Source organism: Marmota monax, unplaced genomic scaffold (assembly GCF_021218885.2).
Source record: "Marmota monax isolate L192 unplaced genomic scaffold, Marmota_monax_Labrador192_F-V1.1 WCK01_AAM20220418_F8-fsc00647, whole genome shotgun sequence".
NCBI lineage: Eukaryota > Metazoa > Chordata > Mammalia > Rodentia > Sciuridae > Marmota > Marmota monax.
In genome coordinates this window covers 149,236-217,554 of record NW_026695061.1, presented here as the reverse complement: position 1 = coordinate 217,554, position 68,319 = coordinate 149,236, and the positions used below count along the sequence as shown (strand labels likewise).

Below are 68,319 nucleotides of genomic sequence, written 5' to 3'. Positions count from 1 at the left end.
TTACTAGAAAATAATGCTACAAATTCCTAGGTGAAAAAGTATAACATTATATCCACATGAAATTATAGGGAAACAATTTCATGACGATCCACAAAATGAGAAAATCAACAAGGGAGCTGGGCACAATGGCACACACCTGTAATCCCAGACACTTGGGAGGCTGAGGCAGGAGAACCACAAAGTCAAAGCCAGCCTCAGTAACTTAGTGTTGCTCGAAGAAATTTAGTGAGGCCCTGCCTCAAAATATGAAGGGCAGGGGAGTAGCTCAGTGTTTAAGCACCTCAGGGTTCAATCCCAGGCAGCAGCAGCAACAACAAAAAGAAAGAAAGAAAATCGGCAAGTGTATTTTGAAAGCATGCTTGAAAAAAACAAAATCTCTTCCACTGGGGGGTTGGACCACTGCCTCCAAAGGCAAAGGAAACTCCCCAGAGAAGTTAAGGACTCAATGTGTCTGGCTTCATCTGGGTTTTCCCATGTGTCCCTGTTGCGCTGCTGAGGATCCTATTCCTCTCCAACTTTTGCAGCAGACATGCCTCGAGGCTGAGAGCAGGACAACCACTTGTGGGATAACATTCTGAGTATGATTTTCAGCAATCTTAGCCTTGTGAGTAGAGGAGATGAGGGTCCCCTTCAGGGAGCACATAGAAGTTTTCAGCTCATTTATGTCACATGTGAGCTGGGACTTGCAATCCCTGGGACCATCTTTTGCTTGTTGACTTTGTGATGCAACCTAAAAGCAACAAGCCGGCCTCATTCTACTCATTAGTTAGTTTGACAAAACTGTTCAAGAGCATTATACGCAAACTCGCTGAGATCCTTGCTTCTCAAAGGTAGTTAATCAAGAGTATCTTGTGGTGATATTTTGCTTATCTCTATTGCTGGCTTATGCCATGGACTAACCGGGCTCTGTGTACCACAGGAAATGGAGTTCTTGGTGTCTTTAAATCCAACCAGACTTGAAAATCTATATTCTCCAGGAAATTCCACGGAAATGGAGAAACAGACCCAAAGTATGTAAATATATATATATATATATATATGTAAATATATATATATATATATATATATATATGAATTTTAAATATATATATATATATCTCCTGAGATTATGTAGGCAAGCAGATAAAAAGATCTGCAGGTTGAGTCACTAAACCCAGGACAGCTGATGGTGTAGTTCTAGTCTGAAGACCAGCAGCCTCAAGACCCAGGCAGTACTGCTTTCTCTGGCAGGAAATACCCAATATGCCACTTCAAATGTCCTCAGGTTGAAGAAATTCTCTCTTATGTTGAGGAGAGTGAGCTTCTTGGGCCTATTCAGGTCCTGAACTGATTGGGCGAGGTCCATCCCCAATAGGGAGGGCCCAGGCTGCTGGTATACATGTTTATCTTACCGCAAAGCAGTATCACAGAAACGCCCAGAATAACAGTTGAGCAGATATCTGGGCACCTCTTGGTCCAGTCAAGCTGACACACAAAATTCACCACCAAGTGTCCTGGAGTGTTGCTACGGTGTGAACTTTTTCCTTCCCCCAAAAACTCATGTTGGAAGTTCAATTGCAGTTGTAACATGTTAAGAGGTGGGATCCTGAGGAGGGAATTAGGGCAGGAGGGCTCCACCCTCAAAGCTGGGACTGGTGCTGCTATAAAAGAGCAAGTTGGGCCCCCTCTAGGCCTCTCACATCCTCTCTCCATCTGCCATGCAGTGACGCAGCAAGAAGCCCCTTGGAAGATGCACCACCTTGATGTTGGACTTCCCAGCACCAAAACTGTGGGCCAACGAACTTCTGTTCATTAAAACTTGCCCAGAGTCAGGTATGCCATTCTTTGGCAGCAAAAATGGATTAAGAATTGTATGCCCAGAAAGTGCCTTACAAAGAAAACACATGTCACCTGTGAGCAGGGAAGAAGGAAGCACTTTATAGCAAGTTTTCCCAGTTACAGGTTTGTGTGGTGTTGTAAGTATTTTCCATGAGGACGTGTTCCTTTTTTAATCAGAGAAAGAAGCCACCTCTTTATCTTACTGAGGAACAGAACATGACTCTCCTCAAATGGGACCCTACTGCTTGCAAGGTAGAGGTCTATGTCATTATCCCAGCTTCAGGTCCCTTGAAAATGTCCTGAACCCACAGATCCATGTCACCTCTCATCAGGGTCCTCAGTGAGCTTTATGGTTTAGGCGCTCCTATGCGTGGGGCTTATAAGGGAAAAGGGTTTGTGCTTAGACTTCAGAAATATTTTGATCACTGGGAGCACAGCTTCAAGGAGTGAAAGAAAGAAGTGTTCCCCTCAGGATTTCCTAAAGAGAAAATAATTTTTAACTGTAGAAGAAACGATAGATGCTCTCCATCCCTTCCTGAATTCCCATGATTCCATCTGGAAAATTACTGTCATTCTGAAAGATCTCCCTTCACTGATTTAGTACTGTGGTTGTGCTGGTGATGAGTTCTCTTCATTTGTTGAAGTTCAAAACCAGTTTTGATGTGGTGAAATTTGCACTACATAAAATTTACCATTTTACGTGTCCAGTTCAGTGGCACTAGGTGCAGTAACGTCTTTGTATGACCATTACCACCCTCCACCTGCTGAATGTTTTTATCCTCCCAAACTGGAACTGTATAACCCTGAAACCACAGTTCCCCATTCCCAGTACTCCCCATCCTGTGGAATCCACCATTCCATGTTCTGTCTCTCTGGATTTGCCCACTCTAGGGAATTCAGAAAAGTGGATTCAACAATGTTTGTCTCTTTTTCGACTGGCTTGTTTCACAAAGCTTAATGTCTTCAAGGTTCATCCATATTGCAGCCTATGTCGGGATTCCAGTCCTTTCTCAGGCTGAATAAGATTCCGTGGGATGCATCAATCACATCTTGTTTATCCCCCATCCAACAATAGACATCCATCGTTCCACCTTTTGGCTAGTGTGAGTGATGCTGCTTTGAGTGTGGCTGTGCAAATATCAGTCCTTGGGGGTATATACTCAGAAGCGGAATTGCTGGATCGTCATATACTAAGTCTAGCTGAGCTTTTTCAGGGGCTGCCGTACTGTTCTCCACAGTGACTGTACCATGCTACGCTTCCCACCAGCAATGCACAATGGCTCTAATGTCTCTACGTTCTCAACAACATTTGCTGTTATTTGTTGTTTTTGTTTCAGTTTGGTCTTACTGATTTATTTATTTATTTGTTTCGGTCCATTGTCACTCTGATTGTTTGAAGTGTTACCCCATTGTTTTGACTTACATTTCCTTGATGGCAAGTGGTGCTGGGCATCTTTTTTTGCACTTACTGAACATCTGTGTAACCGACCTTAGAGGAAAACAAAGATCATTCGAACACATTATTGAATGCATGGGTAGGAAATGTTTTCAGTAGCTTGAAAGTATTTTCTCCCATTCTCTGGGCTGCCCTTTCACATTATTGATAGTGTCCTTTGAGGCACAAAAGTGAAAATAATTTTATCTCACTTTCACTTTTGAGAATATTTTCACACATATGGATAGCTAGCCTGGCAGTTAGCTCCCTTTCAGCCCTTCTCGGAGTTTCTCCATCTTTGGTTTCCGTAGATGGTCATGACGAGTTTCCTGGAGGGATAACTGTGGCTTCTTTGGAGGTGAAGTGCTCTTTTTCTTGATGGTTTTTGAGATCTCTCTTCATCTCTGCATTTCTACAGCGCAGTGATGATATGTATGGCATGGTTTTCTGATCCTACTGGGCTTCACGGAGCGCTTCCTAAATCTGTGCCTCTGTGTCTTTGGTCAGTTTTGGAAAATTCCCCTCCATTATGAATTCAAATTTTGCGTCTCTCTCTCTCTCTCTCTCTCTCTCTCTCTCTCTCTCTCTCTCTCTCTCTCTCCCTCGTCCTTATGAGACACAAATGAGTATGTTAGACCCTCTCTTCTCTGTAGTCCTTTCCTTTGTGTCTCTGTGCTTCATTCCAGATATGGTATTTTACCTAGGGTCGATTTACCCATTTAGGTCCCTTCTGGTCTAAAGAACTGTGATCATTCATCTTATGGGTCAGCGTGTCTGGATCATGGGCCACCTGGACATCTGGCTAAACTCTAGATATGGGCGTCTGTGAGGGTGTTTCCTGAAGAGGCGGGCGATTTTATCTGTAGAAGGAGCAATGTGGCTTTCTCTGCCCCATGTGGGCAGGCATCATCCAGTCACTTGAGGTCCAGAAAGAAAAACCAAGGCAGAGGAAGGTTGGAGTCACCTTTTCTCTGCCTGAGGGCATGAGCTGTGACATGTGTCTTCTCCTGCCCCCGGTGTTCCTGGTTCTCAGGCTTCAAACTGCCTGGAGTCTGCCCTGTTGACTCTTCAGCACTCAGGTCTTTGATCTGTACCAGCGGCCTTCCTGGGTCTGCAGCTTGCAGAGGGTGGATCATGGGTAGTCTCTGCCTCCATAATCACTTATAATAAATCATACATATGCTTTGTTGCTTTTGTTTCTCTGGAGATACAGGCCAATACAGATACAAAGGACTGCCTGCTCCGTACATTCTACTCTCATGTTTGAGCTTGATGTGGATTTACTAATGTGTGCTGTATTTTTCCTCTTCCAAATGTTGTAACTCTTCCTTTCCCAAATATCCTATGTCATACTAATGGGTTCTTTTTCCACCAGGAATGTCATTCTTTTCTCTTAGGTCCTTAGACACAGTAAATTTAGATGTGTGTGTGTGTGTGTGTGGGGGGGGTTGCTGTGCGTTTTAATTAAGGTGTACCATTCCCTCTCACTTTTATTAATTTCTCACCATATTCTAAATCTTTTTTAGAGCATCCTGGGCAGCCCCAGTGCCCCAGCCAGCCTAGTTACTATCACATGCTAGGAGGAGGTGGCACAGCTGTGAGCAGGGGCTCTTGTCACCATCACTGCCAACTTGAGCAGGGAGACCCAAACCCTTCAGCCTCTGGTCTTGCCCTTCCTCAGTGCTGCTAACAACAAGTCCAGTCCTGTGGCCAGCAGCAGCAGTGGCCGCAGAGGTGCAGGCAGTGGTGGCGCAGGTGGCCTCTCCTTAGTGGCGGCTCCTGCTGGAGGGGGCAAGATCATCCCAAGGAAAGTTTGGGGCACAGTAAAAATGGTTCAGTAGAAGAAAGGGATATGGTTTCGTCAATGGGGCTGGCGCTAAGGAAGATGTATTTCCATGCCAGATTGCCACAAAGAAGGCTAGCCCCAGGAAGTAACGTCGCAGTGTAGGGAATAGAGAGATGTTGGAGTTTGATGCTGTTGGAGGCCGGGGGAGGGTGCAGGCGCAGCAGAGGTCACCAGCCCAGCAGAGGTCACCAGCCCTGATGGAGTTGCCAGTGTGAAGCCGTTAGTATGCACAGAAGAAACCATCATGGACGCTATCTCTGTCCACGTCATAGGGGTCCTCCACACACTTACCCGCAGAATTACCACAAGGTGAGTGAGGGGAAGGAGAGGGCAGGCCCGAGGATGGCGACCCTGTAACAGATGAAAGTTCCCACCTTACTACCCACAGAGACCTTATGGCCCTCGACCACAGCGTTCCACCCTCCTGTGCAGGGAGACATGACAACCCCAGGGTGCAGGGGAGCGAGGTAGACCGGTGAGACTGGATATGAATTGGTGAGCTGCATGTGCGCTGCTCACCCAAGACAGCCCAGAGAGGGCTGCGATGAAGAGGTTAAGGAAAGCAGGGACATGAGACCAAAGTTTAGCAGCCATGTCCACAGAGGTACTGCTGCAACTCAAGGGCCCAGACAGATGCCCGGGCAGTCCCTAAACCACAAGATGCAAGTGATCCACCAGAGGAGAATTCATGCACTCCCAAGGCCCAGCAGAGCCTGGAGGACAAAGGTCAGATTGCCACCTCTACCCTCCTCAGGTTTAGTTTCTCACAAGAAGGGATGAATGGGATATTCCCCCAGGAAGAAATGAACAAAAGGTCAGAGCTGAGGACCTTATGGGCTTGCTTTTTGCCCATTGGCCAGATCAACAGAAACACCTGCATTATCTATGCACTATGTTATTCTTTTAATTTATCATTGGTGTTTTTTAACCTAAAGATGTCTCTTTTTGATCATCACAAACGTTTTTTTTTTTTTTTCTAAAAAGACGTTTCCCCCCTCAATACACCTTTAAAGGTTCTGAAATCGTTTTGTGCCTGATGAGTTGATAGTTTTTTGCCCATCATTTTTATTTGCAATAAAACTTTACAACTTGGTGTTTTCAAAAACTCAACAGACTGCAAGCAGCTGTTAATAAAGGTCTTGAGTAGTTAAAACCACCTAAACAAAGCCCCCTTGTGAGTGTTATTTGAAGATTTGGTTGATTTTATATTCTTCCAGGGCAGATTTTCAGTGGCAACTTCGTGGAGATTGAGGGCAGGGCATTAGCCTTCTGCAATGACCTTCATGTGTCATCAGAGACTAAGCCCTTATGAATGACTCGGATCCCACAAAGCTGCTCCATACTCACTGTCACCCAGTAGAGCACGGAACCATTACCCTTGGCAGGTTGTAGACTCTTCTTTTGTCATCCTGGCCTCAAGACGCTACGAGAAGGACTCCTTTGCACTCAGCTTTCTCTGCCCATCTTGGCAAACATCGCTCAGCCGGTAGCAGGCTGCTATCTGTCTGTTTGCAGCACCAAAGGATCTTGGCCTGGCCATTTTTCACCAGCTGGCTAGTGATTTGAGAAATGTTGGTTTCCTTGTGTGTACCAGTTCTCTAGGTATCTCAGTGGGAAGGACGATCCGAATTCCATAAACAAGGCAGGAGGAAAGACATCCAATTCAATACTTTCTCCTGGTTTTCTGCGTATGATTCCATGGCTGCAAAAATTGAGGATGGAGTTCTCAACTATAATCCTGGGTTAGGTGCACATTGTTACCTCTGATCTCTGCAAGGTCCCGCCTGGGTTTGGATTGTTCCTTGAGTCCCTTTTACCCTCATTACTTTTCTCCTCTGACAGAGGCCTAACAGTCTCAGGAGGTTCATGTCTACTGCTGTGTTGGAATCTGTTCTTGTAAAATGTGGACCATTTTGTGATATGCGTGTGTTGTAAACCCACATCCAGGTGTTCTGCGTATCTCATCCTGCTTCCGCTAGGTAGTAATGCCATCATTGTGACATTCTTACTCTAGTCAGCAGAGTGACCCAAAACCATAGCTGAAACCATACCCACAAATTTGTGTGACACGAATGCTTAGTTGTATTTTACGTCACCTGTTAGGTACCGGGGATTGTGAGAATCACAGAACCATCCTTCCACTCCACTCTCAAACTACAACTAGCCTAAAATAAAGAAGTTTATTTAAATCATACCTGATCGTGTATTAAATTAATTTCTTCTGGAACAGTGACTTCAACACTTAAAGCAACCCTCTGATCTGTACAGAGCTTGAATGCTGTCACTTTCTTCCTCAGAACAAGAAGAAGCCGGACAAAATGAAAGTGGATAGCTTCTCTTGAAACAGTCAGGTGACTGAGGTCACAAAGCCAACTGCTGCCTGGAAATCTGAGGTCCCAAACGTTAAAACAGTTTGGTATTTGTGCATTCGTAGGCAGACTGAAGAAATGGAATAGAAAATCTGGAAATAGACTCACACGCACAGGGAAATTTAATGCACGACCAAGATGATTTCTCCAATCCGTGAGGAAAGATGTGTGTGTGTGTGTGTGTTCTTGGTGCTTAAGAAAAAACAAAAGCAACCACAGGGGACATACACCTTCCCTCTTACCTCTTTTTAGGTGTTCAGTTTAGTAATATTAAGTATACTCACATCATTGCAGAACAAGTTTCCAATGCCCCCTTTCATGTCACTCTTCTGAAACGCTATTGAACACCAACTTCCCTTTCCCCCTCTCCTTAGCCCCTGGTATCTATCATTCTGCTCTCCAACTCAATGAATCTGAGTACTCTGGACATGTTCTACAAGTGTAATCCCACAACGTTTGTGCCTTTGTGACCGGCTTACATCTCATCACCTAGCCTGAGTTCCTCAAGGTTCATCCATGTCCTAGCATGTGTGCAAATTCCCTTCCTTTTCAAGGCTGAATGATATTCCCTTCCATATGGACTCCCCGTTTTGCTCATCCATTCACCTGTCATTGGGCTACTGGGTTGGCTTTCGTGAGTGATGCTGCTTCAAACACAGCCACTTGAATGTCTGCTTGATACCTTGCTTTCAGGCTGGGGGGTTATATACCCAGTAGGGGGAATCACAGGATCACGTGGTGGTTCGGTTTTTCAGCTTTCGAGGAACGTGAGTACCCTTTTTCAAGTCTGCAGTGGTTGGCATCCTCACCAGTACTCTCCAAGGCTTTCAATTTCTCCTCATCCTCGCTAGCACCTGTTTTCTTATTGTGTGAGAGCAGTCATCCTAATGGGGGTGATGCGAATTCTCATTCTGGATTAGATGCATATGACCTTCATGCATAGTGACCTGGAACATCTTTTCTGGAGTTTCTCAGCCATTTGTTCCTCATCTTCAGAGAAAACCCAACTCTAGTCCTTTGCCCATTTTTTTTTAAACTGGGTTAGAACTTTTGTTTTGAGTTGTGGGACTTCACCATTCATTCTGGATGTCAACCAGTTTTCAAATACATGATATGGAAACACTTCCTCCCATCCCATAGTTTGCCTGTTTTTAAGATTTGTTCTTTTTAGATATACATGACAGTAGAGTGTGTTTTGACATATTATCCATACATGGAATATAACTTATTGTAATCAGGATCCCATTCTTGTGGGTGTATATGATGTGGAGTCTCACGGGTGATGCCTTCATATACGAACATAGTAAAGTTATGTCCGGCTCATTACACTATCTTTCCTCTGTTCTATTCCCTTGGCCGATTTTCTGACTTCATACCCTTTAGAAATCCATAGTCTTGTAACGTGTGCTTTGAAACCAGGAAGTGTGAGTCTTCCAGATGTGTTCACACACACTCTCGGTTTGTATTTGGAGTCGTTCAGCTCTTCACCTGTGTCTCCTTTCAGCTTGTCAAAGACGTTTGTGACGGGCATTTCAAATTCTTTGTCAGGCTGCTCATATGTCCCTGTTTCTTGAAGGTCAGCTTCTGGAAGTTGTTGGGTTCTTCTGATTGGCCCATGTTTCTGTGCTGACTTACATGTCTTGCACTCTTCTGTTGGCACTTGGGTATTTGAGGAAGCCACCGCTTCTCCCCATCTTTTCATTCTGGCTCAGTGCATAGGAAGAGGCTCTCCAATTGGTGGAGGTTCAATGACCCCTGCTCCAACCTTTTCTGATCTCTCTCTTCCCCAGGTGCCTGCCTATGGAACTGCATGCAGCTCCTGAAGCCTGCTGGGCTGTCTTCAGGGCCTTCCAAACTCTGTCTCAGGTTGCTTCCGACTTCCAAGTCAGGAGAGACAGAATCTATATCAACACGCAGGCCTCAGATGTGCCAGAGCATTGGATGACGGACATGATTTTCCTGGAAGTCCCAGGACAGGAGCCCGCTATTAAAGATTTCCTCCCGGTTGCTCTAGACTGTGTAGAATAGAGGGTGGGCACTAGAGCTATGCCCCGTTCTGGGAATACACCTTTCAGTAGAAACATCTCCTCCTCTGTCTCCTCCATCTCCTCCGCCTCCTGCTCCTCCTCCTTTTTTTTTTTTTTTAACCGTGGCCAATGTACTGTGCCTTCACACTTGATCTCTACACTTCTCACCCGTGTGCATGGGTTTCTCTACCACCGTCATGCTAATGCCACTCCCGTGGGGAACCCCTAACTCTGGCTCACACCACAAATGGGTATAAATTACAAAATGGATTGCAGTCTAAAATGTAAAGTGTGAAACCATGTAAGTGTTTCAAGTGTCAATCCTCTGTAACTTAAGAATGGGAAATCTCCAGGAGAAGTAAGTCAATGTATTGATAAAGATGACAGAATAAACATGAAATGAACCAAAACGCCACGACGTAAAAAATGTTGCACGGCAATAGGGGGAAATGTTTTGCAATTTACATCAGAGAAAGAGGCAACTCTCCCAATATATCCCTGAGATATAAAGGAGTGTTTTGTAGAGGGAAAAGAAAGCTGAGTCTCTGTAGAAACTGGGCCAATAATATAAATTAAGAGAGCCTAGCCAAAAAAGAAAACAAGAATGACTGTGAACCACACGAAAAAGTTGTGCAAAGTCAAGAGATATGCAAGCTAAAATATACACTAGCATGTCATTTGTCACCTATGGGGTGAACACAATCAAAACTTCTGGCAGCTCTCCTGGTGAGGCACTGGGAAAATTTGTGCTGTCAGATATTGATGGGGAATGGATAATGACACAACCTTTCTGAAGGGGGATTTGACAGTAGTGAGCAAGATACCCTGTGATTTTTACCCTTTAAGCAGCAATAATACATCTACAGATCCATTCCAAAATATAGCAATAAAAATAGTAAAGATTATGTCAGTGCAGCCAGGGTTTGTAACAGCAAGTAGAGAAAGAGTCAAAGCATCCATCAACATAAGATTATTGGACTATGCCATGGCACATCCATTCTGTTGATATTGAAAGGAATAAGGGGTGCCTCTGCAGAGCACTATGGAGTGATCTCACAGATATTTATTTTCACGTTGGGTAACTGCTTCTATTCATGTGGCTTAAGCACTTCACTACATGCATTCCATTGTGGCTCGCACATCCGTTCGCTGAAAGAACACGGTAGCAAAAGCAACACTTTTGAAAAGGCGATTCAAGCATTTGGCTCTGAACACTTCACAAGGCCCCTTGTCGTATGGTCAATGCATCCATTCCCTGAAATAACACTGTTCTCCATCTGGTGAGCAAGTATTTGCAAGGATGTGTTTTAAAGTGGGAAAAAAAGAAGGCAAACAGAGGAGTTTGTGGACCCTGTGTAGCATGGATCTAAGCACCAGGAGGGAAAGAAAGAATGTCTCTCTGTCTCGTGAGAGATACAAGTGCAGGGCCCAGGTGACACCAGTGGCCCCCATTCCCTTATCCTTTAAGAAATCTGGGGAATGCACCCCTGTATGGGCTTCGCCAATCCTGGCATCCCTCCCGTGCACTTCTACCCACTTTGGCCCCCTCCAGTAGTGCACCTTCCCACATAAGCACTTTTGGCTGTTCCTTCAGCTCAATGTTTGTCCCAAGCCATTCCATTTGAGGGGTTAAAAATAGTACTTTCCCACATACATGTGTGAAGCCGTTCGTGGTTAGAGACCAGAAGTCACAACCCTTTGTGTGCGTGCATTGTTCACGTGGCCTACTCTGGAAGACTGGTCTCCCTGGGCCAAGGTCAAAATCAGAGGAGTGCTGGAGCCAGCTCCTACTGGACCATACATGCTGACTGTTACATTTTCAGGCTTTTGAGAGCCAGTTGTTGAATACAGCCCTTATGAAAAGCCCAATCATATGAAGTAACGATCACATCCTCTAGATGGGAAACAAAGGTAATACTTGCTTGAAATTCACCAATCCCTAATCATTCTCCTGCACCTCACTATCATCTATGTTCTCGAGGTTATTTACAGTTATTGCATCTCAATGGTGGAAATGTGTGTCCTCCCCACACACCATTCACTGGTATCCCTTTTGGATCCCACAAGCAGCAAAGGGGACAGTGCCAGACATCCCCCCACCCTCCCCTAACCCCAGAGACCCCGTTGTTAACTCTTCACCTACCAGGTGAGATCGAGTCACTCTGGAGGCTCAGATAGGGTGGGTATGCTCAGGCCTAGCTAAAGTGGTGACATAACCCAAGAGATTCAAGACATAACTGTTAAAGTGCTCTTTACCGTGATGTTTTCAACCTGTCAGCTGGGGTGGTACGTGACAAAATGAGAAACACAAGAACACGTGATAGTGAACATTTACAAAGGCGTCCTGAGGTTCCCCAAACACACCAGAAACAGCCTGTGCTAAACTTTACAGAAATCCATGTGAGCGTGCACATTCACGTGCCTATGTGTGTGCGTGTGTGACAGCTGTGTCAAGTCTGAAAACAGCCCTGCATGTAAAGGATGGTGAGCCTCAAGAAACAGAGAGGGCCTCACTCCTTGCCCCCACTTCTGCACGTTGTTTCTCTTTTCTTCCCCTTTCTCCTGCCGTATCCTTTTACCAACATATACCTGCTCTTGTACCCAACCCATCGTGGGGTCCATGGTGTGCCTGGGACATAGTTGCATGGTAGGGTCTTGGGCTTTCTCCAGTACTTCTGCTCCCTCCCTTCAGGAATATGGGGAACCCTTTATCTGTCACTGGTGTAGGAGGGCCTTGGACCATTTATGCACGTAACACATCTAGGAAGAATCGGTTGTATGAGATGGACTCCCATCTTGCTCTGAGTCCTCAGTGATGTGTGCATGCTTGTTTTGCCCCTCCCCATCGCACAGAGAATAGGAGAAACCTGACTTCTTGGGGCTCCAAAACGAATGAAGAAACAGACAAATAAAACACCAAATGAACAACAAGAAGATGAGTGGTCGTGATTCCATGTCATCTCCATCAATCTGTCTGGAGTAAAATCAGGGCAGGGAAGGACATAGAGACGTAACAAGCATGGGGAAAAGGCCAAGTCCAGGAGTGTCTAGCTGAGCTTCCTTGCCTGCCTTGTGGGGGGCGGGGCAGTTCCTCCATTTTTTTAGAACATCAGCAGAGGATAGAGGAACAGGTGCAGGGAAGAGACATCTGATCGATGACTACATACTGTGACCTTGGGTGGGAAATAGAGGGGCCACGTGCTTTTGAAAAGGCCTTCTGACTGCTGCTGTTGCTTTGAGGTCTGAACCCTTCGTTTGATGCCTTATAAGAATAAATCACCAGCTAATTTAGGGCCTGACAAAGACAAGGCACTTTCCCTGATATTTGCTCAAATTTCCCATGAAAACGCTGATGTGAGTCACTTTCCCTCCCTTGAGTGGGTTTCCTCACAGATTCCATGGCAAGAATAATGCTTCCTTGAGGCTGGGGTTGTGGCTCAGTGGCAGAGTGCTTGCCTGGCATGTGTGAGGCCCTGGGTTCGATCCCCAGCACCACATAAAAATAAATAAATAGATAGATAGATAGATATAAAGGTATTGTGTCCATCTATAGCTAAAAAATTTTTTAAGAATAATGCTTCACTTGCAGAGTTGTTGTGAGTTTGTATGTGCTTAGCACAGAGCGAGCACAGAGCAAGTATGAGGTGGTGACTCTCCCTTATATTTCGTGGGTCCTTCAAAAGTTGGGCCCAGTTCGAATTCGTTTCCCCCCTTGGATCCTTCTTGTCCCGATTGGCCTCGATTTCCCCCACTGTAAAGTTCACCTTGGACTAGAAATGCACTGGTCTCCCCACAGCCAAGATTGTCCAGCAGCACTGTTTGTTCTGGCCCACAGGAACAGGGCTCAAAGAGGAAACCCGTGCCACTGCTCACAAATGGAGTCATTTTACCTCGAAATCCAGAGTCCCATCTTCTCTTGAAAAAAGCAGTAGGTTGGGCAACAATGAGCCCACCTTCTTGCATGGAAGCCCTTGGCTGGAGCCCCACGGCAGTTGCCCCTCATGCACTCTCACTTGGCCACAGCCCGCCTGGCCTCTGCTCTGCTCCTTGACCTGATCGGCCTGATCCCGCGGGCACGGTGATCCGTGGCCCTCCAGACTACTGAAAACAGTCTGTGCCAGGCAGAGGGTGGGTACTTCATCACCCAGTGGATAAATTTGCTACTCCTTCCCCTCTACCATGCCCTTCTCTAGCCTTGTGAAAACCCAAGTGACTCTCACTTCCGATAATGTGAACTGAAACAGACCGTTAGGGTGGGGATAGTCTAGGTTACACTGTGGTAACAAACAACCCATATTTCTCAGTGCCTTACAACAACAAGGGTTTATTATTTGTTCACACACACAAACCTAGACGCAAAGTGAAAACATCTTCCTGTTTCCACATGCATGGGTGCGTACATGGGTGCACAGGTAAGTGCACAATCACAAGACACATGAAAACACTGGCATATGAACCCACTCAGAACCCCGCTGACAGATTGATTGCGCAATCCTGTTTTTATAAGACACATAAAAAGGCCCCAGCATCCAAAGGAATAAGGGATGGGAAGGTACAAGAATACCCAACCTCAATCAAAGAGTTGCCCCACATCATAAAAAGGGTCTGAAAGCTTATAAAACACCTGAAGGCTTAAAAAAAGACGTTAAGCATTTTGGACATTAAACATTTTGCACATTCAGAAACAGGATACCCAAATAGGCAGTGCTGTGGCGAGGCCTCCTCCGCGGGGCTCTTAGGTCAAGAGGGAGATGCACCCCAGATGTCCGATAGGCAGTGACACCGAGCTGGCAGGCCTGGGTCGCAGAGGAGGGCTGGGAGCCTGGAGTCCTCTCTCTCCTGCAGGAGCTTCAGAGGGAAAGGAAGGGGGCAGGGTCAGGTCACATACAGGTCCCCGCCCAGCTCCCCCCTCCCTTTCTGCCCAACCCAATCACAGATCTGCTCCCTGGGAGTATGGCACTGGCCCCTTCCAAGGGGTCTGATTTTCCCAATCTCCAGTCTCGCCTCCCACCCCATCCCACCGTCACAGCCACCCCCACCACATCTCTTTGGAGCAAGCCTGGGGTCTCTGAATAAGGTCTCTGAATAATGAGGTCAGAAACAGTGCCTGGCTCTGCACCGCCCACGCTGGCTGGTCTGGTCTCCCAAGCCCAGCCTGCCAGACACGCGTGATCAGCAACCTCTCCAGCCCCATCCCCTCCTCTTCCAGCACTTCCTCTCACACCATGATCCGCGCACCGTTTTTGTGCAGCATTGCCCAGCCTTCCCTCCCAGGCTTCCTGGGTGTTTAACCCTCCTGGGAGCTCCTCCAGCCCTTCCACTCTGGGGCATGTCTAAAACACCGCTTGGGAAGGCATCCAGCCTCCGGGTCCAGGCTGCAGTTCCCTGAAGTCAGGGACCAGATCTCCTTCCGGAGGAGAGGCCCTTGTCACCTCCTTATGCCTTCCTCCCCAGACTGCAGCACACCGCAGGGGACTGGAGCGTGGGCCTCGGGCTGGGAGGCAGGAGACCCCGAGCTTCCATATGATGTGCTGAGCATCATGGCAAGTCCCAGCCTCCCTCAGGGCCTCCGTGCCGGGGACATTGGACCCACACATCCTGCCTTCCCAGTTAGAAGCAGCTCACCACAACGTGGCCCCGCCTCCATTTCCCAAGGGTGCCCACCTCATGTTCACCCTTCAAGGAGCAAGCTACCTGGTGGGCTGCAGGGCTGGTGCAGGGTCATGGAATCAGGAGGGTCCCAAGAAGAGTTTTTCAGAGCCAGCAGAGCCTCGGCTGCCTCCAGCTTCCGCTGCCACTCCAAGGCGGCAGAAAGGGAAGCCTGTTCGGAGGCATTGGAGACCTGCAAAGGAAAGGGGTGTGAGAGCATGGGGGCTGGGGAGCCACACCTCCTCCCACCAGGACAAGCGCCCCTTCAGCCCCCAGTTCCCTCGAGCCCCCACCCCCCACCCCCCAGGCCTTCTGCTCTTCCCCACCACTAAGCACGGTCCCTCCCAGGGTCTGGAGCCCGCTTCTTTCCCAGGACCTGTGGCTGCAGTAGAAGAGGGTCAGGGGTGGCACAGGGCTGGAGGAGCAGACTTGAGCATCTGGAAACAAGGAGAGGAGAGGCCAGGGGATTAAACCCTCTGGCGGACACGCACCACCAGTAGACAGAGAGGGCAGGACTTTGCAATATCAGGATGTGGGAATCCCAGTGACCACGGGGCCATCGGTCCTCGTGGCTTGGGCAAGTCCTTTCTCCGGCTTGGCCTGTTTTCCTTCCTGTACACCCTTTTCCCCAGACACAAATTCCTACTGGCCTCTTCCCTCCAGGGCCACCGCGAGGGTGATGGGCATCGCATCACAGCTGTCTGCGTTTTCATGTGCAAAGCACCTGGAGAGATGGGATTGCTGTTCCTTGCTGGGGCTGGCTCTTGCCTCCACTTCACACAATCCCCATGGGTCTCAAAGGACAAGCCTGGCTCATCTTCAGGAAGCCTTCTCTACTGGCCTCTGGCCTTGCCCCTCATCACAGCCCCTTTTTCCGCCAAGAGGACCGGTTCTCCCACCCATCTGTTTCCTGTGCAACAACAGTCCTCGCATCTTGCAGACCTACTGCATGGCAGACCTCGTGCTAGTCGTCTTTCCAATGCTGGGGGCGTAGGGTGGACTTTTCCCCTTCACACCCGCTAGGAAAAGGAGGCTCTGGGCCATAAAGTCATCTGTCCAAGGTATCACGAATAGGAAATGGCAAGGCTGGGAGAGTCCAGACTTTGCCCTTCAGTCTAAGAGGCTGCCTTCCCCTTCTCCTCCCCCTCTTCCCCTCCCCCTCGCACCCCTCCTGCTCATCCTGCTCTTCCTCCTCCTGCCTCCCATGGCACCAAGCACGAGCTTGGGCACACAAGAGCACAAGGCACAGCTGGCTTCGTGGTCCTCGTTCTACTCACATGCTGGGCAGGACAAGGTGCCTGTGGGGCTCCCCAGAAAGAGAACCAGTCAGCTGCTGATCCAAGGTCGCCAGAGAGTAGGGCACAGATGGAGGTTCTGGGGGCCCATTGAACGGCTCAGGCCCTTGGGAGCCCTCCTGCAGGGGCAGAGATCACAGAGTGGAATCAGGCACCAGGCCGGCTGTGGCAAGAGGAGGTATGAGCATGTTTGGGGACAGAGACAGGAGCCCAGGATGTCAGGCTCCGAAGACCTCAAAAGACTGGCCCGTCTTACCTTTTTTTTTTACCTCAGGGGATACTGAGGCCCGGGGACAAGTGACTTTTTTCCCCAGGTCACACAGCAAGTCAGTGGCAGGGTTGGAAATGGAACCCGTGGCTTCGGGACCCAGCAGTGGCTGGGTGGCACCCTCCCCCGCTGGCAACAGCCTCTCCTTACCTCCTGCGGGGGTCCGCAAGTGAGGGCCTCAGGCTGGGTCATGGTGTTGTCCTTCCCGGCTGTAAAAGACCAGAGACAGCTTTCATGAGCTGGCCAGACCCACCACCACCCTGGCCAGACCCGATATGCCCCCCCCCCGCCCCCGAGGTCGCATCTTGTCATGGGCCTTTTTGAGCCACCACACCTGTCCTCCCTACAAACTCTTGGCAGGTAATGTGAGTGGGTCAAATCCTCGGACCATCGAAGGCCCAGGTACTCCTTACCCCAGGTGACGCTGTGATTTGGTGGTAGGACTGGCCACAGAGCTGCTCAGGCTTCCTCTACCCAGACTCAGACCTCCCTCCCTGGCAGGAGACACTCCTACTCACCCGGGATGCCTGCTTCCAGGGCCAACTTCTTGACATGGAGGTGCGATCTGGGGGCTGCAGCCATGGTCTTTATCAGTCCTTGAGCCGGGTGCCTCTTGAGCCGTGCGCCCCGCTCCCTCTTCAAGGCACTCCGATCAGGCAAGGCCCTGTGCTGCTCCCTAAAGTGGTGGATAGAAGGCTGAGGGTTAGTTGCATGCAGAGGAGGCCTGACCCCTCCCCTTGTCAGACACCATACTCACGAGAAGAAGGCACAATTGTGACACTTGCAGGCCCGGAAGAGGCAGAAATGCTTTTCGCCCCTGATTTTGGTAGTGATGCCATGGTTGTGGCAGCGGTCACAGCGACCTATAGCTCTTCTGGGGCCAAGTTCAATCCCCCACGGGGCTCCGGTCTCACGCCCTGTGGTACATTTGGAGTCGGAGGGGCAGCAGGGCACAGCAGGTATGTCTTTGGGCTCCATGGTTCTAGGGTCAGGAGCGGAGATCAGAATGGCCACACCATCCCCTATCCCTAGTGTACTCGCTCTGCCCTTGGAGAACCCCATCTCAGGTGGCTGGATTCTTCTTCTCCATCCTGCTCACCGCATGAATCAATTTGCCCTCCCTTCTTTCCCCATGGCTCTCTCCAACCTTCACCCGACCTCCTTACTCATGTAGCCTCCTCCCCAGGAAGCCCCCGCTCTCATGTCACCTCCTCTCTTCAACCTCTTGGCACGGGGTCCCTCATGTGTTCAATCTGATCATGATTCTCCTTGCTTACCTTCACTCCGCCATGCATCCCGTTTTCAGGCACACACATGCACACCCACATCCCCTTTGGGACAGTTACTGCTGCCCCCTTTTAATGCAACATCCATCCTGAGCTCTGCTAAACCCAAATATTATTAATCCTCGCGTCCCCTTCAGCATCCAGTTGTCTTCCTAACCTCCTGCACCCGTTCCCTCCCGCACAGGATCTCACAGGCCCTGCGCTCAACTCATAGCCTCATGGATGCCTGACATTCAGTTTCCTCCTCCCTCACACTCCATTCTGGTTTCTCTTGCACCCCACCTTAATCTTAATTACTCCCCTGCTCGCCCTTTAAGCTGATCACCCCTTTGCACCCCACAGAGTCATGTCCTTCTCTTGAACCCCTGACCCTCTTTCCACTTTTATTTTCCTTTATTTCTTCATTCATTCCCAACCCTCTTCATTCAACAGATGTTTGCTGAGCCCTCCATGGGGTGCCAGGTCCTGTCCTAGCCAACAGGCAGCCCCTGGGGGCACTAATTTTCCTCTTGGACCAACACTCCCGCTCTGCTTTCATTCAAACCCACGCCTGACCTCCACAGCCCCCCAGCAATCTTCCACTCCCCTCTCCACAATTCGACAGTTGTGCTTGCGCCCACGATCTTCTCCTCCCTGTCTTCCCACAGCCCTCACTGCTTGCCCACTCTGACCTCTCCAGAGGGCATGATCCCACCTCCTCACCAGCCCAATCATTCCCATCCTGCCCCACCTCAGAACCAAAGGCATGGGCATTCGCCCTGCCAAAGGGGCCAGATTTCAGGGATCGGGTGCCAGGACAAGGGACCCTCCCCAGATGGGTTCTGCTGGGGATAGGTGTGGGTGGCACCTCGGGATCTGATCGGTTACCCCCACTGAGGCGGAGGAAAGGGGAAGGAATTGGCGATCTCGAGTGGGAGGGACGGAGAGAGGGAAGATAGAGGAGAAGGATGGAGAGGGAGGGTCGTATCCCTGATGCTGGCCTGTGGTTACCCCAGCCTCCAGAAGGTCGGGACTGATCAGTTGCTATAAGAGACCTGAGGGAAGACCCAGGTCCCTCTGCTGCTCCAGCTCCCTCTCCCTTTCCCGCCTTTCCACGAAGGCCAATGAGCTTCCAGCAGTGCCTTCTACCTCCCACCCCTGTGGCCGCTGGCCAATGAGCTTCGAGATCCACTGATGCTCCCTCACTGCATGACACACCGCGGTCGCGCCCCCTCGCCTCCTAGTGGCTTCTTGCACCCACTTCACCAGGCAGGCCAGTTGCTCCCAGGGTGGGGGGTGAGCTTTGTGCTCCCTACAGCTCTTTCCCAGACTAGCCTCCCTTTGAGGTGACACAGGTGCTCTGCCTGCATTTTCAACTCCTTTACTTGTCACGCTGTCAGTTCCCCTTCTCAAAATGCAGCACTCGATGTGTTGGCTAAGGCAAGAACCTACATCTTATTCACCCTGTCCAAACACATCTTTGCTGTTCTTTGTCTTTGGCTCTTCTGTGTAAATACAAGTCAAGCTCTGCCTGTCAAGTTCCACTGGCGTGCTCTCACTGGTCATGGATTTGGATTGCAGTTTGACAGAATCTATGGATCAACTAAGCGGGTACTGAGAATCTATAGGATATCCATCCTTCTCACTCATCAACCAGGATGGACTCTCCACTCATGTGGGTCTTGAGCGTTTTCATCTCTCACGTACCTTTCAGTTTTGCCTTTTGTACACTCACATCTCTTGCTTCATTTATTGTCTTTACCCCAGGATGCTCTAGAGTGTTGCTGTCCTGGTGTTTGGTGCCTATTCACAATGGCAATCCTTTTCTTTGGATCGAGATGATAGAAATGCATCGGAATTTTTAACAAGCATATTGATCACAAAGTCAGCCATCATATCGAACACTATTGTATCTCAACCTTCCGATATAGATATTCTGGGATATCCCAGGAATCTGTGAGTATTGAGAATTCAATTGATCCTATGGGCTTCCTACAGTACCGGCTTTGCCACCTGCTGCAACATCTAACAGAGATGACAGATTTGGGCTTCTACAGATTGCTCCTGATTTTAAAGACAACACTGTCAGAATTTTCATGTAGAAACTGTCTCCCTGCATTTCCCCCTTCATGAGGTCATTCCTTCTTCCTTCCTTCCTTCTTTCCTCTCTCTTTGCTTCTCTCCATTCCTTCCTTCCACTTGCCTCCACTTCTTTCCCTTTAACCACATGCAGCAATGTCCCTTTCATTCCTCAGTTCAAAATTTCATCCTGCAAACTCAAGTAGATACTGCCTGTGTGGAAATCAACAAAGCAGTAGCCATTTAATCCATGAATACATTGACTGACCTGGATAGGTTTTTCCCCAACCTGGAGTAAAATTACCCTTACAACCGACAAAAACGTAGACACCGTAAGGGTATATCACAGCGAGTTTTCAAAAACTTAGATGTATGCATCTAATTAGCATCTAGAGCAAGCAACCCAATGACTCCATTAGCAATACAGACCTCTGGGATGCCCCCCTTCCATCTCTCGTTTTCTAATGCTGCGCCAGCTTTGCGCTCCTAGGATAAAATATCACTTAGGTATGCTTATATTATCTTTGCTTTATGCTGGGTGACTCAGCTTGCTAAAATTTTGCTTAGGATTTCTGTGTCTTGCTCATGAGGGAGATTGGTGTGATGTTTCTTTCTGTCAGGTTGGTTCCAGAATCAAGGTTCTTCTCCATTTGAAAGTGTGTGTGTGTTTGTGTGTGGGGTTTTTTGTGTGTGTGTGTGTGTGTGAGTGTGTGTATGAGAGAGAGCAAGAAAGAGAGAGAGAGAGAGAGAGAGAGAGAGAGAGAGAGAGAGTTTATGTTTGTGTTTAACTGTTTTGAAACTTTATTAAGAATTGTTCAGTAACACATCTGGGTTGTGGTTCCTTTACTTAGAAGCCTGTGTTCTTTTAATTTCAAACATATGCAAATAGAATATATAGACACCCTACAAATAATCTCCAGGTCCATTACATTACACTAGACCAGTGGTCCTGGAATATGGGCTTGCATCAGATTTACCTACACAGCTCTTCAAAACAAACATCACAGACAGACATGGTGGTGCACACCTGTAATCCATCCCAGCAACTCAGGAGGCTGAGGCAGGAGGACAGCAATTTCAAAGGCAGCCTGAACAACTCAGCGAGGTCCTAAACAACACAGCAAGACCCTGGCTCTAAATAAAACATGAAAAAGGGCTGGGGATGTGGCTCAGTGGTAATGCACCCCTTGAGCTCAATTCCCAGAACAACAACAACAACAACAAAAAGACAAAAAAAAAAAAATAAATAAAAATAAAAATAAAAACACAGATCACCGGGATCCATATTTGTACTCTCAGATGTCAAGATCTAGGTTAGGACCCAGAATTCATTCTTTTAACCATTTCCCTGCTGTTTCTTCTGCTGCTGACGGACCAATGGAGAGTCCCTGTACAAGACAGGTCAACATAAGGTATTTTTCATTACCTAGCTCTCACCTGCAACCATTAATAACTTGGGGCCTATCTCAGCTCATACATAACCTCAGCCCACCTCCTCCTCCTCCTGATTATTCTCAAGCAAATACCAGGCCTTACCTTATATGATCTATAATACTTCAGCATGTAACTCTTAATATATGAGAAATTTTTCTCAACTTCTCATTTGAAAACACAGAAATTTGAAGGGGGAACACAGAGAAAATCCTTCACCTGGATTCCCATAATCTTGTTGCTTTCTCTCTCAATTTTGTTGTTGTTTTGCTTAAGTGCTCAACACTTCACCCAAATACTTGAACATGTGTCTCCCAAGGACTAAGACATACCCATATGCAACCACAGCACCGTTATCACATTGAAGAGATTTAACAATGATACGGTGACATTATCCAAGTCCATGTTAGGTCCGCATTTAAATTTCCCTAACTGTCCCAGTAGTAGTTTGGAGAGATTATTTAGAGGATCAGTGATGGATCAGGCAGCACACATTTCACTCAGTTGTCATGCCTCTTCCAAAATGATGGTGAAATAAAGGTATTTCTTGATAATGGACAAACTCAGAGAAATTATTGTGGGCCGACCTTTCCTGTGAGAAATATCAAAGGGAAATCTCAGAAAAAAATAGTAACTTGATTTGCTCCCCATGATGCAATAAGAGCACCACTGAAGGAAACTGTGTCAACATTAATAAAAGGCTGTATGAATGCACTGTGGTTGGTAACGCTGTTCTTCCTGTGTCTGGTTTAAAGGGCAATTGTTGCAAAAAGCAGTTGTTATATAAAACCGTCCGGATGGGCTTTCGTGTATAAAGAAGTAATTTTGTGCCAATGACAGCAGAAGGGACGGGGAGGCTCTGAATTTTTATACAGTCCAGGTTTTGTAGAATATTGAAATTGAGTTGGCAATAATCTGAACCAGATTCATTCAAGTTAAAATGTGAGCTGTCACCTGTTGGCAACTATGAAGAACGTAACTGGAAAATACGATAAGGAAACAATCAGGAAATGCAAAGCCTATTCCGAGAAGTTGCCTGATAATGGCGAAAGAACGCCTGGACAGTGGGAAGGAGGAACACAGAACGTAAGGTAGAACATACAAAACTAGCAGGCTTCAGTCCTACTGTATTGGTAATCGTTCTGAACAGAAACATACTGAACACCGCAGTGTAAAACAAAACGCATAAAAGACACGATGGATGTAGGATCTATCCACAACAGACCTGCTTTAGCTTCAGAGACACAAGCAGTTTCAGTGCTGAAGGATGGAATAAGGTTGGCACTGGAAATTGTGTATTTATGATACTATTATGTTTCTTCACACGAGGATTCTCAAAGTCATAAATTCACAGAAGCAAAAAGTACAGCAGTGGTTGCCAGGGGCTGGGAAAATGAAGAGATATTCTTCAAGGGTTACAGACTTGCAGATATGAGAAGAAGAAGTTATCGGAGTCAAATGTACAATGTGTGCGCTCTTCCATACGTTACATGAACATTTATATGAATACATCAAGTATTGATACATGCTATTGTATGTGATATACCATAGAATACATATTACGTGTTTTATATATATGCGTGTGTGTGTGTGTGTGTGTGTGTGTGTATAAACTGTACATTCATTTGCACATCTATCTTCTACACATTATATAGAGAGATGCAGACTGTTATGTTGTCACTGTGGGGTGTCCCCCAAAAGCACGGGTGTGAGGCAACATGAGAAAGTTCAGAGGTGAAATGAGGAGATTATGAGAGTTGTAATGTAATTATTGGATTAATCCAGGGATATGGATTAACTGGGTGGTAACTACCAGCAGGTAGCATGTGGCTGTGGGATGTAGGTCTTTGGGGGTGTGACTTTGGGGTTTATAGTTTGCCCCTGGTGAGCAGAGCTCTCTCTGCCTCCTGGTGGCCATGTCCTGAGCTACGTTCCTTCCCCATGCCCTTCTGCCACCATGTTCTGCCTCACCTCTGGCCCAGAGATACGGAGGCAGCCATCCAGGGACTGAACCTCAGAAACCATGAGCCAAAAAACACTTTTCCTCCTCTTACATTGTTCTTGTTGAGTCTCTTGGTCACAACAACGAACAAGCTGCCTGAAACGTAGTACATAGTGTCATTAATAAATAACGTGTATAGAAATTGTGATACCTATAGGTTGGGTACCATTCAGCCTTTCAAAAAGAGATTTTGTGTTGAGGAGAATATGTATACATCTGGAGGGCATCATGTGAAGGGAAACAAGGCCGAAACAGAAAGAAAGATACTGCACGATCTCACTTTAATGTGGCATCTAAAAAAAAGTCAAATATGCAGAAGCAGAAAGTAGAATGGTGGTTACCAGGGACGGGGAAATGGGAGATACTGGCCAAAGCATACACAGTTGCAGGTTGGAGGATGAACCAGGCGAGAGATCTCATCTACTGCATGATGACAATCGTTAATAGTAATAGCTACTAGAATCGTACCAAGACAGTAATTCCAGGTGCTCACATCTCCCACATGAGAAATGGTAACTGTGCAGAGTTTACTTGCTTGACTGAAACAATCCTTTCACTGCGTATATCAATACGTGCTGTATGCCTTGAATGCATACAGGAATTTTTTAATCAAATAAAATGAACACTCTCACACAGAGGCACAATGATATCTTGGCTAGAGTTCTAATCATGACTGTGATTCCCTTGGTGCTTCCTCAGGTCAACCGATCACATATTTCACGTCCAGCACTCTTTCCCAATACTAGGGATACACGAATAGGGGAAAGGAGGAAAAGCAGAGAGGGGTCTCTTCCCTCGCACCGTTTACATTCTATGAAACATAGGCCTCGCATTTTCTCATTTAAAATGGTCATTTGCAAGTTCATGGTGAGGACTGGGCTTGAATGTGTGAGCTAAACACTGATCTCATCAAGAATATGGACTGTGTCTTCCTTCAACAAACGGCTTTGAGTTCCTCCTATGGGTCTGGCACCAGGCTAAGACAACAAAGGAACAAAAATTAGCACGGGGCCCTTCTGGGACTCATCCTATAGACCAGACCCTGCCTAGGGATGTGCTAACGTTGGTAAGTGCTTACTCAATCCCTAGGCCTCTCTCATTTTATATAACAGTTGACATATGCCGGAAAAGATATTAATTTAATTTAAAGAGTACTCTTAACAATAACCCATGAGGAAAGAAACTATCATTCCTTGTGTCTCCTGGATGGAATCAGGAGCAAGAAGGTGAAATGACTCGCCCGATGCACACAGCCACCTGGTGTGAAGCTGAGATCAGAACCCAGGTGAGTCCCCAAGCTCCACTGGTCACCTTCCTGTTTCCTCACTGAAGCTCCATGGTGAGTTCCAATGCTTAACACACACATGGAATGTGACCGGTATTTAAGAGTGCCAAGTAAACAAATATGCTAATCTCCAATAAAGAGTACAATCACAGCTGCACAAGAAAAATGAAGTATGAGAAAGTTTTTTTTGGTTCCACATGTGTTTCTCCAAGGGAATGGGGCCTCATTCTGCCAAGCTAGGTGCTGCCATTCTGCCTCACTCCACCTTCCTAGGCTGTTCCAGTTTGCACATCCTTAAACTCAAGGTGTTAAGATGGTGGACTAGAGGGAAGCGGGGTCTCTCACAGGTCTGTGACATGGAACTCAGGCAGCAGGGATACTGCTTCTCTGTGAGGTGGGTGATAAAGGGACTTCACTGATACTCATTATTGGACAGAGAGCCATGGAGACTGGGAAATCTTGGGTGAATCAGACAAGATAAAGGGACAAAATTGGAGCAGGCCTCCTGGCGGGAGCAGGGGACATTAGTACACAAGGTCAGAAAAGGGTGAGAAGCTCTATGGATGACTTGGCGTGGAGAATCCTGGGACTGGAGGGGCAGCCTTCCCTGGGCTGACTGAAAGACTGCTCGGCTCATTAAGGTGATGCACAAAAGACACCTCAGGTCCACCAGTTCTGCACAGGGAGCCGAAGTAGGGGCTATTTGGGGATATCCACGTTGCAGTGGCGCCAACAGAGACCAGGAGTTCTGGGATAAGTACAGTGTAGGAATTCAGCGGACACCAGCTACAGGATCTTAAGTGAGCCTAGTGAATGCAGAGAATCTCTGGCATAGAGAGCATTTTGCCTGGGGCTTAATATAGGACAGAGAGGCTTGAGCTAGCCTGCCTCCCTTCCCGCCTTTGAATCTGGCAGCAGCTTTGAAATTCCAACAGGCAGGCGAGAGTTATGGAGGTTGGGGGTAACTCTGGGAGACCAGAAAGGGCAGTATCTGGGAACAACAGCAGCAGCAAAGCATGGGCTCCTCTGTCCCAGGATCGGAGCCTTGAGGAGACTCAGAGGTGCATAGATTTAGGAACGCCTAACAACTCCCCAGGCAATAAAATACCTGGGGCCATACTGGAGCCCCCAGAGCTTCACTTACAGAAATTATCTCACACATCACAGCAGCATCTTTCCCCTGGCAGTGGAGCCTCGAGCCCTTTCCACTGTACTCCACCCCGCAGCATTCTGTGCAGATGGGAAGCAGAGAAACGGGAAGGCTCTTTGGCACAGATAGCCAGCACATACTCTCATTGACTCTTTTTGGGTTTTTGGTTTGTTTGTTGGCTTGTTTTCCTGTGCCCTGATTGATACATGGACATTTTTACATGTACATATTGTTTTCTGCTTTCTCATTTGTAGCATTTATTTCATGCAGTTATTTTCCCTTACTCTGTTTTTGAAGGTGAAGGGTTTTGATTATTGTATTTTGGCTTGTTTTTGTATCGTCTATTTCACAGTTCTGTTTCCCCTGTTTCTCATTCTCTCTTTTCTCTTGCTAACAGCCAAACTCTAATGTTCTCCCTTTCTCTCCTCCTTCAACTTTTTTTTTTACTTCTATTTTCTCCTCCCTCCTCATAAACAATGCATTCCGTGTCACCTCTGCATCTGCCCTATTCAACTCTTGAAACTACAAACCCTTTTCTGCCCTCCAATCTCTTCTTCCTCCTCTTTATAGACTCCATTCTTAACTTCTCATAACAAATTGGTTTACAAAACACCATGCCCCAAAATGTTATAACAACAATTAATACAGAAGTCACAGATCATACCTGCTGTTTGATTTTATGCCAGACATAATTCATGATTACTTATTGCCTTTATTGATAGAACTTGCTGATCCCGCCATTTCTGTTTATTATGGCAATTAACATTGTAGATGCCATGATAGCAATTAAGTACTGAATTTAGTACCATATAGAGCATGCACTGTTGGTGGCTGTCATTTGGCTCCCCCTAATGTCTGAGGCACGGATGACCAAAAGCTCATAGAAAAGAGGCTCTGCTGCTTCAGATCCATTTGGACAGTTGGGTAGACACAAACAAAATATGAAAAACTCAGGGAACAAGCCAACCTAAACAACCCAGAATGACTCAGAAACAGACCCCATGGATACCACAGTGGAGGAAACGTCAGAGGAGAAATTTAGAAAGTTTGTGGATAAACTGATCCACAAGATCAATGATGATTTTACATCACCTTGAAGAAAGACCGGATAACATCAAAAGGCCAAATCTAAGATTCACGGGGGTAGATGAAGGCTCTGAAGTACAAACTAAAGGAGTGCACAATCTTTTGAATGAAATAACAACAGAAAGTTTCCCAAATCTTACGAAAGAAAAGGAAAATCAAAGACAGAAGGCTTACAGGATGCCAAATATACAAAATTACAACAGACCCACTCCTAGGCACATCATCATGACATGGCCTAGCAAATAGAATAAGGATAGAATTTTCAACGCTGCTAGAGGAAAATGACTCTCGTGTTTAGAGGTAAACCAATCTGGATCTCAGCTGTTTTGCCAACCCAGACAACTAAAAGCCAGAAGGTCTTGGAATAATATATACAAAACTCTGAAAGACAATGCATGCCCACCAAGCATAGTATAGCCAGCAAAATTAAGCTTCAGATTTGAAGATGAGGATAAAACTATCCACAATCAACGAAAGGTAAACGAATTCACAACTACAAAGCCAGCACTACAACACATACTCAATGTAATACTTCATGAAGAGCGAGTGGAGAATACAAATGAAAACCAGCAGAAGGCGAAGCTACACTAGGAAAATAGCACATCAAAGGACAATGTATTTCGACTTAAAAACTAGAAATAAATCAAAATGACTGGAAAAATCATCTCTCAATAATAACACAATATGTTAGTGGACTCAACTCATCGGTCCAAGGACATAGGCTGGCATATTGGATTATAAAAACAGACCCCGCATTCTGCTGTGTGCAAGAGACTCACCTCATAGGCAGAGACTTCCACACACTGAAGGGGAAAGGACAGGGCAAAAGCAAAAAAAGCAACTTATCATTTCCATGCATCTCATAAACAAGCATAGGTTCTTATCGTCATATCAGATAAAGTGACTTTCATGCCAAAGTTAATCAGAAGAGACAAAGATGGCCATCATACTGCTTAAGAGCGTCCTACAACAACAAGAAACAGCAGTCAGAAATATGTATGCCCCAAACAATGGAGCATCTGCATACATCAAACAAACCCTCCGAAATATCAAGAATCAAATAGATCACAACGCAAGAATGCTGGGTGACTTTATCATGTCTCTGTCGTCACTAGACAGATCATCAAAAAAAAAAAAAAAAAAACACCAAATAAAGAAGCTACAGAACTAAAAAATGCAATTTATAATTGAGTCTTAACAGATAAGTGTAGACTATTTCATTCCATCAGTGACTGAAGACACTTTCTTCTGAACAGCATGTGGAACAATTTCTAAAATACACCTTACGTTACGACACAAAGGCACCCTCAGCAACTACAGTAAAAATAAACATAAACTCAACCTGTTGCTCTGGAACTCTTTGAAGGGATCTTCCCTGCCTTTGAGTGGCAACCCAGCAACAGACTTGTATTTGCAATGAAGTCAACAAATGCTTTTACTTGCACATCAGAAAAGACTGAAATGATAGAGTGTGTTCTCTGACCATGACCGACTTATATGAAAAAACTGACACCAGAAGAAATATTCTGAAGATCCAAAAATATTTGGAAATTCAAAAGCAACATTTAAAATAGCCTGTTGGTCAAACAATAAATCATGGCTTGCTGTGGTGGGGCACACATATAATCCAGCACCTAGGGAACACCAGGCAGGCAGATCATCAGTTCAAAGCCAATCTCAGCAACTTAAGGTGGCCTTTTCTTAATATAAAATATATATATATATATATATATATATATATATATATATATATATATATATAAAGGACTGGGGATGTGGCTCAGTGGTTAAATGCCCCTGAGTTCATTCCCTCTTATGTAAAAGAAACGAAGGAGGGAAGGAAGGAAAGAGGGAAGGTGGGGAGAAAGGAGGAAGGAAGGAAAAAGAAAGAAGAACGAAATCAAGAAGGAAAGTGGGAAATATTTTGAACCAAAAGAGAATGACGACACTACATCACAATTTGTGGGATGCAAGACATTAATCAATGGTTCAATTTCTTTAAAAGACTATGTCAAAAAGAACAGAATCCTCAACTCCATGACCTTATACTCCTCGTTCCAATGTCCTGAAAGAATGAAAAGCACAGTGAGGCTTAAGAGAGTGCAAGGAAAGGAATAATAATGAGCAGAAATCAACAAAATAGCAATTGGTCAAACCATAAAGAAAAGCATGGAAATAAAAAAAAAAACTGATTCTCTGAAATGATAAACACTCTTTGTAAAACTCTAGGTAGACTGGTCGAAAATGAAGAAGACACTTCCATTATCAAAGGTGACTGTGTGTCCATCAAGATGGAGCCTACAGACATTAAAAGGATAGTGATGGAAGCCAGGAGAGGTGGTATGTGACTGGAGTCCCAGCTTCTCATGAAGGTGAGGCAGGAGAATCGCTAGAGCCCAGGATTGGGGCAACACAGCAAGGCCCCTGACTTGTACTGCAAATGTGTAATCATGCAATGCTCTGAAAAGCTATAATCTCGGACAGTTCAACAACCTCAGTAAACAGATTGGGCAGAATTCTTAACAGGCTCAACAGAGCAAAGGAGAACAAAGAAAAAGTGGCATCCCTATAAGGTCTTATATGTAATAAAAATAGAATATGTAATCAAGAGTAAGATTAGTCCAGTGGCAGACTAGGCACCTCAAACACTTGTTACCCCATGGAAACATCAAACTCCATCAGTGAATTTGATCATATAAGTGGAATAAAAGAAAAGACGAGTAATTGTCAACTGGCATGCCTGAAAAGTCCTTTAATGAGGTAAAACACCCTTTCTCCATCAACAAAATAATAAAAGACGTGATAACGTTGGAACATAAAGGAACATCCTCAAGCTAATACAATGCTTCTATGAACAATCTGCCACTGCCATCATATTCGGTAGAGAAAAACGGAATGTTCCTATCATAAGATGAGGAAGAAGTCAGAACGTCTCCCTGCTTAGACTCTTGTCACGTGACTACAACATGATGCTGGAGGCCCTAGCTAGTGCAAGGAGGCAAAGAAAGAAATGGCATGGAAGTGACAAGGACGAGAGACTGTCTTCACCTACAGATGGCATGATAGTTTACACAGAAAGTACTATGTATTGCAGAAAAAAAATCTACCACATTCCACAAACGTGTTAGCCTGGTCACAGGATAGAAAGGCAGTATCGAAAAAACAAACACACAAATAAACCAGTCTCTTCCCTCTTACTAGGAACAAGCAATTGGAAGTGAAATTTAGCTTCAATGTCTTTTTCAGTACCAGGAAAGTAAATTAATTATCTGTTGAGAAATTTAACATCATGATTGAAAGACCTGTTTGGAGACAGCTTTAAAAGATTGCTGAGAGACATTAAGGACCTAAATAAATGGAGGTGTACTACATTCATTGATCAGAAGACTCACAAAGGTCAAGGTGTCAGTATTCTGGTAGTCGATCCCTAGTTTCACCATCACTATAATTACAAGGAAAAACCATCCCTCAAAGCTCTGTGGAGGGCTGGGGCTGTGGCTCAGGGGCAGAGTGCCTGCGTAGCATGTGTGGGGCCCTGGGTTCAATCCTCAGCACCACATAAAAATAAACCAAAAAAAAAAAAAAAAAGAATAAGAGCATTCTGTCCATCTACAACTACAAATAAAATAAAATAAAATAAGCAAAGTTCCATGGAAATGCATAGGACATAGACTTGCCAAAGCCATTTGGAAGGGAACAAAGATGGAGAACATATACTCCCAAACTACCTGCTATAATATAAAGGGATGGTAAAGACAACAGCATGGTTTTGCCTCAGAACAAGAACTATGGATCAGTGTATGAAACAGAAAGCCCAGAAAGAGACCTACACATACCCCATCAGTGGAATACTGACAAGGGCTATATAAAGTAATTCAGTTCACTAGTGGTCCTGGGAGTAGCGGACCTCCTTAAGGAAAAAAGCAAACAAACCTCAAAAGCTCACGCAACATCCAAACATGAACTCCAAAGAAATCATTGGTCTAAGTAAAATTCGCTGCATTTGTGCACTCAGAGAATCCACAGGAGAAATACTTTGTGTCGCGAGAGCAGGCCAGATTGTCTCAGTCGGGACACAAAAGCATGAATCAGAGTGGAAAAATAATCAATGCACTATTATCACAACTGAAAACCCTGGGCTTTTGCTGATCAGACACCAGGGTTCGGCATTTCTGTGGAGTGTGGGTTTCTAACCCCGAAGGGGAACTGACGTTGACTTGTATCAGCTCCTGGGACAGAAAACTGGGTCTGCTTACTGTCAGGCACAAAAACTCACCATATCATCCTGGGTTCTCCCTTTGACACTCTGCCTTTCTCCCACTTCTTGGCCAACTTCTTTCTTCATCCACCAGAGGCATGCCTGCCCGGGCAAACCTTCACTGACTCCATGTCAACTCTCAGGGACTGGGTGGCTGCCCCTCCTCAGTCCTCCCATAGCCCAGTAAACTTCCTCCATCACTCTCTGAGGCACGCATGCCTTTCTTGTCTTCTCCCTGCAGGATGGCTTCAAGTCATAACTGCGTCTCTTTTGGACATGGTTTGAGAGAAGCTCCAAGACCAGATCAGCCCTGTGTCCTTGCGGGTTTTGTGACACATGCATTACTAAATGGCAACCCCCACCTTAAGAACCACCTAAAAGACTCTGGAGGCCACACACTTCCTCCTTCCCCTCAGGGTAACTCTTTGCAGGGAGGACAATGGGGAAGAGGAAGAGGGGCTGGCAGTCAGTGGTGCAGACCCCACAGATAGGGTTAGCAAGCAGGGTGCACAACTTGGCAGCATCTCCTGAAACCCAAGCTTCCAGGATGGAGTTTGATAGAGTAGGATTAGGCGGCAGGAAGATTTCACTTTTGCTGCTTTGCCTTCCACCTCTGGCCCTTGCCCTCCATCTATCATGGTTGGCAAGCCCTCCAGGCCCCCAAACCCCTACCCACCATCCATCCACCAGATGAAGACCCACAAACAGATAGCATCTCACATAACCCTAAAGAGGAAAACATCTGCTATCAGAATGCATTCTGGATGCTATCACCCAGCTCATCCTCCTTCTTTGATGACCATTTTGGAAGATACACTGCCTGAGGGCCTTGACGTACTTCATCTTGTGAGTCAATCTGCTGGTGGTGGGGGCCCAGGTACACTCCTGTCTCTGGCATCCCAACCAAAGGAGAACTCACCATCAGCCTGAATACCTCTGCAATTTCTGTTCAGCCAGCAGCAACCTGGCTTAAGCCTTCTGGGAGGCCAGAAGAAGAAGAACAGGAAAGAAAGAGAAATTGAAGGGGTGGGAGTAAGGGACAGAGGAACACAGGGGACATCACATGTGAGAAATGTATCCAGTGCTTGAGCACAGTGTACTGGGCAGTTGAAGGGAGGAACCATGGGGCAGAGGCAGGGTGCTGGGGGTCCGGGAGAGGGTGTGCCCCCGTTCCCTTTCCACCCGGAAGAGCTGCGCTTAGAGATCTCTCCAAGACAGTCCTGTAGCTATTTCCAGACACCTCACACATTCCTGGAAGCATGAGCTACACCCCCTTTCTCCCACCTGCAGCCCTCGTGCGTCTGATTTCCCCTCAGTGCGTGGAGTGCACTCCAAGGGCAATCCAGCATGGGAAATTAGGTGTTGTTGAGGTGGTGCAGGTCACTGCTGTATTCCAAGCACCTGGAAGAGGGTCAGCGAGCACAACATAGCTGCTAATGGAGGTCACACATGCCAGTGATGGCGGCTGTACCTGTGGGATGAGGCTGTGGACACTATGTGGCAGAGGGTGAAAGGCCCACGAAAAGTCTCCAGGGAACTCATCTTGTCTGATATCATGGAGAACCCATGCAATGACCCAGGCTGGCCCAGGGATCCTGCTCTTGCGTGTGTGTTGGGGGGGTGGGGCAGTTCCACAGAATGCTGGCATTGTGACCCGGTTTTTCAGATGAGAACTCAGGCCTGGCCCCTGCCTCTCTGGTGGCTCACAGCCAAGCCTCGCTGTCTGTCTCTTTTCCTCTCTCACCATGTCAACTGCAGACGACACCAGAGTTCCCCAGGCCTGAGTTCTGAAGGGGCCACATATCACTCTGCTTTCCTTCCTAGGAGAGGCTACCGGACACTGGAAAACTGAGAACACAGAACTGCAGAAACAGAGCTGTGAATGGTGATCCAGCCCCCTCTGCTCGCCCCCGCCCCTGCTCTCCACCTTCTTTGGTCACGAGGCCTGAAATAAACGCTGGCACTCCTGACTGGTTTTGCTTTGTGGTGTTTGCTTTATCACTTTCAACTTTGATGCCAGCCTCGGGTGCACTGGGGGTGTTGGCTCCCGTGGGGGTGGGGCATGGGGGAGTAGTGAGCATCTTCCTCCACCCTATGAGGCTGTCCACCCTCCTCCTTGAGGCAGTGCTGTGTGCTCCTCCTTGGGTCCTGGTTGCAATGGATGGAGGCCAATCAGCAGTGAATTTCCCACAGCTGGCAGCTCTGACCCCCAGGGGGCACTTGCATGCAGGAATGAGGAGAGAACAACAGGTCTCTTCCCCCTGCAGTGCACACCAGCTTCACATCCCAGAAAACCTGGGCAGCGCTTATACATGGAAGGTGCACAGACAGGTGTTGGAAGAATCTGCAGATCTTTTTGACCCTTTAACCTTACAAAAAGGAGGTGGTTTTGTTAGAATTTGCAGCATCAGGAATCTCTAGGCCAATGCACCAACATATGGGATGTGCGTTTTGTATTAAATAGCCTAGTAGACAGGGGAACATTGAAAATCCTTCTGCCTGTTTCATGCAGCCCCCTCACAAAGCCTAGAGAGTGACAAAAGTTTGACCATGGTCTTCTGTGTGAACTCACTGTCCTTTTCTTGCTCAGAGGGCCAGGCCCTTTAGGCACAAATGACATGCAAGCCAGGTTCAGGCAGGCAGCCGCATTTTAAGTCGCATACCCTATTCCTATGTGCCTGGAGGGTAGCCAGGGTGGGAGCCCACAGAGGACTGGCAAAGCTGTTAATTTCAGTGTGGTCAGTGGCTCTACATATGGTGTCTTCACGGTCTCGCAGCCCTGATTTCCACATTTGAAAACAAGGGTGAATCAAACGACCTCACGTGGTTTGGTGAGTACTGAAAGAAGCCAGGTGTCCCAAGGAATGGAGTGTCCACACAAGAAGATACAGGACCCCAATTGCAAAGAGAAGAGAGAGACAGGGAACAGTCACGTTCTTCAATTGTTTCAGACTAAAGAGTCATACTTGCAATGTAGCAAGGCCTCTGAGAGATGACTCAAGAAACACACAGATAAGAACAAACAGACAGCAAGCAAGTTAGTAAAGAATGGGAGCACGACATTTGTAGACAAGCAACTGGCCAGTGCACAAGAAGTAGGAGCGCCACAGCACATATCATAATGCAAGCGCAGCAATGATCAAACTGACTGCATTTTTCAAGTATGAATTGGCAGCCCTTAAAGATTTTAATGGCACCTTATGGGCATCACATACTGAAGTTCTGCTGTTGGTATTGCAAATTGGTGCAGATCGTACACACTGCAACTGAGCAGGGATTAATTGCCCTGAAAACCTTTAGCTTACTGTGCACCTCCAGATGCTCTCTCCTGTCTGCTACTGATCAGAATCAGAAGCAGGGTGGTCGCTCTTGCATCGGAACCCTTTCTGGGTTCTAGAAAGCTTATTTCCAGTGCTGTTCATGCCAGGGGGTGTCCTCAAGGTCAGGACCTCGGAGAGTTCCCAGGAGCTGAGTCTGTGCCCTGGGGAGGCGCCTGATGCAAGAATGACAGCTAAGGGCCTCAGGGTCTCTGTGAGACACAGACATCTACAGCTTTGCTTCCTTCTAGTGCCCACCTTGCCTTCCACTCACACATGGAAGAGAAACCTGGACTGTGACTATGGATCCTTAGCAGAGCTGGGGTTCTACTCATTAGGAACTTAGGGGCCATTTCAGGGGTCATTCAGGGCCTCCCTGTCTGCTCACTGCGTTGGCGGAGCTGAGGATGGAGCTGGGGAGTGGAAAGTTATCACTGCTGAGTAACTGGGTTTGAATTTCAGGAAATCCCAACATTAGCAGAGTGCTAAACAGTCTTCCCTAAGGCTTGAGGCTCGTATATTCACCAGCAGAGCAACATAAAAATGAGAGGCCATCGAGTTCAAGTAGTCACCTGGTCATCTCCGTTAGAGCGGAAGGGTGGAGCTAAATGGATTCGTGGGAGGAAGGGGAGAGGAAGGGAAACAATGGCAGTACTCACTGAGGCATCTCGGTGCTTGCAGCTGTCATGAGTATTATCAACTGTTTGAACAGAGTGTACTCCTCTGCAGTACATGTGGTGGGAATCTAGGCCAGGGACACGGGGACAGAAGTTTCAAGAGGGGGCAGGTCCACAGCCTCTTTCTACCCAGCGGAATGAATAGCTCTGCTGGCCTCTGACAATACCTCCTTTTGGATAGTACACGCACATCACACTGCTAAGGGATCCTGGAAGTCTCTGGCATCCTGCCGCTGCTGAGTCCTGGCCTTCCCGCGTGAAGAAAGCTGCATCTCACTGGAGCCCTCAGGGTGGTGCCCTAGCTTTGCAGGGTGAGCAGTGCAATCTTTCATCCTTACCAGGGGAGAGCAACTTGAGGGCTTGTGGAGGCTGGTTTCCCTCCAGCGTGACAGATCACTGGTCTGGTGTGGGCCTGGGGTCCAGGTCTCTGGAGGTCACTGCTGAATGCAGCACACCCAGATCTGAGCCCTCTGTGCACACACTGGGCCTTCAACAAACACTTGAGGAGTGACAGAAACAATGTCAGGGCTAGTCACGAACGATTTTCTCCGTTTTCCCAGAGGAGGAGTGGCTCAGAAGAAGACACAAGGCCCTTCACTTATTGACATCATCTCAGACAACCCTCCCAATGGCACAGGCTGGCTCGGAGACACTGTTCTTCTGCTTCGGTACTGAAAGAACTGGTTCCAGACATGCTGCCCTTCAGAAGAATCGAACCCTTCAGAGGAGAATCAGGGTCAGCCTCTGCCTTGCTCACTGCCCTCTGCCAAGCCCAAGGTGCTGCTTCCATTCCTTTCCACCAAGTGAACCCCAGGCCAAGCCTGAAATCCTCAGGGCTCCCGATGGTCCACTGGTCACTCTTTTTTAAATATTTATTTATTTTAGTTCTGGTTGGACACAATACCTTTATTTTAATTATTTTATATGTGGTGCTAAGGATCGAACCCAGGGCTTCGCATGTACTAGGCAAGCACTCTACCGCTGAGCCACCACCCAGTCCACACTGGTCACTCTTCTTTCCTTCCTAGGGGAGGAGTCTGGTCACGTAGAAACCAAGACCATGGGAGCCACAGAGTCCCAGACTTTGAACAAGGCCCTTCTACTACCCCAGTTCCCTTTTTCCCCCATATCTTATTCTCTGGGCAGGAGATAAAAACACAGACACAAAACACAGTGTCTCTTTTGTACTCCTTGTCTGTTTCCCCAGGAATATTCACCTGCAGTGCCTTCTGGTTTGTGGGTTTGGGTGGAGCAGGCAGGGAGAGGGTTATTATGGAGGCAAAGCACCAGCACAGTACTTAGCCATCTGCGTGGGTACCCCTGGGCAGTGGAACAGTACTGCTTTTCCTCAGTCACTGTTTGGACAGCCCTGTGCTCAGTGGAAGGCAAACCCTCCGGTTTCAAACATTTCATTGAGGGTGGCTGTTGGGCAGGAGGAACTTGGGTCATAGCTGTAGGACTGGGGAAGAGGGTTGTGAGTTGAGGGGCAGGGAGGCGGGGTCAGAGGGAGGGAGGGTGTCCCAGAATCCGCAGGTAAAGCTTTGGAGCCTTGAAGTTATATCCTGACCACAACAATCCCCACCCTGCCCTCCGAGAGAAACCAACCAGCACACGGAATCACCCATCACCTCAGGTTGTTGATCTCATTTTACGATACCAGGATACCAAGGCTCTTCCCTTTGTAGGTTGCCCTTGTTGTGTATTACATCAAAACAGCTAAACCTGCCTCCTGGGACAGAGCAAAGTCCAGGTCTCCCCTAGACTTCTTGATGCTACTGGCTAAGGCTGCACCCCCTTGGGCATATTGCACCCCTTGGGCTTCTTGGCCCACTCCTAATGGATCTATGCATTCCTGGGAAACTCCAAGTCCAGCCTGCCCCTAGGCTTGGTGCATTTTGGCTGGGAGACGCACTGGGGAAAGGCGGGAAATGGGCAGGGGGCAGTGGCACTTACAACCCACTTTCTCTTCTGTCTTCCAGTTTGACAGGATTTTTCTACTGTAATATTTGAAATCCACAGCAAAACAAAGAGAATCATAGCAGACTCCACCCCTTTTAAATAACACTTTACTACAGACGTGCTTCGGATCTCCCTGTAATTTTCAGTGAAGTGTTATGGAGACACAGGAAGCATCCCTAATCTGTACTTGCTCCTCTCCTCCTTACTGGAGGTCCCCCAGCCAGGGTGTCTGAATACTCCCAAGGTTCTGTGCAGATTCAGAGCAACTCCCCCTCTGGCGGGGTGCTTCCCAGCTGCCTTAGAAAAGCTCCCCTGAGGGCTGGGGTTGTGGCTCAGCGGTAAAGCACTTGCTTGCACCCACATGTGAGGCATCGGTTCAATCCTCAGCACCACATAAAAACAAATACGTTAAAGGCAGTGTGTCCATCTACAACTCAAAACCACATTTAAAAAAATTTTTTAAACATATTCCCCTGAAGCTTCCAGTGACAATGTCTTCCCAGAATCCCAACCCAGAGCTCAGAAGCAAGCACATCTCAGCAGCTTTTACAGATAGCCCAGGACCCAGCCCTCTCATGCCTACATGTTTTCCTCCTGAGACAGATCCGCTCTCACAAGGGGAGCCAAGCTCTCCCTCTGTGTATTACCAGGAAGGGTCAGGAGCAACATCTGGGGATCCAGCCCTGCCCGAGTTAGGGGAGGTATCCACTGACACAGGGTGCTGGTCTTTCTCAGGGGCTATCACTCCCTATGGACTCTGTGACCAGGCATGGCTAGTGCAGATGGGGAGCAAGGCAGGACCAAGCAGAACTGAGTCCTGGGGAGGCCCATCCAATGGTCCTACCGGAGGTGGGGGTTGGGATCATCTGAACACACAGCACCCTGCAAAGTGGCCCAGCAACCATTTGCTCTGTCAAGCTGCTCCGTACCTGAAAGGCTCACTGTAGCCCCTGTATTCCAAGTGGGAATGGGAGTCATAGTCATGCAATGCTCCCTATGATCCTCACCTCCTGGCACTCACGGCCCTGTGAAACGCACTTGTGGTGGGCTTCTATCCAGCCAACTTTGGCAAGGGCGATGGTATGCCCTCTCTGTCTGAGGTTAGGCTATAACAAGAATGTGCCTTCCCTCTTCTGGGCCTTCATTCTCTCTCGGGCTCTTCCTGTGTGCTTGCCTGATGGAGAAGACCCGCTGGCAGGGAGCCGATGGCAGTCTCTGTCCACCAGCCAGAGAGGAACCAAGGCACTCATCCTACTTAAAGCCCATTAGAAACTGCCAAGACGCACAAGAATCCTTCCTCATCCAGGCCTACAGAAGAGACCGCTCTCCGTGTGCCAACACCTTGATGGCACTCTTACAAGTGACTGGGAAACAAGGGCCACGGTTAAGCCGTGCCTGGATCCCTAGTCCAGAAAACTCTGAGGGATAACCTGTCTATTGTTTCATGCTGCTGTTTCGGGGATGATTTGTTATGCATCGGTCAGTAGCAAGTAAGGCAGCGGGAATACCTGGGGCCTGCAGACTGTGCCAGAGATGGAAGGCCCCGCTCAGACTAGCTGGTGTGATTGGGTGCCATTTGGAACAGGGTGTGCCTAGCTTTTGGTCAGACTCAGGGACAAGTCCCAGCTTTGTTGCTAATCATCCCTTTGACCTTGAACAAAGCACCTGAAGCCTTTGGACTCAGACAGCGCTTCTGCAAAGTTTGATGGGCACTCCACAATCAAGACAGACTTAAATTAAGCACCCGTTTATGTACCTCTTGTGACAGTTTCTGGCACACTCTAGGCCCTTAGTAAATAGCAGCCATGACTTTTAATGCTGTTGATCCGGGACAATGCACCCTCTCTTGGAAAATCCCCAGGCACTCAGGAGGCTTCTAGTGCAGGCAAAATGTATTTTAGCGAGTGGCACCAAAGCATTTGTTCTCCAGGAAGGGAGGCATATCACAGTGCATACTTGTCGAAAGATTTCTGGTGTGAGGGAGGCAGCCCCATCGGGTTGGGGTCTGTGGCCATATCGTTTCTGCAGACACCAGATACACATTTCTCCCTCCCTCTTTCCCCTTCCCTCTGGCCTCTCTTCCTCCCTTCCTCCCAGCCTCCCTCTGTCCACACTCCCTCTTTCACCTCCTCTTTCTCCTTCTCCGGTGCCTGATTCCAAAGTCTTGTGGTCCATAATTCTCCCTCTTGTCCTTCATTTCACGAATGCTGGAAAGCCTGCCCTTCCCTGGCTCTCTTCCAGATAAAGCCCTGTCAGTGTCCTCGTCATGCAAGGTCTCCAGCCTCGCCCCGCCTCCCAGCCCACCCCACCCCACCCCACCGCCCCAGGCACAGAGGATGCTATAGGGGCATTGCCTTCTGGGGCACTGCTCAGGTGGGCGTCACTCCAGCCTCTCTGGAGAAGGTGAACTTAGATGGACCCATGTATGCACAGGGGCAGGAGCCTGGGGCAAGTTACCCTGGAGACTTCCATATTCATGAACCCCATCCTCAGGAGAAGATCATTCTGTAAGAGCTTCTCCCTGTCTCCTAACTCACCCCTTCCATCAGAACATCTTGACTCCTCCTCTCCCACAGCTCCAGACATGCTTAAACCTTGCCCTCATTCTCCCCAAAGAACTTCCAATCCTGCCCTGCCACAGGGCCTTTGCATTTATGACCCTTCTCTGGAGTCACCATTTCCTGACTCTGCCTTTCCCTTGTCCTTTGGGTCTCACCCCAGCCCTTGGGCACATGCCCTTCCCTCTGCCGTGCACACACATACCGTGTACTCTTCTCCATCATAGCTTTGTCCATTCTGATGAGTTCATTGTCATGGCCGCCCCCACTCAGACTGGTCTCTGGGGCAGGAGCTCTGCATTGTTCATCCTGGAACAACCGGTCCCTGACACAAGTCTTCACATACCAAATATTTGTTGGGAAGGTGAGTCAACAAGCATGTGTCCACTAAGCTTGTGTTGCACCTGGACTCTCTGATCTGGGCCAAGGGTGAGCAGAATCCTTTCATGTCCCCTCCTTGGAGCCCACACACTCCCACCAGCAGAAGCTGGATATTTCCAGAGTCATAGCCCGAGCAGCCACCCTGGAGGCTTTTCTGCATTCCAGAAGTGAATCTGGGATGGCCAAATGCAGGTAGGACAAAGGGCCCGACACTGCAAGGGACACAGAGATGGAAAATTCTGCCAGTGTTGCTTAAGAAGTCAAGGCGCAAGGAACAAAGTGATAAGGCCAGCTTGATCCCTCTGTCCCTTCAGGACAGTGCTAGGGGGTAGGCCCCTTGACTTGATGTCACCACCCTGCAAACAATTAGATGGGCACCACCCTGCAACCAAGGAGATGGGCAAGGGGTGGCACGACTTGGCACACAGCAATACAACCTCAAGTGACAAGAGATTTAATGGGGCAGGGTGAGGTGATGAGGAGGTGACTCCTCTATGACAGACAGACAGACAGACACACACACACACAGACACGCACGCACGCACGCACACGCACACACTCAGGACAGTCCCAGAACCCCTCATTCCCCACACAGCAGAGGCTGAATACACAAGGACACAGCCTCATGCACAATGACCTGAGTGGAACTTGGCTGCTGTGGGTGTGGGCCCTGGCTGCCACGACAGTGCTCAGGCTCTCTTTGCCATGATGAAGTGTTTGCTCGGGCCCCTTTCAGCTCCAGCACAAGACACGCTTCAGCTGTCAATCCCAGTCCTAGTCTCAGTGTCCTACTGGACTGTCTTACCAGAGTGGTGCATGTCTTCCTTGTGACCTTGAGGAAGGTGGCATACCTTTCTGAGCTTGCCTTTTGCCATCTACATAATGAAAGCTTTGACTGAGTGATCTCCAAATTATAATTTTCTGCACATTCACTGATCTCATGCCTCAAGGCACAGGTACATGATGCCCAGCCTGCAGCCTAGTGAAAATTCCCCTGAGGGCACTGCTGCCCTTAGGGCCATATCCTGCCCCACTCCCTGCTCCATCCCCAAAGTGCCTGCTTGACATTAATGTCCTGTCTTTCTGCCCAAAGGTATCTCCTTTCACAGCCCAGAGCTGCAAAATTGGCGGGCTGCCCAGTGTCCCAAGGCCCAGAGCCTTGGGGACAGTATCAGTACCTTAACTTCCTGGACAGACTTCATAAGCTCCAGACGGTCCTGTGCACACCTGGGAAGATCCTTGAGACCTGGACATTGGAACACATCTAGCTCCCCAAGGAGCTCCCTCCCTCTAGAGAACCAGGACAGCAGAGCTCAGAGTATCTGTGGGACACAGCTTTCTATCCCTGGCTGCCTCCTGGGAGCCAAGCTTTACTTCTGCCAATGCACAGAACAGAAACTGGCGTCTGCTTATTTGCAGTTGCAAAGTCCCCACACTTGCCTGGTCTCGCGCTCCCAAGGCTCTTCATCCTCCCCCTTTGCCAGTCTAGCTTCATTCCTCACTCCTCCAGGCACTGACTGCTCTGGAACACTCCCCGGCTCCACTGGAATCCGCAGGGCTGCAGAGTGCAGCGTCTGAGCCCTCTCATGGCCACTAATCTTCTCCTGTCACTCTCAGTGAACTTGCGCCTTTCTTGGCCTCTCCCCAACACAGGCCTGCAGACCATCTCTGAGGTCAGGCTCTCGGGAATGACCAGCCTTGGGCCTCCACTGCCTCCGGAAAGGAGTCATTTACACAGCACCTCTCATATTTCAATCATCAGGTTGGCAAAAGTTGAGGGCACCAAACACATCAGGAGCCGCGGTGGGGGACAACCAATAGGATCCTATGCTGCTCCTGGGACTGTGGATTGGTGCCACCTCCTTGGAGACCCACCCATAGGTGGTTACTCAGTGTTTGACGGCATGTGTGCCTTGGACCCCAAATTCCACTTCCGGGTACCTTTTCTAAGGAAACACAGCTCCTGGCAACAAGGACACTGAAGGAACACTTGAAAACGTTGAAATTGTAAAGGAAAACAAATAAACCTGCACAAAGGTCCTTACGTGTGGAAATAAAGAATCATGTCAGGGAGACCCAGAAGGGCTTGGGCAGCCAAGGTAAGATGGCGAGTGAGGGGGCAGGGCCAGAACAAAGGAACGTGGCGAGGGTCTTCTAATGAAGTCAATTTGCTGGTTGACGAGAAGGGCTTGTGCACACAAGCAGGGGACACAGTGAGACAGACACGTCACACTCACGCTCTTAAGGGGGGATCCAGCAGAAAAAGTAAAACAGACAGGTGGACGGAGGGGGCTCCCATCAATACTAGTGAGGAGAGTGTGGACAGGGAGGAGAAAAGGAAAGAAGGGAATGCCAAAGAACACAAAATACAAGCAGAGCCCCCCCCCCCCACCACCACCACGGATTCCTGGCTCTGGGGCCCCTTTTCTTCAGAGAAGTCTTTCTCTGTGGCTTTTGCAGTAAACCTGCTGCTTGCTTGCTATCTCTGTGTCCCGCCCTTCAGTTCTTTGCTGAATGCAGACAGTGAACCCAGCACCCCTAGAGGGTAACGTTGGCACATTCTGGAGAATGCTAGGTAGAAGGTAAAAGTGATGGGACAGTTCTCCAGGAACGCACAGGACAAGTTCACCCGGACTTCCTGCCAAATGCAAAATCCAAGTTGCCGCACTACATGTGGCGTGATCCAGTGTGTTTTACAGCCCCGTGAAACAGAGCCAGGCATTTCCACAGGGGTATTCGGGTGTATGTGAACACACGACTGGAGAATACTTGAGGAAACACACCAGGCTGAAGGTGAGGAGACTGGTGATGGAGTGGGATGGAAGAGGGACACCACCGTTTTATCTGTGTTCTTTAGTGGGGTTCGGGGAGATTGTGTGCAGGGGTTATTTTGTGTAAGCAAGACAATATTTAAAACTGTGGCAGATCTGTAACCAGCAGGTGTTCTGAAAAAGGGATCTGTTACTATTGTCAATAATAAGAATCACAACCCACTTGGAAGAGTTTCTGAGAAACTGCTTGCAAGCCCACAGAATTTTATTGAGACCCTCCCGCGTACCTAGTGCTTCCCCGTAGATAATTACCTGCAGTTCACCCTGTGGAATCCCAGGGCTGGCGGGATACAGCTGGGCCCTTCTCCCTGGAACATGCCCTCCAAATGAAGGTTTCCAATTTTCATCCCTATACTCTTTGCATTTCAGCACCTTATGAAGTTGGGAGCTGTCGTGGAGAGCACTTCTTGAGGTGAATCCCACCCACAGCACAGGAGTCTCCTTAAGGAAGCTCCATCCCACCCACACCCTCCGGGTCCATTCAAGGCAGGTGCCCAGAGGCAGCTTATTTTCTCCAGGACACTCAGGAAGAAAAGGAAATCCACAGAGGCTGGGCAGGGCTGTCAGCCTCACCCCACATTGGGTTCTGGGGGAGTGTGCAGCCTGACCACCAGTAGCAGCCCCAGACTCATTGCTCAGCAAAATCCCAAGGTGGGTGTAATAGTCTGCTCTGGCTGCCACAACAAAACACTACAAACTGGGTGACTGCAACAACAGAAATTTATTTTCACAAGGTTCTGTAGGCTGGGGACTCCAAGGTCAAGGACTTTTGCAGCTTGGTCTCATGTTTGGCCTCCTCCTCACTAAGTCCTCCTGTGACCTTTCCATGATGTGTGTGCGTGTGTGTGTGTGTGTGAGGGGGGTGTGTGTGTGTGCGTGTGTGTGCACAGACAGACAGTAAGTTCACTAGGGTCTCTCTGTAGAAGGATATTAGTCCTATCACATCAGGGTCCCACCCTTCATGGCCTCACTGAACCTTACTCGGCCTTAAAGGCTCTGGCTCCAAATGCAGTCACAATGGGAGTGAGGACTTCATCACATGAATTGGAGTGGAGGGAAGTACAATTCAGTGCATAGCAAGTAGTAAATATTTTGCTGCTGATTTGACTTTCTAGTGACCCTGCTCCCCGGCCATCCAGATCACAGATGTCACTACCTTCAGATACTGAAAGATATATCCGGCCCCTCATCCTAACCTAAAGCAGCCAACTACCACTCCCAGTGTTACCAATGAAGTGGGGGAGTGGGTACCCCGCCCATGAACTGCCACTGTTTTTAGCATCACCAATGACATCAGAATCCCTGGACCTGACCATGGGTACAACCTAGAGCCTCTGAGAGGACAAGATATGGGAATGGATCCCCAGAACTGATTGATTGGGCCCTGAGAAAGCTCACTCAGAATCTCCAGCATAAGGGGCTCAGAGGCTCTGGGGTGCTGGGGGGAGTGCACAAAGTATCCTGTTCTTCTTCTGCCACCTGGTGGTTAGTCAGTATGTTGACAAGTGCACAAAAGGAAACCTGGAGTTTGGGGGTCTTAGATAGAATCTGGCCTTTCTCCCTGGGAGTTTAGGGGTCTGACCAGGAACTAGGAAGAAACTCCTCACTTACCAGTCAAGTTTCCTCACGTGAGGATTAAACGTGTGCAGAGAAATGACAGTGTAGTGATTTGGGTCTTCGTTTCTATCCATTATCTTTTAAGTTGGCAATTTACACCAAGCCTGCAGTTTAGGACTTAAACCCAACCCACACAATGTAGCTAGCTGCAAGCCAAACAAGAACCATCGCTTTCACTTGTTCACTGGTTCATGTTCCACACACTCCTCTTTTTCCATGGAGTGCAGTAGGAACAAGCCTCGTTGGAGTGGAGTCACGGGAAGGGAGATGTGGAGGACAGGGCAGGAGACCTTTTCACTTTGGGGAGGAGTTTCTGAGTATCTGGCACAACTTGCCCAGAGACTCACAAGGTTTTGGTAAAAAGTTGTGTGTAAATCAGGTACTCACGTACTGGACAGCTCAGGGCTCTTGTGCGTCTGACTTGTACAAGACCCCATGAAGGACAGAGCTGTCTGGGACCGCTGGCACCCTCCTCTCTAGGCCATCCTATACACGTGATGGCTTGGTCAGCAGCTCTAATGCTGTTAATGGTCTCCTTTTAAAGCCAGTGGCCACCCGTCTGATGGGCAGGGGTTCTGCATGTGAAATCCCATCTGCAGTGTCGGGGGTCTTGGTGATATGCTTCCCAGCTCTTTCCCCAATCCTATCTCTAGTACTCTGGGTCTGTCTAGAATGCTGGTGTGACACACCCTGAACAGAAGTGATGGCTGAGGTTTCCTCAGGTTTGCAGTTGATATGTATTCAGGGGTCAAATAAGTCTCCCTGCAGTTGCCTCTGCCCTTTGAAGGGAAACCCGTCCATTACTCACAAATGACTCATTTTGTACATGAGAAACACCCACGTCATCCATAAGGCTTGGCTGTGAAATGTGTGGAAAGCTACGTAGAGTTAAAGGACAATAGTGCTTCATGAAGTCAGGTGACAAAGAACACCCAGTTTGCCTGGTACTGAAGGATCTTCCAGGACATAGGACTGGCAGTGAGAAAACTGGGGTGGTCTCAGACAAACTGGGACAGTGGATGGCCACCACACAGGGGCAAAGGGACATGGTCACACATGGTGAACTACCCCTAGGTGTCTGCACACCCTGTTCTCACAGTGGGGCCCCTCTGTGCTTTTCTTCTCAACCAGCAGAAACCTGGCTTGGGATGGCCTGCTGGGGAGGCCAGGGGAGATAAGCAAAGGAAGCAAAGACAGATTGGAGGGGTGGGAGTAAGGGATCCAGGAATACGGGGAACGTCACATGTGAGAAATGTATCCAGTGCTTAGCAGAGTGTACTGGGAAGCAGAAGGGAGGAACAGTGGGGCAGAGGCAGAGGGGCTGGGGGTCAAGGAAGGGACGGGTCTTTGTTCTCTTTGCGCCCAACCAAGAGAGGAGCTTAGCAGGTCTCTCCAAGGGTTGGTCCCTCCAGGCACTTCGCGCACACCTGGAAGCATGATCTTCACTCCTTTTCTCCCACCTGCTGACCTGGTGAGTCTGATTTCCCTCCAACGTGCAGAGTACCTCTGAGGGGCTGGGCGTGGGGTGGTGTAGATCACTGCTGTGTGCCCCACACGTAGAACAGGGTCAGGACAGCACATTGTTGTTGCTAAAGGAGGTAACAGGTGCCAGTGATGGCAGGGACGTTTGGGATGAGGCTGTGGGTCTATATTTGCAGACCGTGAAATTTCCACGAAAAGGCTCTGGCAAACCAGTCCTGTCGGACACCGTGGAGAACCCATCCGATGACCCAGGCTGGCCCAGAGATCATGCTCATGCACATGGGTCTTGGAAGAGATGGTTCCACAGACTGCTGGCTTTTGTGACCAAATCTTTCAGGTGAAAGAGCTCAGAGCCAGCCCCTGCTGCTGGCTGCTCAGCATCAAGCCCGGCTATCTCTTCTCCTCTCCCACATGACAACTCCAAGGCAGGCCTGAGTTCTGAAGGGGCCACATATCACTCTGCTTTCCTTCCTAGGAGAGGCTACCGGACACTGGAAAACTGAGAACACAGAACTGCAGAAACAGAGCTGTGAATGGTGATCCAGCCCCCTCTGCTCGCCCCCGCCCCTGCTCTCCACCTTCTTTGGTCACGAGGCCTGAAATAAACGCTGGCACTCCTGACTGGTTTTGCTTCGTGGTATTTGCTCCGTCGCTTTCAACATTGATGCCAGCCTCGGGTGCATTGCGGGTGTTGGCTCCCGTGGGGGTGGGTCGTGGGGGGAGGTAGTGAGCATCTTCCTCGGCCCTATGGGGCTGTCCACCCTCCTCCTTGAGGCAGTGCTGCGTGCGCCTCCTTGGGTCCTGGTTGCAATGGATGGAGGCCAATCAGCAGTGAATTTCCCACAGCTGGCAGCTCTGACCCCCAGGGGGCACTTGCATGCAGGAATGAGGAGAGAACAAGAAGTCTCTTCCCCCTGCAGTACACACCAGCTTCACATCCCAGAAAACCTGGGTAGCGCTTATATATGGGAGAGGTAGTGAAAGGTGTTGGAAAAAATCTGTGGATCCTGAGAAAAGGCGTCAGAGTCCTGTGATTCTAAACAGCTCCCAAGCACCCCTGCCCCTCAAGACAGAGCCCCTCCAACAGAGGTCCTTTTCTGTGAGCAGACTGTTCTTTTTCATAGAATGAGACATGTTAGTCTTCCTGAGGGGGCCTCCATGTGTACTGTAGCCTATTATCCTCTGAGCAAATCTATAAGGGAAATTGGAGCATTCTTATCTTTGAATCTGGCAAAGTGTTTGAGGCCATGTTGGGAACCGTGACTCCAAGAATCGCTAGGCTGGTGGAGTGATGGTGGGCCTGGGGACACAGGAATGGGTGAGTGGATGTCACAGAGGCCCCATCAGATCACTTTCTCCTGTTTTCTTAATGAATGGGGAGTTGGGTCTTTTGGGGCTCCCTCAGCCTTGCAAGACCAGCAGCTTCATTGTCTCCACCTCCCCCAGGGAGAGCCACACTCTGGAGGAGCCTCTCCCCCAGCTGCCTGACCCTCCTCCCTGCTGACACATGCTCGGGCTTCCTCATGTTTCCCTCCCATCAAGGTGAAATAAATCTAGAAATAATTGCTGGTGTTTGCATCATTTTCTCTCCCACCCCTCCCCAGAAGGACATTCCTCTCACTGGGATGAGGATGGCATTTGGGGAAGGGGAGGAGGAGCTTAGGAACGACCCACGTGGTTGGGCCCACGCACTTGGTCCTTGTCATGGCACAGCAATGCTTGGATTAGGTACCTGTTAGGAGACTGTGGCCTGAAGATACTGCATTTCCACAAATGTTTTGTAATGACTTTGAGGGGAATTCAATGTAAGACTGAACAAAAATATTCTCTCTCCCCCTCTGGCCAAACATACCCTGACCTTGTGTCTGACAGTGGCTCTGGGCTGCAAATGGGGAGTAGGTGCCTTGGGATCCTGAGAAAAGGCCTTAAATGGATGCACACATAATCAACTCCAACTGGCCACACCCCAAAGGAAGGCACAGCCCCCCCCCAAAATACTGCTCCCGTTCCCCTCTGACTGCATGCTCCCATATTAAAACACCCCGCCCCCACCAGCCTGTCCTTGATGTCAGCAGAAGAAAGCAAGCGAGGGGTGACAGCGCAGCGTCCTCTTGACTCCCTGTGTCCTAGAGGAGACCCTGAAGTTACCGGTGCCAGATCCTAAGCCCTGCGTATCAATCAGGCAAACGGCTTCCCAAGGCCTACAAGGGGGTTTGTAGAATGTGCACATCCACCTCAAGGAACAAAGATAACACAAGGCCAAAGAGTAGGATCGCTGTACCACCAGGGGCCGTTCTAAGGCATGGAAAACACCCATCCTTGACACACCATGCTATGCTGGCCACTGTGAGCTTGGCAGGCTCGTGCTTTCATCACATCCCCCCCCCACCCCCACCCCCCCGCTCAAAAGCCCTCTGTGGCATCCAGGGCTAACCAAATGGGGTTTAAGTTCCTGGGTCTGGCCCTCAGGGCTCTTCCTGCCTAGGCTAGTGCAGAATCTTCCCTTGCCCCTCCCAACAGTTTTCTTGGGACATCAATGGGATCGCTTATTGCAACCACACACCCAGGCCTTTGGTGTTTTAGAAACATAGCTGTAATCATGCCAGCACCTTCATTATGCTCTTCCTAAATAGAGGGGAGAATGTCTAAGTTCAGCAGTTTCTGGGAAACAGCTCTCATAAGTGGACCCTCACCCCTCACCTGTCACTCCCTAGAGATGAGAAATCAAAAGCACTTGGTATGTGCAGTGTCCAACCTACACAGGGACCGGAGTCCAGGACAGCTTTCAGACCTGCTGCAGCTGGAGTCTTCTCCCGGCGGCTCATCTCAGAGCCAAAAGCAGCTGCTTTCCAACAAGTCTTTTTCCACTCCGAGTTCTTTCCTCGGCCCTAATGTCCACCAACTGAGGCTCCCGGCTCCCGCACATGTCCTCACTCCCCAGAGCATGTCTCTCAGGTTTCCACAAGTTCTAACCTTCCACTCCCACTGAAGAACATGGAATCCTCCCGGTGCCTGCCTTACCCGGCCTCAGGGACTTTGTACTTACTACTCTTTAAGTGTTTCAGATCTCACACGGCAGGCACCTCATGACAAGGAAGCCTCCTGGCTCCCAGTGCCCACCTCCCGGAGTTAAATGTCTCTCCTCTAGGCTCCCTCGCCACCTCATCCCAGCATTTAACACACCAAACTGCCACATCTGGCTGCTTCACTTCCATGACAGCCCCATCTAGACTCTCAGATGGGGGCCACAGGACGAGACCGGTGAATTCTTGTATCTCGGGTGCCCAGCAAAGTGCCTCACCTATCATAGGCGGTCAGTAAGTGTACGTTGAATAAAGGAGTCCATGAGCAAGGTGTCTCATTCATGAAATTTTTATTTCCCCCTACATTCCAGAAAACTGTGCAGATACAAGTAAATATCCATTGTTTTGGGGACGTCAGACGCTGACCAGCTCTTTATTTTATCTTTATATTTGGACGGGGAATCATTGCACTGTCAAGTCCTTCCAACTTTCAAACTATGACTTATTCCAATCCTCTAATATGTTCCAGACATACAATGATTATAGTCTCCCACTGTCTTTCACACAACAGCACATCTCTCCTAAAACGGAAACGAAGAAGAGGAAAACATTGGAACCCAGATGCTCAACTTAAATGCTCGATGGAATGTCCAGAAAACCAAGGATTTTGAAAGATTGGTTATGTCTGACTTTCATTTCAACTGAGGTCTAATGATGCCGTCCTTTCTTGGTGTTTTAGCTTTTGCAGTGGGGGTGGGGTGGGGGTGGGGGTGGGGAAGGTACCCAGGGCCTGGCACATGCCAGCAAAGTGCTTCACCATGGAGCTACATCCCCAGCCTGTATCATTTAACCTGAAACCAATCCGTGTCTATCCGATATTTGTCTCTAGAAAAGGGGGCAGGGGGGTGGGGGGCTAAAGCAAGCAGAACTTTGAAATGTGCAAACTGAAAGCTCAGTCACCAAGAACCACAAATAGCACTGGAACACGACTGTCATGGGCAGTTTGTTCTCCCTAAGCCCACTCTACCCCTGGACTCTTCACAGGTCAGAGCCTGGCTCTTTCTCTGCTCCAGGGCCTCTTTTTCTACCCACAAGAAAACAAAGTGAAGACTCGGCCTCAGCCTCCCCTGCTGGCAGCAGAAGCCCCTGATGCTAGCCCGAGATGGGGACCTTTCCTGGCACTGTCCCCGGTACTGATCATTTCTCCCACCATGGCTCTAGCCCTGGCACTGGCATTTGCTTGCATGGGTACTGGTGCTGATGCTTGCTTGCTTCAGCCATGGCATAGGCCCTGGATCTGGAACTGGCGCTAACACTGGCACTTGTCACATCACCAACAGCAGCTGTGTCTCAGGCACCAGGTATCTCCTCCTCTTCTTTCAATGCCTCATTTACTGCCACGGGAAGGATCTGGGGTAGGTGTCATTCACCTTGGCCACAAACTCCGGGATTTCCATCTGTCTTGCTTCCTTTGAGAGCCCCACAAGCACACCGAGCACAGGGGCCTGCTGTTGCACACCTACTGGCGCACCACGTACTCGTGTTGCACACACGCTTTGGTGACGAGCTTTGGCGACGGCTCCCCACAGATGAAATGCTTTTTAGGCGGATATACCTGCAACACCCTCAACACCTCCCAGAACACCTCCTCAGGGACACTGTTTCTGGCCTGCATGAAGATCGAGTCCAGGGTAATCATCGGAAGCCCAGTCTGTGGCGGGCCCTGGTCGCCTGTCAGGCCCCAAAGCAGGGCCACATCGGTTTTTCTGATCAGGACATAGGAGTGCTCTGTCGCATCAAGTTCCTTCACCTAGGACCCAAAGACTAACTCGGGGAGGTCAGAGGCTCTCTTGAAAATCGACAATCTCGGGGAAGAAGCTCCTGTACCTCTGGATGACATACTTCAGCATGTCTGCCCTTTTGATCAGCACCGTCTTCGCGTTCTTAACCAGCAGGTACTGCACCAGCAGCTCAGCTACTTTCTAGCTCCCGGGGTCTCTGGGCATGCGCATCAGGGATGTTGGGGCCCGCGGGGTACTCGGCGCTGGGGGCCCTAGGGGTTGCTGGGGTCCACAAAAGCAACTTGCAGAAGCACCTGGGCGGGGGCTATGTGCCTCCGAAGAAGTGCTCTCGGGGCTGCGGGGAGCAGAGCACTTAGCGGCCCCGCGGCAGGCGCCCCCGTGGGGATCTCTTGGGCAAGGAGGAGAGGAGGAGGAGGAGGCCAGGGGGCCTCTGAGACCCGCAGGCCCTGGGTGTCACCTCTACCGCGGACGTTCTCACCTGCGGCTTTGGCTGGCCCAGGAAGCAGGAACTCTGGGAAGAGATGCGCGTCCACGGGCATTCGGCGGCCGGCCGGAGCGCTGTGTGTGAGGCCGCGAGGGCTGTGACGTCGCCGCAGATGCTGCGGCCGCCGCCGAGAAGACCCGGAGCCCCAGGGTCTGGAGTCGGACGGAGGCCGCCGCCCTCAGACCCCGAGGACCAGGCGGCGGGGAGGGGAGGGGGCTAAGCCTCCTCTGCCCGGGTCTTCCCGGAGCTGTGGGAACGCGCGGCCGCCGCCCCGCAGTGCCCCTGCCGATAGGGGACGGTACTGCAGGCTGGGGCCAGAGGGATGCGGGGGCGCTGCTGCCAGAGCTGGGCTGGCTGCTGGGAGGCTTGCGGGGGGCCACAAGCCTCAGGGCCAGGCCCAGGGGAAACCCCCAGGAACTGGTCACGGTTACTGGGAAGAGTCGGATCCTTCTGGAGGATCATCGCCTCCCTCTTCCCCTTGTGGAGAAGGCTCCTTTGGAGTCGCCTCTGGTCCCCACAGTAGCCTTTTCTCTAGCAGTGGCCCCTGCCGCTTCAGCTCCAGGTACCCCACCTGAAGTCCCAGGCGTTGTTGGGCGCCTGGCCCCTAGGAAGCACTTAACATCCTTCCTTTGCGTGCCTTTCATTATTCGAGCCTACCCCGTGTCTTGTCCTCACGGCCTGTACACTGGGGTCACCACCGTCACCCAGGTGTAGAGCAAGGACCTGGGCAACAAGCGACCTTGGCGGAGAACTGCAGGCGGGCATAGTTCTTGTTCTTGGTGAGCGGTGACTCGGGTGGGGGGGGGCGGGGGGGATTGGCAGTTCTTTTGTGTACTATTTCTCTCCTAGTCGGGGCAGACAGTCGTTGTTAATTATAATCTCACTTTCCCAGTCAATCACCATTCTTCAAGATGCCTTCTTACTTGTTACTTGTTCCTCTTACTCCCATCTTACTGGGCCTCATTCTTCCTCAACAAACTGCTTTCTTCCACTTTGCCTTTCATCTGAGGGTCACCCAGGAAACCCCTGGCTCTGAGGTCAGCCCCTAGGAATCCCATCAGTAACAAGAAGATGTCTCCAGCCCGGCAAGTGCATCCATTTATTGTCCTGTCGTGCAGCACGATTTAGCACTCCTGTTTTTCACCTGACCCTTTCTAGGCAGTATCTGGTGGAACCTCCTTCCACATCCCTGAACAGTCTGTCTCTTTTACGGCAGCACTTTTTATACCTCACTACAACATTTACTCAATTTCCATGCTACTGCTTCAGGGTTTTCAGATTTTCTTTCATTGCTCAAAATTCCATTGCTGTTCATTTCAACATAGAGATTCAGAATTGTTCTTACTTTAAGTCCCCCCTCATTATTCTTCCCTTTCAAAGGTTCTTCAAACACTGTGGTGGCTCACTCCAGTAATCCCAGTGACTCTGGAGGCTGAGACAGGACACTGGCAAGTTCAAGAAGCAGCCTGAAGGAGTTAGTGAGGCCCTGTCTCAATAAAATATAAAAAAGGACTGGGGATATCGCTCAGTAGCAAGGAGCCCCTGGTCCCGATGCTCAGCACCCACACAACCCTGCTCACTCATGCGCACGTGCGTGTATGCGCGTGCACGTACACACGTTGTGAAATTCTTCAGATATTTTCTCTATATGAAGGTCAGGTCAGGATCACTATTTCAAGTTAAAGAAAATCCTTCCTTGAATATTAACTAGAATTGTTTAGGATGTACCATTGACTATGAGCAGAAGTAACATTGTTAAAGTAAGGAGGCTTCTCATCCAAAACGCCACATCTTCTTTCATTGATTCAGGTTGGTTATCGGAATTCTTTAGTTTCTCTTTTGTAATTTGCCTTCTATATCTTTCTTTCATTTGTCAGCAGAACTTTTAATTTCATTGTTGCTATGAATTAGAGAGTTTCCCATTGTATTGTCTAATTATTTCTGCTGTATAGGAAGCCTAGTGGTTTTTGCATATTTTATCTGGTATATGGCCATCTTTAATAACAAGTCTCCATAATTAATAATGCTGTTTCAGTGGATTCTTTTGCACATTCTTGGTAGACAATCACATTGCATATTACAATGGAAGTCCTCACTTTCCTCTTTCTTATTCCATTGACTGGGACTATGGTACCACATGCGCCGTCATTTGAAACTTGCTTTCTGAGAATTTCTGCTTTTAGTGGAAAGGACCCTATTGGGGCTAATTACTGTATGCTGTTGGTTTCTGGTGCCACCCTTGCCAGTTATCAACTCATTGTCTGTCAAACCCAAATCAATCCTTCTTTGCCCTGCCTTTTAGTGCATGCTCAAGCTGATCTCTGTTAACCTTTCTCCCATGCCAGCTAACTGAGCATCAGACTTTGTCCAGAGCACTGGAGGACCTGACAGATCCCAGCAGGAAAGTACTTCCTGTCTAACTGCTGTCTCCCAATTGAGGTGACTCACTGTAGGAGGTCAGAGGCCAAAACAGACAAGCTCCAGCACCCCTCCGTCTGTGCTCTCTCCCAACCACGGCTGCCATCAACACAGTGGTGATCTCTTCTCCAGAGGAGCTCAAGTCCACAGCCCCTGGCACCCACTGGCTGGCTGCCTGTTCTTTCATATGCCAGCCATGCTTTCTTCAACCGGTCTGATTCACAGCTGGGAAGGAAGTGTGGGCATCTGTACTCCTCTCTTGGCTGCTTTTTCTCAACCTGCAAGAAGGAAGTCTTTTTTTGTACCCGCTATTTCTGGACCCTTAAAAATACTCTTATACTCCATGTAGCAGTGTCTGCCTCTTGTTGCATAGTCGTTCTTTGCATCCAGTGTTCTCCATCCAGATAACCAGCATAGTTGCTGCCTCCTGGTGGGACCCTGGCACACATACCAATTATCAACCTAGACATATTATATTGTCCTTTAAACCAAACCTTCCAGGGGTTTCTTTATCAATTGGGACGTACATTTAAAATTCCATCCAAAGGCTCTTCATCTTCTGTCAAATTATTCACATGACTTTTCTCCCATAACAGCTTTCTAAGGGTAAAGAAGCCTAGGAAAACACAGAAAGCATGGACAAAGAGAGAGGCGTTAGAAACCTTTGCAAGAGGAGGGACAGGGCAACTTTCTTTTAAGCCCTTGGTGAATCTATCACTGCACACTCTCACTGAGGTACTGCAAGTACCATGGGTCACTCTCTGTGTCACCCACTACACTCAGGCCATTGGCCATGTGGAGGGTTTAGTCAGTGAGTTGGAGGAGAACTCTATTCCCTGAAACACTCCCCACCTCTATGATGGAACTCACTCTCAGTCCTCCTTTGCTATCCTCCAGACATAACCTTTCCAAAAAGCTGCCCAAGCCAAAACTCTGTGCACAGCCAGACCAGTGACCGGCTCTCCAGGGCAAGCGGGGGGGAAATCTCAGGCCCAAACGTTTCCTGTATCAGAAGAGGAATCACCAGACCATAACCATGTCTGAGCTCAATCTGACACTAGGCAAATTCAGAGGGTGCCATGCAGTCACCCTTGCATTCCTGCTCACTGCCTCTCTGTGCCTAGGAGACATAGTCCTCTACCAACCCACTCGACTGCCCATGCTGGCCTGAGCTGGAAGAGCAAAGAAATTAGGTAAAGGGCAAATCATGAACACACTCCCCGCAGTCAGAAATTCAAACAGCAAGTAAACCCTTCTTCAACTGTTCATCCCCACTAACAATTCAGGACAAGTCAATTAAACAACAAAGAGACAGAGTTTGTACCCCACATGTCGGCCAAAATTATTTCAATAGATTAATATTAAACATGTTAAGAGACTGGAAACAGGTAAGCCACATTTACTAAAATTTGAAATTCCCTTTTGTTTGTTTTCTGTCTCTGTGATAAAACACCAGAGGAAAGACCTTCAAGAAGGAAGACTTATGTTGGCTCATGGCTTCAGAGGCGACAGTCCATGGTCACTTGGCCCCACTGATTCTGGTCCTGTAATGAAGCAGAACACCATGGTAGGGCAGGCGTGGTGAAGCAAAGCTGCTCCCCACTTGGCTACTCCAAAGCAGAGCAGAGAGAAAAGCCACTGACCAGGTAGGCACTCTGGGTCACACCTCCAATAGATTAATACCCTGATGAGGTGAAAGCCCTCATGAGGACTCGTTCCCCCAGAGCCCCACCTGTGAACATTGCTGCACTGGAGAACAAGCCTTCAACACATGAGCCTGTGGAGGACATTCCAGACCTGGGCCAGAACCCCTTGACAAAAACCATTCATTTGTGGACGTTCACCCTGAGTATGGTTTCCAGAAATAATACAGGACAGCCAGGAAAACTTGGATTTGGGTTCAATGATAAGAATTTTCTTTGTGTAAATGTTCCTATGCAATATTTGACACATTCTGACAGCAAAGCCATTACTAAATTTCAAATAATTACTCAGGCTTTATGTGAAATTCAAATTTAACTAGACAGCCTCTACTTTTATTTGCTCACTCTGGCAACCTGACTCCTAGAGACCCACCCCATCCCATGCACAAGAAGATGTGCATGCGAATTCTCATTGACATGTCTTTTATGACAACAAACCATAGTGAAAATGATACAAATATTCACAAGGAAGAGCACTGTGACTGAATACCACCATATGTTAAAATATTGGGGCCTCATTATATTTACTGATATTAAAAGAATCTAGTCTTGGGCTGGGGTTGTCAGCCGTAGAGCACTCACCTAGCATGCGTGAGGCACTGGATTAGATCCGAAGCACCACATAAAAATAAGATAAATGTTATTGTGTTCACCTACAACTAAGAAAGAAATATTTTTTTTAAAAAATCTCTTTTGTGTTTCAGAATGTGGTGGAGCAATTTCTAGAATTTGATATGACTTCTAAAAGCTAAACACAAAATGAATTACACATTTATGTAGGAAAAATTCCTTCACGTAAATGCATAGAACTAGGTCTAAATGGATACTCTTTAGCCTGTCAAGAGTGACCACCTTTGGAGCAATGCTTTGAATTGGGGGGTTGGAGCATGCACTTCCTATGGAATATTCATCATTTCAAGTGTGACTCCCGTTGCAGGCAAGTTTTAACCTTACCAAATTATATAAATGCCTGAGCCTGTCTTTGGGCTTTGTGATCTTTTTTGTTGATGTACTAATCTTGTCTTGAGCAAATACAATGCTGTTCTAATCAGTATATCTTTATCATAAGCATAAGCATGAGAATTAACAGGGTGTCAAACAATATATAATCTATAACATTTTGTTTGCAGTGGGTATACTTTCTTTGGCACTTACATTATAAATTACATACAATAAAATGCACAAATCTAGATGGTAAGAGTGGGGATAGCTGATCTTATGAAATACATCCACCTGTGCAGATTTTACACAGATCAGGATAGCCATGACCTCAATCACCCCAGCATGTTCCCTGGTGTTCCTTTCTGATCAATATCCACCTCTCCTCCAGAACTAGCCACAGTTTTATCTCTATCACCACAGATTCATTTTGCCTGTTCTGCAACTTTACCTCAATTGAGCCACCAGATGGATGTGCTCCTTTTTTTCTGGACTCTTTTCCTCAACATGATGTTTTTGAGACTCATCCATCTTCACATGGGAATTTGTGGTATTTTTTTCTCATTGTTGAGTGGTATCCCAGCGGAAGAATACATCACATTTGGTTCAGTCTCTGATTAGCCATGGTGCATCTGACCTGGCCAGCTGTCACTTTCCACGCTCCTTCCCATTTAAAGGTATGGATCTATGCCGAAACTCACTACTGCCAATTATCTCAAGTAATTCCAAGTTTTGTTACTCACTCAGGCATATTCAAAGTGAGGAGAGTCCCTGTAGGAGGGAGAGTTGGGGGTAGCTCTTGGAAATAAGTGAGTGAGAGGAACACCCTGTAAGATTTTTGACCAGTGCTGAGGGAAGTCCTCATTTCCGTTGCCTCTTGGAGTGTGGCACAGAGGCAGCTGAGGGGGTGAGTGAAGGTGAGGTAGCTAACAGTGAGTTTAGGAAGGTGTGACATCAGGTGGCAATTACCTAGGAGAGAGAAGGTCTCGTGTGAGGTATTTCCCATCAGGTCTTCTAAACGATCAAGTTCCTTTAATATCTGACACAGAGGAGGTAGCTGGTTATATTATGTGGGCACAGGAAGCCTAACACAGGTGCATGCTTTTGAATAGGTGCCCGATCTGAGCTCATGTGCCTGGTGCCAGACCTGATGATGTCAATGTCACACCAATCTGGCCCTGAATTGCATGGGGCAAAACTGGAGGGCTTAAACCAATAGGGTTTGGTGTGGATAATTTTTCAGGTATGCCTCATGAGCTTCAGTTCAGCTATCATGTGGCCATTAAGCGGTAGTGTGTTCCTTGGTGCAGAATGCAGGCCTGGCGCTTGTTAGGCCCAGCTGTCAAAATATAGTTGCAGCCCTGTACAGACCTATCAGCAGAGAGAGGAGCCTTCAGCAGGAATCTTGCCTCAGGGAGCACTAGACAGCATGTTTTAGCCCCCGTGGGAATGGAATTTGTCCTCCTAGGTTGGGTGTGGGAATTTCAGGTGAGGATCATCAAAAAAGTGGGGTTTATGGTACACAGAGTGGGGCACAAATGAGGAAAAGGATAAAAGCCTAGAACATGGATGTTGTCTGGGCTGTGGCCAGCCTTCAGGATATGGGGGTTGGATGGGAGGTAGTCATCATTTGGGTTGTGATGATGGCCTCCCAAGGCCAGGTTGACTTTGAGACAGATCCAGGACATGGAGGACACTGGTCAAGTTCAGAAAGTCTGTCATCATAACTGTGCTAATGATGATTCAAGGGTATACTACAAGCCGGGGACACATGATTTCTCATTCATCTTGATGGCTATTCAGCTTAAAGTAATGGTCCATGGTGTTGTAGGGGAATAACTGAACACTACAGGTAGGGATGATACCGTGGGTGCAGTATGGCTCAGGGGGCCTAGCATCATGATGAGGAATCTGTCCCAGATCCAAGACAACAGCCACTATCAGGCATCAACAGGTCAGTCATGATAGAAAAGTTCCACAGAAACATTTTCAAGGTTTTAGGGTGTGTTCTGGACATTGGAACCTGTCTGTTCATAGCAATGTTCCAGGATCTGGACAGGCTACCCAGATTTCAGCTTTGCATGGTGATTACAAGGTAGGCTCAGGTATGAGATTTTAAAATATTGGCATCTGGGGCTGGGGCTGTAGCTCATTGGTAGAGAGCCTGCCTCACATGTGTGAGGCACTGGGTTTGATCCTCAGCACCACATAAAAATAAATAGATATTGTGTCCAACTACAACTAAAAAATATTAAAAAAAAAAATAAAATATTGGCATCAGGGGCCACCTTGGGATCTTCTTTGCCTTCCTGCAAGATCTGCATGGTGATAGGTACTGGTCTGTATGCCAATACCTCTTTTTCCTATCAGGAAGAGCCTGAAATTCTACCATGACTGGGGAAAGCTTTAGGGGTTAGTAGTATCTGATTTCCAGAAAAGTGGGAAAGTAATGTTACATATTAAACTGTTCCATCTATGGACAGTGGGTTCCATTTCATTATTTGCAATTGGTCCAGGTGGATTTTGCATGTACCCAAAGAGCACAGAGGAATGGAATATAGGGGGTGGCTCTGGAGTTGGGGGTCATTGTTGGGCACTTGCGACTTGGAGCCAAATGTGTCCATATGACATCTTTTGCCAATATGGGAAATTCCACTGGTGTCCATTTGGCTTGTCCAGTGTTTACCATGATCATTTTTAGTTTGAGTTAACTTGTCATTCTTTGGATCAGGGCATCCACTGACCACTTATTGGAGTAGCCAGTTTAATGGGGGCTATGACCACAATGAAATCAAGTAGAATAATGGGCTCAATGGGGTTGATCGGAGAAGGTGAATGCCCTTCCTTATATAGGCTGTAATCCCTCTTGGTGGAAAGGAACCCCTGTGTGAATTTGGATGGATCCCTAGGGACTCAAGCATCCTGAGAACCTATCTTGATTCAGGCCACAAAGCGTTTAGTGTTATGAGGGCACCAATGAACCACCAAGTTTCCATTTGGCCCATGACCCTGGAGGGTGAAAGGGGCACCAAAGTACAAGCAGGTGCCTGTTTTTGATGTTGAGCTAGAAGTTCTGATTGAGAAAATTGGGGAGAGCTAGAAAGGATATATATTGGGAGCAACACCGGGAGGTAATGGCCCGGGTTTGCCCCAGGAAGGGGTACTTGTGGGTCATTTGAATAGTCCATTCTTAGATGCCTTCTAGTTCTGAGACACTTTGCCTGACATGAAGTCATTGCAGAAGCCAGAATCTACATGTTTCTAGTACCTGAGAGTCTATTCTGGGTCTTGGATGATTTGGATTTCAGGAGGTTTTATAATTACTCTCATGGGAGGCATTTTGCTTAAAGACTTTATTTTGTGCTTAAATGTGGTTGACTATGGAATCCAGGTGGCCTCATGGCTGGCCAGTAAATGTGATCCTTCCAGGCCCTCTTTCACAGTAGCGATTATTCCAACAGGGAAAGACTTAGAGATGCCCTGCTCTTTAAGAAATGGCTCTAAGAAATAGGTGCTTTGTATCTACATCTAAGGGGCATGCCCAGAGCTAAGAAGGACATTCTTTCCTTCCAGATGCATACTGAAGTATTATTAGATGAATTGGAATTATAAGAATCTTGCACAATTCTTGTCTTTCCTCTTCAAATGAGGCCCAGCTGCCAAAGGCCCTATCATTAAGTACCACAATGATAAGGTCCCCACACCCATAAAATTAAATGTAGGAAGGAAAAGTATAGGGCCCTTCTTTGGAGAATATTCCATTCTCAGAGAGCCCTTTTAAGAGGTCAGGCAGGATCTTCAACTAGCTATAAATTGAGAAGTCCCATGAAATGCAATTTGATGGACCTCAGGATGGAACAAATTCAGCTCAGTCAGACCCCTTTCATCCTCTGGCTCCTTGGAATCCTACATTAAAACTTCAAAATTCAATTAAGATCTTGAAGTTCATTTTTTCCAAGAGTTTTAAAATCCAACCAAAATAATTGTCCAAATTTATGGGGTACAGTGTAGGATTTTGCCTCATGTATACATTGTATGAAGATGAAAAATACAGTAAAAACCATTTCCATCTCTTAGGCACTTAACGTTTGTTTATCTTAGGAAACTTCAAACTCATCTAATTTACTTCTTTATTAACTAGGTAAGATAGTATTGTGAACTGTAGTCACCCTACTGTGTGGAAGAACATTAGAATTTATCTCCCCCACCCCCAACATAACTCTATTTTGGTACCCATTGTCCACCCTCTCCCATCCCCTCTATGTCTTGCCCTTGAGTCATGGCTGTGTGTGTGCTTACTGTGTAAATCAGTCAATGGAATCCACCAAATTCACAAAGTGAAGCAGAAAAACTAAGTGATTGTGTCAGTCAATGCTACATGAGTATCTGACAAAATTCAATATTTATGTATGCAGAAATAAACTCAACAACCTTAAGAATGTAAGGGAACTTTCTCAAGCTGATAAAGGCCATTTACAAAAAAAAAAAAAAAAAAAAAAAAAAAAAAAACACTTATCAAACTCTAAATGTGGTAAATGAGGCTTTGTCAAAATTAAAATCTGTTGCTCTTAGCAAGACCCTGATACGACAATGAAAAGACTGGGGGAAAATCCTGGAAAAGCCTCTATTAAAGCTCAAACTAAGAAAAGAAGCACCCCAATGAGAAAGTGTGCAAATTATTTAAAGGGACACTTGACCAAAGAAAATAATAATGTCAGGTAAGCATACTCCAAGATGCTCATTAAGTAAATGCTAATTCAAACAGCAATGAACTTCTAGGATGCAGAGGAAGTTAAAGTTCTCATAGATTGCTGGTGGGGATGTAAAATGGTACAACCACTTTAGAAAACAGTTTTCCGGTTATTTTTCTTTTTTGATTGGGGGTGGGTGGAGACACACTATGTTGTTCAGGCTGGCTTGGAACTGCTGGGATCCAGCCTCCTGAGTAGGTGGGACTAGACATGCACACCATCACACCTGGTTGACTGGAGAAGATCCTTAAAAATTGTGCACACATCACCATACGATTCAACCATTTTCTCCTAGGCATTTGTCCAAGAAATATGATGGCACATATGTATGCAATGAGTGATTTGGGAATGCTCATAGCTGCCTTATTTGTTCTGAAAACAATGTCCAGTGGTTCATTTTCACATACAGTATTCAGACTTAGTTGGATCTAATTGTAGCCATTTTAATTATAGTCCTTCCCTTTGCCCACCCTAATTTTAAAATTAGCCAATCCCATAGATTGTACTACTGAATCTCCAGTCAGGGTGAAGGGCAGTGCTACATTAGGTTTGTAAACAGGCAGACTGCCCATCCAGGTGTGCTTGCTAGCCAGGTTCTGTAGTACACCCTTCTGTCATAAGAAAAAGTTTGCCTACCCCCCCCCCCCCGCCGCCCACTTTGAGCACATGCTTGATTTCTTGTGGCATTTTGGTATCTCTAAAATTTTAAGGGCCAAAAAGGAGAAATGACCTCTCACTGACATGCCTCGCATTTTCCCACAGTGAATATTCCCCTTTGTTACAACCAGGAATAGACCAACTTTGTTTAGAACTACAGGAATCCATCTGCTGACGCTTGTCTGGAAGGTAGTCACAGGAATGGGATTTCGACCAGGATTCAGCTGAATCCACTGTGTTTGACTCAAGTCAGTAATAGTGTGTACATCTGAGACTCCCTCTGTCTCGCCAATCAAGAGCCAAAGTCACCTGATTCGAGGCTAATGAAACTCTTAAGGGTGTCATCTTACTCATATAGATGGTACATGAAAATTTGGTAGAAAATTCAAGCTGAATTCCACTCTGATATTCTGTTGAAACCTTCCTCATTGGTTTCATTTTGTTTTTGGAATTGAGTCCTTTAGTTTTATGGTTTAGATATTAGGAATTCCCCAAAATTGTCATATGTGAGACAATGCATGAACCTTCAGAGGCAAAACGATCGGGTTAGGAGATCCTTAACACAATCAATGAGTTAATCCCCTAATCAGGATTAACTGAGTGGTAACTGAAGGCAGGAGGGTTGGCTGGAGGAGGTAGGCATTGGGGGTGTGCCTTTGGGTATATATTCTGTATCTGGTGAGAGGAGTCTCTGTCTCTCTGTTTCTTGATCATCATGTGAGCTGCTTTCCTCCACCACACTCTTCTGCCATGATGCTCTGCCTTGCCTCGAGCCCTGGGGAATGGAGCCAGCTGTCTATGGACTGAGACCTCTGAAACCATGAGCCCCCAGATCAAGTTTGCCTCCTTGAAAATTGTTCTTGTCAGGTCTTTTAGTCTTAGCAGTTTAATAGGTATCCAAAACACTTGGGAATTATTTGATTAATCATCAGATTTGTGTTCCTCCTCGGTGAATTTATTTTCTGGCCTTCTAACAGTTGTTCTTATGATCAGTCTGCTCTTGTAGAGTCTTTGGTGTCATTTGTCTATGAGATGGTCAGTCAATGAGGGAGGACACTTACCCTCAAAAAGTCTGTCCTCCAGCTGTGCCATGGGACTAAGGAGCTCAAAAGGATCCTGAGACCAGTGTCTTAGACATATGTTGTTCAGTCACCATATCAAAATGTTCAAAGGACTTCTTCAAGCTTTTATTTGTGTCTTGAACAGGGCTTTGTTTAGTTTTACTAGCCCAGAATCTGCTGGTTGTGTCTGTTTCCTGATTAGTGATAACTGGTCTTTCACCAAATTCCACAGACACCGAGTTACAGAAGTACTATTTGTACAGGTTACTTGTTCTCAGGGGGTCATCTTAATCAACACTGCCCTTCTTCCAAGCCAAATGCCTGTTTCCTTCATGTTTACTCATCACAATGAGGACATGTGTACTGGTCCCAGACTGACACATTCTCCTGAGGGACAATTTTAAATTGCTGTGGCCACTTGAGGGATATTTTGACATGAAATAATTTTTTCATTTCAGAGATACTTCAAAACAAGAAGTGAGTAAATCCCCACTTGCAGATGTTTTTTCATGTTTCTAAAATGGAGACGATTTTCTGTAATAGATGAGGCATCCCTTCTTTGTCTCTATACCTTGGGAGCTCATTCTATATTGGCTTTTCAATTCATAGGCTGTGATGCAATTAGCCAAACCTGGAGTCTCAATGCTGCCATTCTCATGACAGCGTGTTTATCAAAACCTTTCTCCATATCTAAACGTGTTTTCCTCATTGGGCCAGAACCCCTACAAAATGGGTGTAAAACTTGAGAATCTTGAAATGCTTTGCTCTTGCCTAGAGAGGAAGCCATAACCAAAGCTGAGTGTGACCAAAAAATTTCTTCGTGATATATTTCACAACATATTGAACCAATGTTGATCAAGTAATTTAATTACACTGATGAGGATAGTTCCAATGTATATGCTACCTACCAAAGACACAATCTCAGCCAGACTAGAAAGGTAAGACAGACAGAAACCAAACCCTGGAGGCCCCTCAGAACAGCTGCACATGGATTTTATACAATTGCTTCTGGCAACAACCTATAAATATGGTTATTGTTTTTCACTCTTAGGATGAGTGCTTTTTCTTTACTGGAAAACTATGGCTCTTAAGATATTCTAAACAATTTTACCTTCTCCAAATTTGGAGAATCTCAAACATGGACACATACATCACTGGTACTATTATTAAAAAAGCAATTTAATCCCCATGCCTGAGAATTTCACTCTCATTGTATACAGATTTGAGGAAGATAGAGCAAATGGAATTCTCAACTCTAAGTATCAAAGCTCACAGAAATCCTCAAACTTCCAAGAACCAAGCTATTGACACTGGCCCTAGTGAGGATAGGATGATACCCTCAATTCCCCCAGGTGGCACAAGGTGCTTGCTCCTGAGTTAACATCACACTGTCCATGCACTGGGAAATTACTTCCAGCCCCGATTTCAAACATAGTACAGGCTAATGTATCGGAATACCAGACATCATGTGATGCTTCCAGATGTATCACACATTATGGCCTTTGTGTCCAAAGCCCTCTTAAACTGTTTCTGCACAGTCTAGAAACATGGTCACTGAGTCTTTTGGAAATGGCACAAGAGAAAAACTGCCCTTGAACATCAAAGAAAAAGACCTCCTGGGGTACTGCACATAATCAGCACAAAAATATATCAATGACAAATCCTCTGGAATTGTATATCAATGACAAATTCTCTGGAAGGGAAATGAGGAAAACTACCCTATTTACAATAGCCTCAAATATTAATAAAATAAAATACTTGGGAATCAACCTAATGAAAGAGGTGAAAGACCTCCACAATGAAACTATAGAACACTAAAGAAAAAATTAAAGAAGACTTTAGAAGATGGAAAGAGCTCCCTTGTTCTTGAATAGGCAGAATTGATATTATCAAAATGACCATACCACCAAAAGTGCTATACAGATTTAATGCAATTCCAATCAAAATTCCAATGATATTCCTCATAGAAATAGAAAAAGCAGTCATGAAATTCATCCGGAAAAATAAAAAACCCAGAATAGCTACAGCAATCCTTAGCAAGAAGCGTGAAACATGACCTGCAGACCAATGGTACAGAATAGCGGACACAGAGACTAACCCACATAATTACAATTATCTCATATTAGACAAAGGCACCAAAAACATACATTGGAGAAAAGTTAGTCTCTTCAATAAATGGTGCTGGGATAACTGAAAACTCATATGCAACAAAATGAAATTAAGCCCATATCTCTCACCATGTACAAAACTCAACTCAAAGTAGATCAAGGACCTAGGAATTAAACCAGGGACCCTGTGCCTAATGAAAGTAAAAGTAGGCCCAAATATTCCTCATGTTGGATTAGGCCCAACTTCCTTAATAAGACTCCTATAGCACAAGAATTAAAATAAAGAATCAATAAGTGAGTTGGATTTAAACTAAAAAGCTTCTTCTTAGCAAAAGAAACAATCAGTGAGGTGCATAGAGAGCCTACACCATGGGAGCAAATTTTTATGACTCACACATCCAATAGAGCACTAATCCCTAGGGTATATAAAGAACTCAAAAAGTTAAAAACCAAAAAAGACAAATAACCCAATCAATAAATGGGCCAAGGACCTGAACAGACACTTCTCAAAAGAGGGTGTACAATCAACAACTATATGAAAAAATGTTCAAAATGTCTAGCAATTAGAGAAATGCAAATCAAAACTACTCTAAGATTTCATCTCATGCCAGTCAGAATGACAGCTATTAAGAATTCAAACAACAATAAGTTGGTGAGCATGTGGAAGAAAAGGCACACTCATATATTGCTGGTGGGACTGCAAATTGGTGCAGCCAATATGGAAAGCTGTATGGAGATTCCTTGGAAAACTGGGAATGAAACCATCATTTGACCCACCTATCCCACTTTTTGGTCTACCCAAAGGACTTAAAAACAGCATACTACAGGGACACAGCCACATCAATGTTTATAGCTGCACAATTCACAATAGCTAAACTGTGGAACCAACCTAGATGTTCTTCCATAGATGAATAGATAAAGAAGTGTGGTGTATATGCACAATGGAGTATTACTCAGCAATGTAAGAGAATAAAATGTTGGCATTTGCAGGTAAATGGATGGAGTTGGAGAATCTAATGGTAAATGGAGCTAGCCAATCCCCAAAAACCAAATGCTGAATGTTTTCTGTGATATAAGGAGGTTGATTCATAGTAAGGTAGGGAGGGGGGGCATGGGAGGATTAGATGAACTCTAGATAGGGCAAAGGGGTGGGAGGGGAAGGGAGGGGCCATGGGGATAGAAAAGTTGGTGGAATGAGATGGACATCATTAGCCTAAATACAGGTATGAAAACATGAATGGTGTGAATGTACTTTGTGTATAACCAGAGATATGAAAATTGTGCTCTATATGTGAAATATGAATTATAAAACATTCTGCTACCAAATGTAACAAATTAGAATAAAAAATTTTTAAAAAGGGAAAAAAAGACATGTATCATTGTGCCCTGAGGACTAGACGTCTACTCCATGGGGAAACCTCAAACTGACCATCTGAAGGATTCTCCAGAAGCAGCTCATGTCAGAAATGGAGATTCTGTATGCCAAAGAGTGCAGAATAAGCAATCTACTTCAGAAGTGGCAGCATCGGCCCCAAACTAGGTTAATTTCTCATTTTTCTCCACTCTTTTTCTGTCCATTTACTCTGCTCTCAGTGTTACCCATTCAATTTGGTCACCCTCACAATACTCATACATTCTCCTTTCTTTCAGTTTATCCTATTTCTGACCCAGAAGGAAAAAAAAAACCACTTTTTGTACCTTTTTGCCAAACTATCACTATCACTCTAAAGATATCTGATTACTGGATTTATAGCTCCTTTCTTTTCTTAATAGCCGAAATGTGTAGCCATTTCTTGAAACGGTTCAGAAGGTAGGATTCCTTTTACACACTCCTCCTTCCCCGTGTAAATGTTGTTCTCCCTGAGCTTCAGTCTTGTACAATGGACCTGGACTACACATCAACAAAATGCTCCTGCTGAGTTCAATACAGTCTTGGCAGCAAAGCGTAGACCCTCAGGAATGGGAAGAAGCATTTGTTCTATCCACAGTCACTGCAGCTGCTTTGTGAGAAACATCTGGCTGATATCAAAGAATTTGCCCACCTCAGGACACAAAATAGTCACTCAGTCCAGCTGTGGGAAGTCATGCTCAGACTCCTAAGATATTCTGGACCCCAGTGGGTTACCACTTGTATGGACATCAGGGTGACCCTCTTCTGCCTCTGAGCCTGGGGATTCTGCAAAACTGGCAGTCTTTGAAATAGTTAATCCACTGCCTTTGCACGTTTTCCTGGGGAAAACTCCCAGAAACCCTCCAAATGAGGCAAGCATAGATGCTTGTGAGAATTGCCAAGAGAAACTGCCTACCGCTTTTGGCCCCTCTGCTGGCTATAATTCCCACAGCAGACACAAAACAAAGGGGGAAAGTGGTCCCAAACACTTCTCTGGCCTACTAGATGTCATAGATGGCATAATGTCAGACACAGAAGCCCCCAACAGCTCTAAAGCTTTGTTGCTGACTTGCTCCATAGTTCCCCCTTGGGGGTGCATTCTCCCTCAATACCACCAGCAACAAATCCAAATTTGTTCAGCTACAAACATGTTCCTGATGATTGTTAGTTGCAGGCATGGATATGTTATGAACACCTGTTGGCTTGTCACCCATTCTCTCCCATGTCCCAGCCTTTGAGCTTCTTCAGATCAAGTGGACTAGACGCAGTTTAATTTGTCCTTTCTCCCCAGTGCAGGTGGTGAGTGAATGCAAGATGGATGGGTGGATGGATGGATGGATTGATAAATGAGGGAGAAAGGAACATACAGAAGTGAAAGAAAAAAAAGTAGAGGGAGACAGGACCAGAGAGGGAGGGAAGGAGGAAGGAGTGACTCAGGACTTCCAGCGGTATTCCTTGGCTCCAGTGCATGCCCACTTATTTTGTACATTATTTCCTATGGGATTCTGTCACTGGATGCCTGCTAAGGTGACATTATATTTGAAGGCAGTCTCAACTCCTCTTCAACCAATTTGCTGCCCCCACACTTGTTTTTCTAGTCTTTCTCCCTTGTTTGTCTTCTCATGTCAGGGAGCCTCCCAGCTTTCAGCAGATGCCTCCCAGTCTCTTCCTGGATCCACAGCCTCTTCCCAAAGCTGCACTCCTACGTTTCTAGTTGGACCACATGGGGGCGCTCAAGCAGAGGGAATCTTGGACATTCTTTTCCTTTTATAACTTTCTTAGGTTCATTTGTGAATAAACGACCAATGTATCTTAGCATATTTACTACAGTTCCTTGGATGTGTTCTCCATAGGCTCTGGCAGCTGTCATGAGTCATGTACCTCAGAGGAGGAGAGGA

General features: G+C 47.3%; 1 protein-coding gene and 1 long non-coding RNA gene across 4 annotated transcripts; one reads left to right on the top strand and one right to left on the bottom strand.

The window, feature by feature from the left end:
- Positions 1-13,799: 13,799 nt before the first annotated feature.
- Positions 13,800-51,649, bottom strand: LOC124081584 (doublesex- and mab-3-related transcription factor C1-like). 2 transcript variants are annotated; one of them, XM_046427808.1, is made up of 8 exons: positions 51,389-51,649; positions 17,465-17,689; positions 17,226-17,383; positions 16,858-16,916; positions 16,422-16,558; positions 15,521-15,581; positions 15,190-15,337; positions 13,800-14,343 (listed from the first exon to the last, which is right to left on the bottom strand). In XM_046427808.1, the coding sequence occupies exons 2-8, from the start codon at positions 17,683-17,685 to the stop codon at positions 14,231-14,233; spliced, it is 897 nt and encodes a 298-aa protein (XP_046283764.1). In that variant the 5' UTR covers positions 17,686-17,689; positions 51,389-51,649; the 3' UTR covers positions 13,800-14,230. The 2 variants fall into 2 exon arrangements, with proteins under 2 accessions (XP_046283764.1, XP_058429714.1); XM_058573731.1 differs by lacking the exon at positions 17,465-17,689.
- On the top strand, positions 41,778-46,370 carry LOC124081585 (uncharacterized). Of its 2 annotated transcripts, XR_006848085.2 has the most exons (4): positions 41,778-42,254; positions 42,855-42,948; positions 43,356-43,637; positions 46,262-46,370. It is a non-coding gene; the product is annotated as an uncharacterized LOC124081585 (long non-coding RNA). The 2 variants fall into 2 exon arrangements; XR_009225255.1 differs by lacking the exon at positions 46,262-46,370 and having other exon boundaries at positions 41,779-42,254; positions 43,356-45,893.
- Positions 51,650-68,319: the final 16,670 nt, after the last annotated feature.

What these genes read in the sequence shown, in the direction of transcription:
- LOC124081584 (XM_046427808.1), bottom strand. Translation starts at nt 17,685, where the DNA reads ATGGAGCCCAAAGACATACCTGCTGTGCCCTGCTGCCCCTCCGACTCC. An exon ending in CCTGGAAGCAGGCATCCCGG is followed by an intron (nt 16,917 to 17,225) that starts GTGAGTAGGAGT and finishes GGTCTTTTACAG; the next exon opens with CCGGGAAGGACAACACCATG. An exon ending in CACCTTGTCCTGCCCAGCAT is followed by an intron (nt 15,582 to 16,421) that starts GTGAGTAGAACG and finishes CCTTGTTTCCAG; the next exon opens with ATGCTCAAGTCTGCTCCTCC.